Here is a 72,089-nt window from a genome sequence, read left to right as displayed (position 1 = left end):
AAATGCAATGTAATTATATCAAATGTATCAAAGACTCAACAAAGAAAAATACATTTGATTAGTACCGACGTGACATATGGGTCAAGGTTGGATACAGTTCTAATCTCCTCCAAGCTGTCAACCTCAAGGAATGATGACACAACTTCACGCCATTATCCCACGGGGGTTGCCCTCTTTTCCTCCTTGACCTACTTTCCCAACCCGCCACCCTTTCCCCATCATTTGTCAGCCTCGCGGAATGAATGACGTCATAGGCAAGGAACATTCTTGTCGCCCTCCCGAACTCATCTTACTTCGGGTCTTCCCCCAAACGCCACAAGCAACCAGGTGTGGTTGCCCTCTTCGCCAGGGCGCCGGGGCGCTCTCGCGGGTCAAGAGAGCGCACCCTGGGCCTGAAAGCAACCACCCACCTCCATTTGTGAGGCGCGGAAAACAGCGCGACCCGCCATTGTTGTCTGCATCAGCAAGGACCCCGCGACATCGAGGTCTTCCATTGTACCAGGGCTGGACACGGACACACACACACACACAATACCATGTCCAACCGCTAATTCAGCGTGAGTGGGGAATAAGACACAGTGGAGGGGAGTGTGAGTCAAGAGATTCAGTTGGGTTAATATATAGCTGAGGGTCTGGCACAAACTGACTGCCCTTCGTGCCCCACTGTGGTACTGGATGACCCAAAACCTCTTTCTTTGAGCTTCCACTCGGTGATGGAAAATGGATTTATTCAGGATTTTTGCCCGGAAGCTATATGTTTTCATTAGTAAAAGAACTGAACGTTGAGTGAGAGTAAGAATAAGAGTGAGAGTAAGAGTGAGAGTAGGAGCAGGAGCAGGATCTAGAGCCTTTCTCGTATACTGGTCCATACTAATTTTACGAAAGTTGTATAATGCATTATGTTGTATACTAAAACATGCTCAATAAAATAAAATAAAACTATTACTGATCTCCTCCCTCTTACATAGTCCGCTTTCGTTTAGATTACAGGCTTTAAATAACTTCACGAATATTGTTGACGCACCACGAATATTTTCCTCGTCCTACCATCTTGGCCATGGTTAGGGCAATCTACACTTGCCTGGATGTTGACCTTTTTTTACATAACATAAATGTGTCTTTAAGAATGACCTCTCTTCTTTCCTTAACCTGTCCAACCCTTTCTTTCTCCTCTTCCATAGGCAGTTCCGCGTATGCCCTGCTGGATATCCCTGCAGAAGTCCTCGACAAGGACAAGCAGAGGGGCGTGGAAGCTGACCTCCCTCGTTCTTGACGATTGACGGATGTCAGGCCACGAGTTTGGACGGCATCAAATTATACAAACCTTCTAGGAATCCTCAAAGATGGACTTCCCACTCCCACCCCTTCCCTCCCTCTCCCTCTCACCTCCTTCCCTCCCTCCCCCCTTCCACTCCTTCCCTCCCTCATCCTTCCCAGTCCTTCAATCCCTCCCTCCCTCCCTCCTTACCCCCTCCATCTCTCTTTCTCACTTCTCCCCTCTCATTATTCTTTCTTACTCTCTCCTTCCTACTCTCAATCTGATCTTACTCCTCCTTCTACCCCCCTCTTCTGTTCCATTTTGACTTCTCTTTCTTCCTCTCTCTTTCCTTTCCTCCTCATATCAAATGTATCTCCATCTCTCTCTCTCTTTCTCTCTCTTTCCTTAGTTCTTCCTTCCCTCATTTCTTTCTCCCTCTCCTATTTTCCTTCCTCTTCATCTTCTTCTCATTCACTTTTTTTTCCTCATCTTTTTTCTACCTCATCTTCCTCTTCTCTCTCTCTCTTTATTTATCTATCTTTTTCTCTCAATTCTTTCTCTCCTCCCCCTCTCTCCTCAACCCATCTCCCTCACCGTACCACTTATTCCCAATCACAACTCTTCCTTCTCCTCTAACGACACCGAAGTGGAGGGCAACAATCCGAGTCAATTATATGCACAGTTTAATCTCTCACATCGTTCATTCCATTATAGAGATATTTCACCGGATCCCAGCTATGTCTGGCACGCAGCTCCGGCCAAGGAGGCACCCACATACCCAGCCGGCCGCCTCCCACCTCCACACTCCTCCCTCCACATCCCCGTCCTCCACCCTATAGCCTCCACATCCCCGTCTTCCACACTCGTTCCATTTGCTCGTTTTTTTTTTTTTTTTTTTTTTAACTCTTTCCTTCTTACGTCTTCCACCCGGGCTCTTCCCTACATCCTCCATAGGACTACTCCATCATGCGATATCATTCCTCCATACACTCAGTGCTCTTTCCTCCAAACGCGCGCCCTCCATGTTCCTTGTTAGTGACCTACCTCCCTCCATTTCCATCTCTCCTTCCATATATTTCTTTCACTACCTCCACATCCCTCCTTCGCTTCCTCCACATGAACACCTAGTCCCTACCTTACCTACTCCACATCTTTTCCACGCTCCCTCCTCAGCACTCCTTCACTCATTCTAATTACCTCATTACATGTTCTTCCCTCAATCATTCCTTCTACATTCCTCACTACCTCATTAACACCCCTTCCTACCTCCCTCCCTAACTCCCTCTACATATCAATGACTCTGTGCCCCATTTTGAAGAATGCTAATCATTCACTGTATATAGTTCTTTATGTCTAATTCGTATGTGTTCTATTCGCCACCAGCAACTGTTGTGTGAGACCTTGGTGCAGCAGTGGATTCTGAATGACTGATTCACAGTAGCAAAAGAATGGGGACTCAAACTCAGGAGTTCTCAGCTCGGGGCCACGGTTGCCAAGGAAGCCAGGACAAGTTTTTTTTTTTTTTTTTTTTTTTTTTTTTTTTTTTTTTTTTTTTTTTTTGGGGGGGGGGGGGGTGATCGGATGTCACATATATACATTTTTTTGTATAGCGTGAGGATTCTGAATTGAAAATAACTAAATAAAATTCTATCACTCTGTCCTGGCAGGAACAATAATGTAAGATAATCATGACTGTCAACTTTGTAATAAAGCAAAGGGCTTTTCTTCTCTCCTTTTTATCTATCTTATTTTATCGATTTATTTATTTGCTTGTCTTATTTCGGCGGTGCGGGATTTGAAAGAAAAATGAAGGGGAGCCAACCGAATGTTGAGACTTCATGAAGGAGGGGGAAATGGAGTGTAAAAAAAATAGAACCACTAATCTAAAACCTATCTCAATTGGTCCTTTTCGATGCATTTTACTTCACTTATTTATTGTAGCCACCGCAAAACTATTCATTTGGCTGCGGGAACCCCCTTCCGGAGCTCAAGGATGAAAAGATCTGTTCATGAACGAAATATAATAAACATAGTCACCCATACACAGTTGACCATTTTCTTCGTACTCTTGTGACAAAGTACTAAAAACATGAAGGGGTGACATTAAGATTGTAGGGCTTATTCCAGATTTGTTGCCAAAGAAGTAAAAGTTCTGTAACGCATTCAAATGCATGACTAAAACTATTCCTTTGGCCATGACAACTTCGTAATATATTACGAGCTATTACGGCGATCAAGTGTTAGGATACAATCATGCAAAACAGGTTTCAAATGTACCTACATATTATGTGCGAGAAGTAATGAGTGCATTTCCCTCTTTAAAAGGTATATACTCGTACATATGACTCGACGACGCAGTGGTAGCGTTCGCGACTGCTCCTACAGCGGTCCGAGTTCGAGTCCCGCCCAGGGCTGAAATAATTTTAGTATCGCTGTGCTGCGAGTAGTTACTCCAACTTTCGCGGGCAGGGAATTGGGGTGTGTGTGTGCGTGTAAGGTCAGCGTTACCCATTGATCGATCATATATGACCCCTGAGCTCTCTTCTGGGAGGGAAATAGCTGTCGACCACGAGTCCAACACGTGATCCATGACCATGGTGAAATTTTCACACACACACACGCCTCGACGGCTCAGTGGTAGTCTTCGCAACCACTGCTACGGTCCGAGTTCGAATCCCGCCCAAGGGTGAAATAATTTCAGTATCGCTCCGCTGCGAGTCGTTACTCCAACTCTCGTGGGTGGGGAGCTGGGTGTGTGTGCGTGTAAGGTCACAGCATTACCCATAGATCGGTCATATACGAGTTATGAGCTCTCTTCCGGGGGGGTAAATAGCTGTCGATCACGAGTCCAATACGTAATCCAAGACCATGGTGGCTCGCGCGCGCGCACGCACAAACACACACACACACAAACACACACACACACACACACACACACACACACACACACACACGCGCGCACACACACACACACACACACACACACATACACACACACGCACACACGGTGGCGCAGTTGGTAGAACGATGTACTACTAGCATGGTGGTGCGCGTAGTGCTTGGTTCGAATCCTGCCCAGGGCCGAAATTAATTTCGGTACAGCTGCGCTTCGGGTCGTTACTCTGACTCTCGTGGGCGGGGAGTTGGGGGTGTGTGTGTGTGAAAGGTCATAGCATTACCCATAGATCGGACATACGAGCTCTGAGCTCTCTTCCAGGAGGGAAATAGCTGTCGATCACGAGTCGAACACGTGATCCAAAAGACCAAGTGAATACATACACACACACACACGTATAGCATAGCTCTCTTCCCGTATAATACAACAAGGTAAATACAACTAGGTAAATACACACACATACACAGATACACACACACACAATAACACACACGCACACACACACTATTATTATTATTACACACACACACACATAAACAGACAGACAGACACACGCACACACACAGATACATACACCCACACACACATGTGCACCAACAACACTAACATAGCAGCTGGTATTCATCAATTTATACATAGCTTACCAAATTCATACATACGTATATGCATACGCACATACATACACAAAAAAAATACAAACAAACAATCAGGCATAGTATCCTATACAAAGAAACATACACATTTTCACTTTTCTCTACATATAGATGTACACATTACATTCACATATGCAAAAGGTACATATAGGTTTAATAAAATGGATATGTGCATAACTCATGAATAATACAATAAAGCGTTTAAGTTGCGTTCCTTCTGTAAGGCAATTAGAAAAAAAAAAAAAAGGCCCCGAACACAGCCTCCCGTCCGACCTTGTGATTGGCAGTCACAAGTCGATACTGGTGTCATATTTATTTACTTATCTATTTATTCTATATCATTTGTTGGTTTATTATATTCTTTTCATTACGCTTACATGTTGCAATTGCGGGGAGAGCCTCTCTCTCACTTTCTCTCTAACTGTGTTCAGTGTTCTTATTACTTATAGTATTCTGTCAGAATTGTGGTTTGTTGTGAACTCGCAAATACTCTGTATGTGGGGGGTTGTCTTTTCGAGGGAGTTCATGACTTTGTGTAGGGGTGGGAAAGGCCCCCCAGAGGGGGGGAGGTGTATCACCGTGAGTTCGACAGTTCCGCCTACGAGGTGGTCGTGGTGATTGCCCGCAATACGAGAGGACCAGCGACCTCTCGCAGACAAACGCCAGGAGGGTGAGGGGGATTGGGGGTGGGAGGTCTTCGTCCTTCACGTGAGGTAATGCCACATAAGAGTGAAGGAGACTGCAAGAGACCATAAAGCCTACACTTGGCAGTTCCATGTCCATTACCACCTGTCATCCTCATCCGTAAAATTGTTTAACCTTTTCTAGCCACGGAGAAGAATTGAATCACCTGGCGACAGGTGATTGTACCACCCGGATGGGAAGGGGTTCCCGGAGATCATGGCCTCTTAAGTCCTTGGTCAGACACGGGCTGACCAAGGTGGTTAATAAAATCAGTTGACGGCAGCTTGATGAGGAAAAGGACCACCCGGCACAAAAGGGGGCACATAATGTATCTTGGGTGCCGTCAGGGCGCTTTTATTCAGCTGAGGGAAGCCCCTACTAATATATATATATTATATATCTATATATATATACATTCTATATTTATGTATATATTTATATTTTTCATTTTTATATATTTTGAATATTTCTATTTCATTCTTTATTTTCTATATATATTTGTACTTCTATTTTTTCACTTTCTTATTAATTTTTTCATTTTATGTTTACTTCTTTTTCCTGTCTCTTTTTTATTTAATTCTATTCTTTTATTTTTTAGTTTTTACATATTTTTCACCATCTTAAATCCATATCATTTTCTTTTTATTGTGCTGGTACATACACGGTAGAAACCACTGGGGTACATGCTATGGATGAAGAATCTATGATTTCTTTTTGTCTGAATCACTCTGATATCGGCAGTAATTGGTTCTTGGGCCTTTTTTTCTAAATCTTAATTCCGAAAATTTCTGCCGTTTTGGTTATTACGCCGCCGGTAACGGTACTGGACGCTTCTGCCCTCTTCGGCAGTGCCCCAGGCGTTGTAGTAGTGGTTACAATTGTCGTAGTACACCATCCACCTGTTGTCGTGTACCTCTCCCCACCTGCTGTCGTGGATTGGGGGGTACTGGCGATAGGCATTGTTTTGGTAATGTGAATGATAATGATTATTTTTACCTTTTTGATCATTTCTGTAGCCTCTGGTTTTGGCGTTGTTGCCACTTTGGTGCTGGACGGGTGTGTGGCTTGTATGAACTTGAGGCTTTCTAGCAGCTTCTGCCATTCTCCTTTTGGCCTCTCGCTGAAGGGCAGAGTTGGTCTGAGGCTCTCTCTCGATCTCTTCCTTCTTAACTTGTGCCAAATAGGTTTTGTATTTTCGGGTTCTACGTTCTTTGTTAGTGGACGTGCTTTCTGCGTCCTGTGTCGCATGTGGGAACGATTTTTTAAGAGGCCCAGGAACGGAAGTTGAAGGCAGTTTTTTCTTTTCTGTTTTTGGGCCTTTCTTTTGACCCTCAGCAGCTTCTGGAAGCAGTGGTGTGACTTCCATGAACACGATGGAATTGTTTTCCTCTTGATTGTTCTGGTTGTCGTTGTCCTCTTCGCATGCTTCTCCAAGAGGAGTTGGAGCCTCTTCTGGTATTTCGGGTTCCTGAGTCCCGTTTGAAGAAACTTGGGTAGAGCCTTCCTCAGTGGCGGAAGTCTTCTCGATATCTTGAAGAAGAGTCTTGAGTCCTTGGAGAAGGCTCTCCCTGTCTTCGAGTTGCCGGAGTTCTTCGTTATCTCCGTTGGTCTCCCATTCTTCGAAGTCCAGCAGTGGTTTCAATTCCTCTGGGTGTGCAACTCTTCCACAGTAGGAAAGGGTTCGCAAAGCTTGGCGAACCTTTTTCGAAGCCGTTCGAAGAGCTTTGCCGAAGCCCTGAAGAATAGCCTTCGAGCTAGTGATCATTATTCCCACTTCTCGAAAGTCCTCCGGACGCTCTTCTTTTGTTTGCGAAAAAGGGGCACGCCGTCCTTCTAGCGGGATGGTTAACTCAGTTTGGGGCAGCCAGTGGCTTCCATGACCCCTTTCTGTATTTTGTTGTGTGTGTGTGTGTGTGTGTGTGTGTGTGTGTGTGTGTGTGTGTGTGTGTGTGTGTGTGTGTATTCATTTGGTCTTTGGATCACGTGTTGGACTCGTGATCGACAGCTATTTCCTTCCCGGAAGAGAGCTCAGAGCTCGTATGTCCGATCTATGGGTAATGCTATGACCTTACACGCACAATCACCCCCAACTCCCCGCCCACGAGAGTTGGAGTACAACAACAGAACAGGTGATGTTAGAATTGCAAAACATGCCGCCAAATACGCCTTGGGACAATTGACCACAAAGAAGCTGGCAGCTCCCTCCGCCCGACAAACACCAGACCCAACATAACCAACGGACCAATCAACTTTCATATATATACCAACGCTTTCACATTCTGTGAATTACCTGTGAAGAAGCCTCATATGGCGAAACCGGTCAGGATTAAAGTTTCTGTTCTCAAACGTGTGATTTCCATTCTTACCACTCACACACACACACACACACACACACACACACACACACACACACATATATATATATATATATATACTGTATATATATATATATATATATATATATATATATATATATACTGTATATATATATATATATATACTGTATATATATATATATATATATATATATATATATATATATATATATATACATACATACACGTATGGGGGTTGCATATGTCTGTTGCAAATGGAAATGTATTCATTTGCTGGCTATCAATGTACAGGAGCATTTGGATCAAGGTCTGCATGATTATATGCATAGGTTACGTTGTTGCCGTAAAAAAATTGTCCATAATGGTGTTCTCATATGGGTAAGTAGGCTGAAACATATTACAATAGTTTCATGGTTTAATAAAGCATTTAAGTGTGTTACTGAGTTCTATATATTTTCCGTTTTATGGCAACATACCTGCAACTAGCCCTACATTATTAATGTTACCCCTTTTATTGTTACAATACTTTGTAATAAGAATACGAAGAAAACGATCAAATATGTAGGAATAATTATATATATTATATAATATCGTGGAAATCTTTTCCCGCAGCTAAATAAATTACTGCGATAGTTAGAATAAACAAATAAAATAAAACGCAGCGAAAAATCTAGTTAGGCTCTTGATAGCTGCTACTTTTTCGCGGATATAAAGCTCGAGAACCACAACGGAAATAAGTTTCATATGATTTTGTATTATCCTCGCAATTTCATACATTTAATTTTTATATCCGTGTATTCTATTGTCAATAAATCCAAACTAAACCAAAGCCCCTATCAGCCAGCCTTTCGGATCCACTGCTTGAATAAAGCCTCACCCAACAATTGTTGACAGCCAATAGATCACACAGAAAATTAGACGTAAAGAAATATATACAGTGGATGATTTACATTCTTCAGAAATGGCATATGAATATCAATATGAAAGACCTAAATTACAATATCCCTTAATGAAATAACAGAGCTATACCAAACCTAAACCCTATTCAAGACTGAAATATTTGAATTATATAAATGATAAAGTTACAAATTACCTACGTAGATAAGCAGGGGGGGGGGCGGAATAAAGAAAGTAGAATTGAACAAGCTTATCACCAATTGCAGATATCAGTGTAAAGAAAGAGTAACATGGATGACAGAGAAGAAACATCCAGAAAAGTAAAAGTATTAAAGGAGCTGAGCGCAGGCTAACATTCGGGAAGCAGCAAATGATAGCATTGAAAAAGAGAAATGGAGAGATTATCAAATGTTGCCAAGACTTTTACTTGTCAAAATACCGTATTAGAGTCAATAAATTCGTTTGTAGCCGTTAGTAGTGTACCAGAAGTTACAAAGAAGTAGCATTTGTTCTACATAGCAAGAAACAAAAAGTACCTGGGACATATAGCATTCCGACAGCCCTTCTGGAAAACATAAAGAAGTTTATTGTAGATTAGCTCAGGAAAGTGTCCTTGAATCATAAAACAATGATGTTGTGATCTTACCTCACAATAAAAGTGGACCAAAAGGACCTAAACTACTGACCGATTAGTTTGTATACAAATGTATAAGAAATATTTTTCAATATTCTTACAAACAGACTAAGTAAGATTTTAGACGAAAACCAACTAAGAGAGCAGCAGGCTTCAGAAGTGGTAACTTGACTAGAGACCGTTTACAATCATCTAATTGAGAAAACGACAGCTTTTGTTCAGCTTTTGCAGATTTAAAAAAAAATCTTTAACTCGGTAGAACAAATAGCAATATATTAAACTCACTGTACAAACATAGTGTAAACCTGGGATTACCAACCTTTTTCCCATTACGTACCCTGAGCGTCATCAGGCCATCGACCCGTACCTCCACCTGACACAGATTATAGAATGGTAATATATTAAGATTAATTAAATATACAATGGCACCTCAATGGATATCAAATTGTTCATATTGTAACACCATGATACGGTGCGCACTACTGTAAGTCATTTTCTCTCTCTACAGATTTAAATGTTTAAGTGATATTTCGCCAGTCATCCCAGCACCCCGAGTAAACCGTCCCGCTAACCCCAGGTTGAGAACTCCTGGTGTAAACGAACACATTGTAAGGATTCTAGAGAACATTTATGCAAAAGGTACTGATATACTTCGACTACATAATGATATAGAAAAGAAAAAGATCGAGAAAGGAGTGGCAAGGCGATACAATTTCACCCAAGCTTAGTACAGCTTGCATGGAAAAGATTTTCAGAAGGTCGAGTTGGGGAAGAGAATGATTTGAAGATCAATGGGGAATACTTTAATCACCTTAGATTTTTTAATATGATATTCTCATTTCACACGACCAGAAGACTTGCAAGATATGCTTGAGCGATCTGAACAAGAAAGTCTCTATGCAGGTTTCAAGACAAGAGTAAAACCAAAGTAATATTCAACACCAAAATCCAAAGTAATCATAATCGATGGCGAGAGTCTTGAAGTTGAAGAGCATAATAATTTAGACTGGATGTTAAAAGTGACTTAACATCATGAGAATGAAATGAATATGTGTATCACAACTGACTGGAAAATGTTTGGTAAATATAAGATTATGAGAGGCTATTTACCTACGAATATGTGTCTGAAGCATAAAATGTACAATCAATGGATAATGCCAGCTATAACAAACGGAGGTAAGACTTGGAAACTGACGAAAATTAAGGAGTGCAAAGAGGGGAATGGGAGATCATTACTTGTAATAACACTGAAAGACAGGAGAAGTCGAGCGAGAGAGTAGACTGGAATAAAAGATATTGTGGAGGCAGTAAAAGAGGGAAATTGGAATTGGTCAGCATAATTAGTGCGAAAGAATGTTGTGTAACAGAGCAAGGATGTTACTGAGTGGACGCCGCGAAATAGGAAGAGTGGAAAAGGAAGACTGGACAGAATGTAGAGAGACGAAACAGAAATTTGTGTGAGTGAGGTGGCAGAATTGAGCGTGGTTGTTCGAGTCGCGCAAAAGAGGGAGGCTTTTAATTGTTCAGCAGAGGACTCGAAATAAAATGAATAAATGATTCATTGATATGGGTAGGCGGGGACATGACGTATAGAATATTATAGTTACCCATGTTATAATTTAGTTTTCTATCAATTCACCAAATTATGTCTTCTTTGACGCAAATAAAATTCTATTCAGGGTCTTCCAAGTATATCTTAATTTTACTTTCCTATTCTTGTTGTCTCAGCTTAATGTTAGAAATTTGGTACGCATTCATAATATAATTCATCAGACTATAGTAATATAAAAATGCACTATATATATTATTCATTATTGCATTTTTTCAATAATTTTGATTAAGGATTAACTGACAACGGGGACTTGGGATTCGATTCGTATTAATTCTTCTAATATTTTCCCATTTACGAGATCTTAGGGAATAGAAAGTGTTATTGATCTCTTATGCTATAGATATGACAAATGATTTAGAGTTTTAAATAAATACAAAATATAAGTGATTTTAGTCCGCCAGTTGTTCCCTACGTTCGCTAAGAATCCTGTTCGAGATCCCGTTGGGTGAAGCCGTTCTCACATCCAATGATACCAAAAAATTTAGCACTTATCTCACTTCTACATCATATCTCTGAGTCTTCTGCAAAGACCTCACCACCCACTTCTAGCGAGGTGATTACCTTCCCGTGTCTCGATTTACCATTAACGTTGTAGAGTTACTTCGACCTCGAAATCAATGCATACATACACACATGTATGCAGAAGAAATCACTCGAACGCGTGAAAATGTCTGAATAGACGAAAGCGCTCGGTCTCATTTCTGTTATTTTCCTAGTGGTTTTCTGCACACTCATGGATGTATGTATATGATTCACCATGGTATTGGATCACGTGTTGGACTCGTGATCAACTATTACCCTCCCACATGAGCTCATACATGACTCGATGTATGGGTAATGCTGTGATCTTACACAAATACACACTCAACTCCTTACCCACGAGAGTTGGAGCGCCGGCTCGTAGCGCCGGCTCGTTGCGCGATCTTTTGATTTCAAAAGTCCATCACTCATTAACAAGCTATATAAATCGTTAGTTCGTCCACATTTGGAATATGCTGTTTCCGTATGGTCACCGAATCTCATTAAAGACATTGACAGACTGGAAAAAGTACAACGGCGAGCCACAAAACTGATTCCAAATATCAAAAATAAATCGTACGAAAATCGACTTAAGCACATGAATCTGTTTTCCCTAAAAAAGCGTAGACTCAGAGGTGACTTGATACAGGTCTTTAAGATTTTAAAGGGAATTGACAACATCAAAAGTGACCAAATTTTCACATTGAATGAGAATCAGACAAGAAACAATGGTCTCAAACTGTCCGGAAATAGATTCAATTTGGAAGTAGGTAGAAACAACTTTGCCAACCGTGTAGTTAATGAATGGAATAAACTTCCTGCACAGGTAGTGCAATGTAGTTCAGTTCGAAGCTTTAAGAATCATTTAGATAAATACCTAAGTAAGATGCTGTAATTATTATAATTTATGTTATATTATTTGTTTTTGTTTTGTTATAATTTGTCTGTCTGATTTTCATTTATTATTAGTTATATGTCAATTTATTATCATTTACTATTTACCTGTTTGTTTGTTATTCAACTATACCAATGCATTTATTTATGTATTTTAATTGTTATTTACATTGTTATAGTTTTAATTTATTATTAATATGATTTTTTTTTTTTTTTTTTCTTTTTTTTTTTTTTTTTTTTTTTTTGCATCCGACCTAGATATGGATCAAAAGGTCTCCTGTCGGCATGCTTTGCCTTTGTAATCCTTTGTAATGTATGCATGTACGTACGTGCGTACGTACGTACATACTATGTAAAGAGGGTAACTAAAATGAACGAAGTCCGAAGTCGAAAGACATCGGAATGGGACACGATAGAATTTTACGGCTATACCAATGACATTTGCCAGGATTTTAATATAAATAATGTCAAAATAATTTACACTAGATTATCTTTGTCTTGTGTGTACTCTCAACTATTTTAAAACAATTATCATTGATACATGCACATTCCATGAAATGTCGATATTTTGAATTGTTTACACTCCGCCATGTTCACGTATTTGGGTGTATAAGGAGTTCGTCGATGACTTTTTTGTGAGTCCTTCTACTAAGTATTTTAATTATCGGGTTATTTATTAATGAAGTGCAGTTTGTATATAATATTTTCATCTGAGTTTTGACAAAGTCGCTGACGTAAAGTATAGTATAATGTGCATCTCATTGTTGGTCATGCTTATAAGCGGACTCGACTTGTCCTGATCACAAGATATGAAATTCAGTTCAGCAGTTGTGTAAAAGAGAAGAGTAATTCGTACCCAAGATTATGACACAAATAATAAAATGGAATACTTGTGATAGATGCACTTCACGGACAATTTAGTCTTTTTGGAATAAGTGTTCTTCGCAATATATTCCTGAGATCAACCTTGGATAATACTCGAACATCTTTTACTGTATGCTTGTAGTTCACCTGTCGAAAGCGTGAATCAATGTTGATTAGGGGATTCTATTGTTTTAATACCGCTTCAGACATGTATACAATGTGCATACAGTAGTTATCAGCTTCTCATGCCCTTCTGGGTTCGCTGGGTGTAATAGTAATGTTACTTTGTTGCTTCGAGTTTCATTGAATGGTAACCCGTAGCCCCACAGTGGCAGGCATCGGTCCATGGGTCTTCACATAGCAGTGGCGGATCCAGGGGGGGCTGGGTTCAGCCTCCCCCCAAATTCTTTCATAACCTCATTGCAGAGGTCATGAAACCTGCCTTGTGTACAGTGGTATGTGGCAGAAAGCAGTAATACAGTGGCAGAATTTTTTTTTCCCATGAAAAATAATTGGAAGGATATTGAACTGGTTATTGAGGGTAAACCCTTAAAATTTTATGATTAAGCATTACTTTTGTCCAATATTTTGAAATTAAATCAAGTGAGAACATATACTTAAATTTGTAACCAAAATCATTGTATTCATAGTACAGAGTACATCCGTTTAAAAGTGTCATCTATATTTACAAAATTCAAGTTAGCACCCCCAAAGCATCATCTGTATTTACAAAAATCAGGTTAGGACCCCATCCCCTAATTTTGATCCTGGATCAACCACTGTCACACATGTCTAGGCTGTGTCACACCTCACTCCAGACGCTCAAATACCCCAATAAATACTGTAAATCCACTCACATCAAAGGGACAAAACCAAAGTGAAACCACTGTTGCTCCACAGACTAACCAAAACACATCAAAATCCCACACTGGTACAACAAGTTCTCCAAACCAGACTACAAATACACCATATGGGCAACCCAATAATTTTTTAGAGATTTACCTTGAATTTACCTTGAAGTGCTTCTGCCTCAAGGGGATGTTGCTCCCCCAATTGAACTTGAGGCAAGGCCACGGCATAGCCGCCACCTTTCAGTTAGTTGTTTGTAGTCCAGCTGGTCAATAATGGAGTTGGAATTCGCTGAAATCAGCTATAACCAATCTAACAAAATTTGTAGAATCTCAGGGAATTGCCTTACAAAACCTAACCATGTCAGTGAACAAGCAGTGGCCCACACCAAGGCCAGCCACAGCACAGGCACTCATAAACCCGCCTACAGCTTGGCCCTCAGTTGGGGCAAATCAGTAGAGAAGATATTGATGGGCAATATCCAGGGACTGTACCCCAAAACAAACCAAAGCAAAGTTCCATTTCCCGAAGAATTGGCTAAGGTAGAAGATTTCATGTTTATTCCCCTTACAGAAACTCATAACTAAAGATGTAAGGGATGAAGAAATTGAACTTAAAGATTGCACAATCTATAGAACAGACAGGAAATCTAGAAGCCATGGTGGAACTACTGTGTACCTAAGAGATGATATCACCCCAAACACTAAGTCCCTCGAGTTACTCAGATGGACAAGTGGAACTACAGGTGCTCTACCTACAGGTTGTAATTAACTCCTACCATCCACCAGGTTGCTCCCCTACAAACTTTGGAGGTGCAATAGAGGCACTCAGTCACTTGCATGAGGCGTTACCAACCCCAGCACCAGACATAGTCCTTTGTGGTGACTTCAACTTTCCATTCATTAGATGGCCAGAAGGTACTCTAGCAGGTGCCCTACATGCTGATATAGTACAAGCAGAGCAACTCTGCATTTTATCAACTCCACATTTGTAACACAGGTTTTTACGGTCCCTATGCGGGGAAATAATAAATTAGATCTGTTCTTTGTAAATAACAGAGATGCTATGACCAGTTTAAAACAGAGAAGACAATCTTTTCTGATCACAGTCTTATAGTGATCACCACAAATTACAAAAAGGCTGATTCTCCATCTGAATCGAAGGATGTAAACTCAAGTTTGAGTAACATCAACTGGGAAATACTTCTACAGGATGGTGACCCAAATGATATGCTTGATAGCTTCCTAACTGTGATTCATGGGATCTGCAAAAATAGAAAAGATCACTATCATCCTGTAAAAATAAAAACAGCATACCGAAAGACAGAAAAATACAAATGAGAAGGAGAGCCTCCATCAATCAGCAAATAAAGAAATCAATAAATGAACACTGCATACATGCACTCTATGGGAAAGTTTCTGCCATAGAGAGACAAATTGCAATGTCTCATGAAAAACAGAGAAAAGAAGAAATTAAAGCAATGCAGAAAATAAAGAATGACCCTAAATATTATTTCAGCTACTGCAAGAAATTTTCAAAGGCAAACACAAAAGTTGGCCCGCTTCAAGCAGGAAATGGTGAACTATCAACAAGCCCACATGTAACTTGCAACATTTTATCACAACAGAACACAAAAGTGTTCTCAACACCAAGAAATGCACAGGTCATTCAGAATCCACACGAGTTTTTTGCAGTACACAGCCAAGGTGACCAAAACCTCAGAAACATGAAATTTACAATGGAAGACGTGCTAAAAGCAATCGGTGAACTCCAGACAAACTCGGCTCCTGGTCCAGGTGGAGTGCCTGCAATCCTTCTCACAAAATGCAAAGTGGCTCTGGCACTTCATCTTCACAAAATTTGGAGAAGGTCTCTGGATACAGGTATAATACCTAGCAAGTTGAAGGATCCTATGGTAACACCAATCTACAAAGGTGGGGACAGGAGTCATGCAAAGAACTACAGACCAGTAGCCCTAACCTCCCATCTCATCAAAATCTTTGAAAAGATATTAAGAAACAACATTATCACTTATCTACTGTAGAGAAGTACCAACTTATAAGCGACTCACAGCATGGATTTTGTAAAGGTAGATCATGTCTGTCAAATCTGCTACATCACTATGAATGAAGTGCGTAAGACAGAATGAGTGGAAGGGTGGTGGGGTAAACACCAGGAACCGTTGGAGTTTTATTACTAAAGTTTCATCCTGAAATGACTTCCTCAGAGTGTACACAAACAAATTCGAAACAGAAGAGAATAGCTTAATTTACAAAATACCATGCAAAAGCTGTCCCGTTAGTTATTTCGGAGAAACCAGCAAAGGGATAAAAAAACATACCTATGAACACAAAAGCGACGTCAGAGCTCACAGAACTTAAAACTCGTTAGTGGTCCACCTGGACAACTTTGGCCACCTACCAGATTGGGAAAGAACAGAGGTGCTACATAAAGGTCTAATGAAACAGAGAAGAAAAGTAATTGAGGCAGCTTACATCAATTTACATCCATGTAGTAACCACCATGATGGCAAGAGTAACGGCCAGCTTGGTTCTTCGTGATGCTGAACAGTGGTGCATGAGGAGCTAAGACAAATGGTGGTGCATGAGGAGCGAAGACGAACGGTGGTGCATGAGGAGCGAACGGGGTAAGCTGGAAGTATATAAGCTGTCAATGATTTGTTTGTGTACACTAAGGAAGTCCTTTCAGGACGAAACGTTAGTAATAAAACTCCAACGGTTCCTGGTGTTTACCTCACCACCTTTCCACTCATTACTATGAATGGCTGCTCCAGGGACTTGCTAGAGGAGGAAATGTAAACATAGTTTATCTCGATTTTACTAAAGCTTTTGACCGAGTTGATCATGGCATCCTTACCCCCAAGCTCAAGGCCTTGGGAATTACGGGGAAGCTCGGAGTATGGATTCACAACTTCCTCATAGAAAGGACCCAAGCAGTAACTGTTGACAGCCACAAATCAGAGAAGTGGTTTTCCGCAGGGCTCAGTACTGGGCCCATTGCATTTCCTAGTCTTAATGAATGACATAAGCAAAACCATGGATAGGTCTTTTTTTGTCATCCTTTGCTGATGACACTACTCTCAGCCATAGGATCACTGGTGAGGATGACATCATGGAACTGCAGACCAACATCAACAAAGTCACAGAATGGGCTGAAGCCAATAACATGCAGTTCAATGGAGACGAATTTGAAATACTGCGTTGTGGCCCCAACTCACCTGAAAACCCCCACGGCATTACACGTAAGGGGATGCAAAACGATATCACCAAGTCCTGTGGTCAAATGCCTTGGTATTCAACTAAATGAAGATACCACTTATAAACACCATATTTACACAACTTCAAATAAAGCCAAACAAATGGCTGGTTGGGCTCTTAGAACTTTCAGGTCCAGAGATCAGAAGGTAATGTTAACACTATAGAAAGCTCTAATACTACCAACCCTAGACTACTGCAGTCAACTCTGGTCGCCACACAAAAGAGAGAAGTGCAGGAACTGGAATCAGTGCACAGGTATTTCACCAGACAAATCACAGGTATGCAAAGCCTTAACTATTGGGAACATTTGAAAAAATTGGGCATATATTCACAGCAGAGATATCAAGCTATATATATATGGAAAATACTGGAGCAACAAATGCCAAATCTGACCATATCCTCACTACAAGGGACACATACAGTACCAACAGAAATGGTTGCAAATTTGACAAGAAATCAATTCCCTACTTATGCTCCTGAAAGAATCAAGACTCTTAGCTGCCAGCTTCACATACAATGGCCCAATAATCTTTAATTTACTTCCAAAACACATTAGAGATATCACCAGCTGCCCTGTTACCACCTTTAAGACACACCTAGACAGATTCTTAAAGGAACTACCAGATAAGCCTCCTGTACCTGGTACACAGAATACTGCAGAGCAGCCTCTAACTCCATACCAGACCAGATAGATCTCTGGAGAGAAGATACTAGGGCTGGAAGAAGTAGTGGACCACCACAGCTATGAGGAAGACCCTCTAAATTTAACTAAGTGGAAGTAGAAGCAATGGGCAGTTGTCTGTGTTATGGTAATGTGAGGTTAGGAGGTATTGGACAATGTAAATTTCACATGAAATATCTGCATTTGCATGATTCTGGAATTCTACCAAGTAGTTCCAGTTGTCAGTTTTACATGAATAGATGGCAGTAACACAACAAATATAGAGTCCACACTCACATATCTGCACCTGAATATTAACATATGCATATTTCATCAATTTTCACACTTCTGCACATGCACTTTTTTTGTACCTATACCTGAGATATATTTGTAAGGGTATGAAATTCTACCACAAAGAAATACATGTTTTTATTGATATACTGCATAGTAATAATAATACTTTGTTAAAGAAAAATATCAAATACAATATAAGAAAATATGGTACTTGTTACTATCTCGTACTCATGAATCAGCTCACATATCAAAGACATGTCTGCAAAAATGAACAATAAAATAAACCTACTTGAATCTATTACAAGCATTGACTTTTGACAACATGAAGAAAGTCTAATAATCATCTACTATCAATACACAAGAACCTCCAATGACAACACCTCCACAGCATGGTTTGCAATAATCAGAAGAAACACAAAAAATGACTAACTTAACAGAATGGAGCTCCGAGAGTAATAACAAGATGAGTCAAAACCAACCTTATTAGACACCTATGTATAGAAACCAAAATCTTCCCCATAGAGCACTACATGATGATGACAGGAACATGATTCTATTCCAGATGCCAGAACCCTAAACACCACACACCCTCCACACTACATTTCACAAGCACCACCAGCAGATTGCCACAAAAAGAAACTGCCAGCAGCATACTACTCAAACATCTGTAACGACATACCACTCATACCACACAAACACATACACACTCAGATCACTAAACAGAACACCAAACTCAATACTTCAACAACCCCCAGAAATAAGCCCCTCTAAGAAAACCGATAAGAACCACACTGCCATCCCTGCACTCAGTACATCATCCGGCATTAAAATAGTATCAACACAAAATAAACCTGGCCACAGGCACCATGTGCAACCAACTACACAGAGAACACGGAAAACCTCGTACTACAATGCCCCACACGAACAGTCCCAAGACAGTAACACAGTATATCTTCCCTGAGTGACTTATGATTCTGCCTGGAGGCTGTGGCCAGTTACCTGAATGCTGCAGGTCTTCTGCAAGAGAGACCAGGGGTCATGTATTGATTGATAATAGTTGTTAATGTTGACACATCATTAATTTTCAGCTTAAATGTGTTTTTTTCTGAACTTTTTGAGGATGAAGTAAAAGGGATCTTCACTAACTTTTTCATCTCACCCTTCACACTACGTCTCAGAAGCACCACCAACAAAATGCAACAGAAACTTCACTATTAGCATACTACTCAAACATCTATCACAACATACCACACAAAACATCTACACAGAAACATACACCCTGATAACTAAACATGCTCTTCAAGAAAGACCACCAAACTCAATATTCCAACAACAACAACCCCCAAATATGTCACACAGAGAAATCCTTCCCACACCAGACAAGAACCATGCTAGCATGCCTACACTCATGACACCATCTGTCACCAGAACAGTACCAACACACAGTTGGCCAGGCCACAGATTCAAAGTGCCCCAAACACAACCACCACACTGAATACACCGAACACCTCATACTATGCCCCACACTAAGAATCCACAGACAGCAACACAATATCCCTTCTCTGAATGACTTATGGTCCTGACTGGAGGTTGTTGCTGGTTTGCTGGAGGCTGATGGTCTTCTGCAAGAGAGACCAGAGTTATGGAGTGATCTTTTGTTATGATGGAGTCCAGTCTTGCTGGCATATCTTCACCTCTAGCTGTAGGTGTGTTCTTGCCTAAGCCTAGTTAACTCACCATCCCACTCCTAGTAGGAAGTGAGAAACCCTTTATAGGGCAGAGCCCTGTCATTTGTGACAAACCATTGGGTTTATTAGGCAGACATTGAGTCACCTTCCCTTCTGGCCAGGGCTATTGGGAAACAACACAGCCTGCAGCAGGTCCGAGGACTCAAACTTATATCCACCTGCTCATGAGTTCAAGACAGTATCCACTAGGCTATGACATGGCCCTTGCCTAAGTCTAGTTAAACAAGTTTTAATGGAATGTGCCTAACCCATTACATCCTATTACTTTTATTTACATTAGTTCAAATTAATTAGTGGTTGTAAGAATGTGGCAATTGCTGACAAGTCTATAAAAATAAACACCATGTGAGGATGGAGCCTTTATTAGTACTATACAATGTTTCACTTGTTATAGCTTTTTTGAAGTACATAATTGTAAATACATGTCACTGAGATTATATAAGAAGAACTGGGGAAATGGAGGGAGGGAGGAGGGAGCTCATTGAATATTAGAAAAGGTCCAGGAGAGGGTGGGCCAAATGTCTGGGAACAGGAAAGGTTAAAGATAAGATTGAACAATTAGCTGGGCGGAGGACATTAGCTCACAACCATGGAACAAAAGGAAGAAAAAAATGAGAAGGGTGAGCAATTGTCTACTGAGGGTGGACAACGACTTTGAGAGGGAAAAAAATTAAGCTATCCCTAGTTGCCCTCAAAAATCCCCTTTTTTCCTCTCAAAGTCATTATCCACCCTCAGTAGACAATTGCTTACCCTTCTCGTTTTCTTCTTTTGTTCCTTGGTTGTGAGCTAATGTCTTTCACCCAGCCAATTGTGTCATCTTATCCTTAACCTTTCCTGTTCCCAGACATTTGGTCCACCTTCTCCTTAGCCTTTCCTAATATTCAGTGACCCCCTTCCCTCCTACCTCCCTACCTCCCTCCCTCCCTACCCCCATTCCCCCAGTTCTTCTTATTTAATCTCAGTGATGTCTGTTATGACTATGTATTTGAAAAAGCTGTAACAAGTGAAACCTCATACTAATAAAGGCTCTGTCCTCATATGGTGTTTATTTTAATTAGTGGTTACTTCATATCTTCCAAATGTATGTTGCCGGTACTTCTTTGCATGGTTTATTTATACTTGTGAGCTCCCTTTCCATTTTCCCCCACTACATATTGTTATTTTGTAGTCTATATATCCCCATTTCAAATCCTTAGTACTGCCTTCCTTTTAATGCTGATTATGTGACATGGTGTAATGGATGTGAGAGTTTGAGAACTTTTACCCAAACCTGTGTTCCTATTATTTTCACATTACAGTAGAACCTCTACATATGAATTTAATTCTTTCCAGGACCTACTTCGCATGTTGAAATGGTCGTATGTTAAATAAAATATTCCCATAAGAATACACTGTAATTCGTTTAATTCATCCCACAACCCAAAAACCTATGATAACTCTTTAATAAATACTGTACTGCAGATAATTACAATAGCAATAACACAAATGCATTACTGTATATAAGAGAGATGTAAAAAAAAATTACATACATATACCAAGGCTTTTTCCCCCTTACAAGGGAGGTAGCCAAAAAGAAAAAGGCATAAAATCATTCCCACCCATTCCATCCCTGAATACATTCCACACCCCTCCACCCTCCCTCTTATCTTAGCACCTCCCGGATGACGGGTCATCCCTGCACCTTGTCCACTGCCCTGGGTCAGAAGCAGTGTCGCAAGACACAGCACATCCACAGCAAGGCCGCTTCATTAAATCGGCGACCCCCCCTCTCCGTCCCCCCATGCATAAAAAGAGAAGACGGGGAGAAATCCCTTCAGGCTGTGTCAAATTTTGCTCACACATACTACCTCATCCCCCATTCCACCTCATGCATCACAACATCCTCCATATACAACCATTCTCCATTCACCTCTGTCTTCTGTCTTCTCCCGTCCTTCCTCAACAGACATTCCCCTCTTCCCCAAAGCCCCCTTCACCCCATCCATCCACCTCATCCTAGGACGTCCCCTCATATTCACTGCCTCCACATCTGCCTTCCACACCTCTTTTATAAGGAAATAATCAGTAAAAAGGGATTTTTATTGTCACTTTACCTTAGAGACAGGCGAACGGAGGTGTTGGCTTGGCGATGCAGGAGACAGTAGGTGTGGGTAGAGAGGTGGTGACTGAGATACGTATTGTAACTTAGGCTACTCTAACTTACACTAGGTGAACTTTAAACTAACTTAGCTTATAGATGCGAAACTTCGATGACTTCGTATGTTGGAAATTACTTCGGGTGTAGAGTCAAATATTAGATCAAATTTCACATCGTGTGTTGGAAAATTCGCATGTTTAGGCAATCATAAGTAGAGGTTCTACTGTATTCTATGGTGCGACTTGTTTTCTGCATGTAGGTGCTCAATGGTTGATGTTTTGGTACAGCTGTTGTATTGTCTTTTTTTTTTCTATTTGTGTTCTTACTTGTTTAAAACCAAACTGTAGATGCATAGTTCAGCATGATATGTATGCTTGTGTATCATTACAATATTCCTGTTTTTGCCTGAATCCCATGTTTGCACTAGTTCTGAGCTCCTTATGCCAAGAGTTTAAGCTGTGTCCAAAAATTGTCATAAAAATTTTAGTGGCACTATCACCTGTGGAAACTTGAAGAATTCGTGATTATTTGGGACATTTAGCATAACTGGAGATTTTTGGGAGAATGTCAAACTATCCTATTATCTTGTAATGACTATGCAGATAAATTTTGAAATAAGATTTAAGTTGGAATAGTATGAATGTGTATTAATTTTGATTCTCACACTTTTGTATTTCAGCTTGGTACATTGGTGTTATAATTCATATGTATCTTATCTAGCATACCTTTTTCAGGCATGAGAAGTTGATATTATGGAGGCTGACTCACCCAAAATGGTTATCGACAGTGATGAACCTACAGATGATTGTAAAACCTCATTTGTGCCTAGCGCAAGTGGACAGAATATTGAAGGAATGGAAATTGGGCAGCACCCATTGGACCCTGTTCTGGATGGTGCAGATGGAAATCTCAAGCCCTCTACTGAAGAAGAAGGTGGAAGTCTGACAAAGGCAAGCAAAGCACTCATTACCTTTTGCTGTATCTCTAAGAATAGTGTGGTTGATAATCCTTATTTTCATTCCAGGTATGTGTAATGTATTTTGCTACTGATAACCATTGTTTCTCTCCTTGGGGACATAATGCTGAAGAGATGGTAAATATCTATATATTTGTATACCAAAGGCTTCCTCCCCCTGATGAGGGAGAAAGCCAGCCAAGGCATGCACCCATCCCCACCCATCCCATTCCCATCTATCATCCAGGTCAGAAGCAATGCAGCAAAATACAGCACACCCACAATGGCACCCCACCTCTTCATTTACTTTAATACCCTCCTTCTTGTCTCCTCATACAAATATAAAGGAGACAAAGAGAAATCCCTTTGAGCTACATCATTTATAGTCAGTTCACAACCATTCTCCATTTACACTTATTTCATGCCAGTTTGCTTTTTGGTAGTATATAAATGTTCACTTGATCATGGGTTTTAATAATCTTCTAGTTCTATGGTAGTTTTTTATTGGAAAGTGGTGAGATGATAGATCTTGAATGCTTTTCCAAGTAGTTTGAGTTTGTTAACAATGCACATCATGTTTTCTTCATGACTGTATCTCTCCAGTATTTACATCTTCTGTTGGATGATAAGTGTTTTCCTGCTTTTCCTGGCCATACTACCAGCAGGCATTTAGATGCCATGGTAATGAATACCTCGGTAAGCAGTGAGAATGGAAATGGAGAGTTGCTGGGAAGGATCCGCACACCATGAAGGCTTGCCAGCACTACCCAGGATTAGCATAGTAAACACCATTTGAGGATGAGGCCTTTATTGAATGTATAGTTTTACTCATTGAACCTTTTTCAAGTACAGAAACTAAGAATGCAACTCAAAGTAAAGCCTCAGGAAGGGTGAGGAATGGGCAGGTAAGAGACAGTGGAAGGATGGGGAAAGAGTTGTGGAAAGTTACATGCCTGGAACAACTCACAGATTCCAAAAACCTTTTTCACCACAGGAAATAAATTAATTACTAGGAATACAATGTTGAACATTCCCATATTCTGTTCTATAGTATTTGGTTTTAGAATAACTGCTATTTCCTAACATTTCCTCTGTAACCTGTTGGTTTCACTCAGATTTATTCCAGTCCATTAGGTGGTTGGAATTATCCTGATATGAGGTACTTTGTGTCAGACAGGTGAAGACTCCAGCTCCTCAAGAATGCATTTTCTTTGAGTATCTCATTTTGTTAAACTTTGGTTTTGATATCATCAACTATCTGGCATGGAACTCCTCATATGTTACACATACATTAGTGGTAGTATTGTTTCAAATGTCATTTCCTCATATGTTACACATACATTAGTGGTAGTATTGTTTCAAATGTCATTGCTATGTTCATAAATGCATGTTTTCGGGTCATGTGACATTTCACCTATGCAATCAATTGATTATTGCCTTGAGCTTCACTAAGTGAAAAACAGGCAGCCTTACAATGGCTGGCAGTGGTTCTCAGAACCTCCCACAAATTTCTTTGGGAAGATAATTTGGATTCTTGTCTTTATTGTAGACTGTCTCTATATCACTGGCTGAAAGTGGTAGGGAAAGGAGGGCAGTTCCAAGGTGTCAGCTATCCATGTGTAAGAAAATGTAAGAAATACAGGCAAGGTTGATAAAGAGAGATCTTGTGCCCAGTCAAGATATCAAGTATTAGCCCCTCAGGGCTGCACCTCCTGGTGGAGGAGAGGGGGTCAGCAGGTTTTGCTTTGTGGCACTTTTGTTGTCCATCTTGCAGGACCACTACATACAGGTACCCATCATTGGTCCCTCACTGATGTAAGATTTATTACATCCCTTACATGGAATCTTGTAGAGACCAGCTTTGATGTTCTTCTCATCCTTTTTCTCTACCTCATTTGTAAATTCCTGTATTGTCTTATTGGTTTGGCATACCACTTTCATGATGCTAGCCTTGGCAACATGGATGACTTGATTAAATGTGAAACTGACAAGATAAGGAGGAAGTGCAGGGAAGCAGCAGTGGAGGGCCAAGTATTATTGAACAGAATAAAGTAATGTTCAACATTACACCCCTAGTAATTCATTTATTTCATACAATGAAAAAGGTTTTGGAAGGCCATCTGTTAGTTGCTTTGGCCATGTGACCCCCATCCCTTTTCCATTTCTTTCCTGCCCCATACCCACCCCATCCAAACTCTTTCTAGGATTTTTACATACTTAGAGTTTGCATTCTTTGTCTCTGTACTTAAAAAGGCTCCAACAAGCTAAATGCTGTGCATTCATTAAATTTTTGTCCTCAAATGGTGCATTCTGTCTGAACTCTGATCAATGGACCTTCAAACACTGCCTTGGATGGTTAGTGCATGGCCCATTGCATGTCATTGATTTTGAAATTATTGCTATTAGTTACGCTGCTGGCATGAACTGCATGAAGTTAAAAAATCTATATCTCAAATGAATATTCTATAATTTTGGTAAGCATTAAATTAGAAAAGAAAAGGCAAATATACACACAAGAAAAAGAGGAAACTTTTGCCATAGAACTGTTCCAATCCATTTGGAAAGCAGTGGAAGAGATAGCAGTAACCAGTCATGAGGCCTGCAAGAGAAAAAAAAAAAAAAAAAAAAAACTACTTTCACAATGGAGATAGCCACTGCTATTAAAAGGAGAGATTGGAAGAGAGAGAGAGAGAGAGATGAACTAAAAAACAGACAAAAACTTACAGAACAAGAGAATAACTAAATAAAAACATCACAAAACAAAAAAAAGAAATATAACTGGAAAAAAAACACAAATAGGAAAACAAACTAAAGTAGATAACTATAAAAAAAACATTAAAACATGAACCATGAACCAATTGGAGCAACACAATACCATCACCAAAACAGCAATGCAGTATCACAAATATCTCTAAAACAAGTTTCAAACCCACAATTCTAGAACAAGGGAAAATAACCAAAGAAATATGAAAAATCATACTAGACACAGATGCCACCCCACCTCCAGCAAAAATGTTGAAGGAAACAAAAAAAGAAATTGAAAAATTCCCATGCAGGAGGCCCAGATAAAGATCTCAAACAACAATCGAAAACACCTTTGTCCAAATGCAATAATGGCCTTAAGTGATACTTTCAACCAATCCTAGTTGTACAACATAATTTCAGCAGTATGGAAAAAGAGCCCATCTAGTACTCATATTATAATCAAACAAACCACTAGAAAACCAGGTATTCTATAGACCAGTCTCATGATTACCCACCATAGGAAATCCCATGGAAAACTAATTACAGAAGGAAGACCTTTCAAACCAACATGGATTTAACAAGGGCCACTCCACCAACATACTATACAGTCATTTTCCTAGCTCCTCCCACTGCCACTGTCAGTCAATCCCTATACTCCACATTCAGCAATTCTCAAAAATATTTTTTTCATCTCCCCCTTACCACCTTCAATTCCATCTGTCCATCTGCACCCTTTACCTTTTCTTCTCTACTTAACTTGCCCTCCTCAATCTCTTCACCTCCCTCCAAAATACCTTTTAATTATTTTTCAAATTTTATGTCAAATTCCTACCCCATTTTATATTTGCCCTCCCATTTACCTCCCCCTCTACCTTTTGCTTCTCCTTTATTCTTTTCTACTTCATATTCAAAAAGTAATAATAATGATAAAAAATGGGTATAAGAAAGGTATAAAGGGTATGATGATAAGGATGATAGGGAAAAGGAAATGTGAGTGTAGTAGTTTCAGAGGGATCATTTGTTAAGTGTAGATAGGAAGGCTTATGGGAGGGTTTTAATTAAGAGGATTAGGAGAGGAACAGAGGGAGTAATTAATGAGGAATAGTGTGGGTTTAGGAAAGGTAGCGGTTGCATGGACCAGATTTTTGTGGTAAGATATGTGAGAAAGCTTTAGCAAAAGGTAAGGATGTTTTTTGGGCTTTTATGTATTCAGAAAAGGCTTATGACAGGGTAGACAGGAAGGCACTGTGGGAGGTTTTACAGATATATGGAATCAGGAGAAAGCTGTTTGGGGCTGTCAAGATTTTATGAGAGTAGTAGAGCCTGTATTAGAATTAGAAATGGAGAGAGGAAGTGGTTTGAGGTAAAAGTGGGACTGCATCAGGGAAGTGTCATGTCACCATGGCTGTTCAATGTGTACACAGATGGGGTGGTACGAGATGTACTTGCAAGGGTAAAGGGCAGAGGATTGGAGATAGTTAAAGAAAATGAAGAAAAGTGGGATGTAAACCAATCATTGTTTGTTGACAACATGGCACTTGTGGCAGGGTCATAGGGGGGATTAAGGAGTTAGTGACAGAGTTTAGGAAGGTCTGTGATAGGAGAAAGTTGAAAGTAAATGTAGATCAAAGTAAGGTGATGAGATGTACAAGGGGAGAGGATAGCAGCTAGTTGGAGGTAAGTCTGAAAGGAGAGATGCTGGAAGAAGTGGATAGCTTTAGGTATTTGGGGTCGCATATAGCAGGAAAGGTAGTGGAGGTACAGGTAAATTGTAGATTGAGAGAAGCAAGTAAATACCTTGGGGGATTAAGAATTGTAATGAGAAATAGGCATTTGGGAATGGATGCAAAGAAGAGATTGTATGAAGGGGTGATTGTGCTGACAGCACTGCATGGGGCAGAGACTTGGAATTTAACCTCTTCTATACGATGACGCCTACATAGGCATCATGAGGTACGAATGGGTATCCGAGGATGCCGGTGTCGGAGTCTTAATTTATTTACTTTGTAGTTGTAGCTGAGTTACCCCTGAATTCTGTGAACTGGTTTGATCATGTTTTTTATGTGTTTATTATTACTCAGAGTGAAAGGGAATGAGTAATACAACAGTGACTATATTTCATAATGAGAGTAGTATGATGCATTGTGCATTAGACATTTGGTGCTGTGCACAAGAATATTGAAGAGAATATTGAATATTGAAGAGGTTAAGAGAGGCAGAGAGGAAAAGTTTGAATGTGTTTGAGATGAAATGTCTGAGAAGTATGGTAGGAGTTAAGGTTGGACAGAATGAGAAATGAGAAGGTGAGGAGAGCTGGGGTGGAAAAGATGGCATACAGGGCTGATGAAAGAGTATTGGGATGGTTTGGACATATAAAAAGACTGAGTGAGGAAAGATTAGTAAAAGAGATGTGTAAGGTAGCAGTGGATGGAGTAAAATTGAGGAAACAACCAAGGATGAGATGTATCAATGGGTTTAAAAGGGTATTGAGTAAGAGGGGAACCTGTTGACCAAGGAAGGCCGAAGGCAGGAGATAAGGTTGAGTGGAGAATGGTTGTGTATAGATGATACTGGGATGCAAGGAAGGGTGGGGGTGGGCGATAGGTTTTGTGTAATATTTTGACACAGCCCAAAGGTATTTCTCCCTATCTCAATTTCTGTATGAAGGGACAGAGAGGGGGTGTTGCCGATTAACTGAAATGGTCTTGCTGTGGGGGGGTGTCATACTACATTGCTTCTAACCCAGGGCACTGGGCAGGATACAGGGATGACCCATCATTCATAAGAAGCTAAGATGAGAGGGAGGAAAGGGTGGTGGAGGGGAGTGGAATGGGTGGGAATGAAATGGGTAGGAGTGGGTATATGCCTTTTGACTTGGCTACCTCCCTGGTAAGGGGGGAAAAAGCCCTTGGTATACTGTATAGATAGAATTATGGTGATAATAATAATTTTTGGAAATAGGGTCAAATTGTCTGATACACTGGCCAGATATTTATTTACTTAATTTTTATACAGAAGAAGAAGGGACGCAACAAACCTAATCTGGCTGTGCAGATGGATGAAGCGGACATGCATGCTGCTTTTGCCATGCTTAGAAAAAAACGTCAAGATCTGACTCTAGCAGAGAAAGTGAAGGTAAATAAATATTCATATAAAAAATCCCAAATTGAAATATATTGGTACTTAAGACTTTTTTTTTTCTTTTTTTTCTTTGTCTGTGATTATCACAAATAATGAATATCTCTTAATGTTATTAAGTAAATTTCATCACAAATCTAGGCTTGTCAGACTTACAAAATTATATCCATTAACCATGCCCTGGTTTGGTTGAACAGCTGACTGGTAAACATGTTTTGAATATCATCAACCCCTATGAAAACTTTATCAATACACTTGATCACAAAACAAACACCAGCAAATTGTACAAAACACTCGACAGCATTACACTATCCAACAGTAACACTGCACGCTCTCACACAGCAATAATCACAACAACAGATAATCTACCCTCAAACAGACAACAAGCAAACGCACTCATACGTCATTTTGCACAGACAAACATCTCACTTCTCACCCTGACGACCAACGCACCATCCGACGTAAGAAAGACTTCCCCACAGACTTAGACTATACACCCTTCATAGACAGTCAGACAAAACTCATAATACATAATATCAAGCACTCATCTGCCTGTGGCCCTGATTACATAAGCAACATCCACCTAAAACACATTGGACCACAAGGTATACACGCACTCACAAACATTGCAAACTACAGCTATTCACACAACACTATACCCGACATCTGGAAGCATGGTAAAATAATCACCATTCCAAAACCGAACAAACACCCAACAATCCCATCATCGCACCGCCCAATCACACTTCTCTGCACCCCTTCTAAAGTCATTGAACGCCTAATACTTAAACTTGTCACACCACATATTCCCCTTGCTGACTCACAACACGGTTTTAGGCCACTACACTCCACAAACACACTTCTGATAAACCTCACACAAAGAATTTTAGATGGCATCAATTCAGATAGGCCCCACGACAGAACACTTCTCATAACATTAGACATTAGTAAAGCTTTTGATGCTATCCCCCGCCACAACCTATCAAATATAATATATAACACAGACATGCACAATAACACCAAAAGATGGCTGGCCAATTATCTGGCAGGTAGAAATGCTTACGTGTCATATAATGGCCAATCATCGCACATCAGAAACATTAAGAATGGAGTACCACAGGGCTCAGTTCTATCCCCCACACTATTTAATCTATACATGCATGACTTACCCACACCAGACACCTCAGAAATACAAATCTCTTCCTACGCAGACAACATAACAATCACATGCACACATCGTAACACAGACAAAGCTGCAGAAATAATCCAGCCATACCTTGATACACTCAACACATGGTTCATCACAAACAGACTCAAAATAGCTCCAACAAAATCTACAGCAACACTTCTCACCAACTGGACAAAAGAACACAAATACATACCTCATCTCTACATCAACAACACTCTAATACCACACACAAACACACCGAAAATTCTTGGTATAACATACGATACATCCATGTCTTTCAAACAACACATCACAAATATAAAAAACAAATGCACACCTAGACTTAAGGCACTTAAGTCAATCACTGGAACAACATTTGGACAAAAAGAAACTAATTTAACAATATACAAACAATGCATACGCTCAGTGATGAATTATGCGAGTCCTGCATGGGCTCCTAATCTCAGTGAGACACACTACAACACCCTTCAAATCATACAAAACAAAGCCCTAAAAACAATTACAGGCTGCACAAATACAACACCTACAGACCATTTACACCATGAAACAAAAGTCCTCAAAGTCAAGGACCACCTCGACATGAGAGGCACACAAACACTTGCCGCAGCCACCACAAACACATCACACCCGCTACACTACATAGCAGAACACCCACACACACCAAGAAACATTAAAACAACACCAAAAGACCTGTATCACACACAGATACTCTCTTCTCTTCCTCCACAACCACCAAATACCAGCCTCCGGAAACATATTCATAATCATATCACTCACCGCTCCATTAACACACTGAAAGACAACACACTGCTGCATGCCAGACCCCCTGATATCCACCCTTCTGAATCCTCTCTCCCACGAAAGGACAGAGTCCACTTGGCCAGACTGCGGCGGCCACCACCCGGCACTTCTAAGCTACCAGAAGAGGCTGGATGACCGCATTGTGAACAGCTGCCCAGGATGTAACACTTCACCCCATACCATACAACACATAATGGAAGACTGCATTATACACAATCATGCATGCAAACAACACAACATACACTCTATAAAGGATTTGTGGGAAAACCCAGTTTCGGCTGTGGCATTCCTTGGGGAGACGGGACTGCTCGGACAGACAGTCTAGGGAACGACAACAACAACAACAACAACCCCTATGGATCAAACACTTTTTTTTTTAATTACACTGTAAATGTTTGGAACAAACTACCAGTTCATGTTTTAATGCCAAATAAAGTTGACACTTTTAAAAAGTGCCTAGGTAAAATATGTAGTCAAACCCCAATCCAACTTATTTTTAAGCATCATGAGTTCATACACATTGATTAAGCCAGTGGCTCTTAACCTTTTCCACTGTTTACACCCCCTTTCATTCTGTAAGTAGCCCCTTAAGGACCGACATGTCTTGTAGTATACAAGAAAAGAAGAGCAACACTCACTGGGTCCCATCTCCTATTCTCCAGTTCATCTTACCCTTGCCTCAAATACATGTACAACTCCAACTTAATCTATATTCATGATTTTTAGTTATCATATTTAGATTTGAATTCATGTATTGTTCAAGTTTGGGCTATATCACCTTTTAAGCTATTTCAAGTATTTATACATCTGCCATGCTGGGGACCAGTTTGGTCACTGCCCTATATATTCTCTCAATCTTGCTTATATCCTTCACTCTGTGTGTGGACCATATCACTGACACACATTCCAGTCTTGAATGGATCAGAGTTTTAATGTTTTTTCATTATCTCTTTATCCATATAGTGAAAAGCCACTTTAATCTTCTGTAGCAGTCTGTACATCACTCCCACAATCCTGCTGATATGTCTGTCAGATGACAGGTTGCCTTTTATCAACACTCCCAAGTCTTTCTCCTCTTTTTGCTTTTGTAATGAGTTCTCTTCCCAAAGAATAGTTTAAGGATGGTCTTTTGCCATTGTTCCCCATTTCCAGTACTTTACATCTTTTGGTATTGAACTTAATTTCCCTTTCTTGGCTCCATGCAAAAAGTGTCTAAATCTTTTTGCAGTAGTCTACAGTCCTTGTTTTTCATTCTTCTCATGATTTTTGCATCACCTGCAAACATGTTGACACAGCATGTTGTACTTTCCATCATGTCATTGACATAGGTAGAAACATTATTGGTGCAAGCACTGAACCTTGTGAAACTCCACTTGTTACTGTTCTTCATCCTGTCAGCTTATCCTTTACTACTGTCCTCATGTATCTTCCCTTCAAAAAATCTTTCATCCATTTGAGTAGTTTGCCTCTCAGTCCTTAACATGGTCTAATTTCTACATAGATCAAATATAAGGGGCTTTATCATGTATTTAGCTAATTTTATTTATCTTGTAGGGGGATAGGGTTGATAGAAGAGTATTGGGATGGTTTGGACACATAGAAAGAATGAGTGAAGAAACATTAGTAAAAGAAGTGTGGAAGGCAAAGGTGGATGGAATGAACAGGAGGGGAGAGGCAACCAAGGATGGATGGAGTAAAAGGGCATTGAGAAAGAGGGGGATGTCTGTTGAGGAAGAAAGGGAGAAGACAAGATAGAGGTGAGTAGAGAATGGTTGTACATGGATGATGCTGTGATGCATGGAAGGGAATGGGTTGGGGATAGGGGAGTTAGGGAGTGGTTATATGTGAATGATATTTTGATACATCCTGAAGGGATTCCCCCTCTCCCCTCTTCTCTTTTTTTTGCATGAGGGGACAGAGAGGGGGGGGACGCTGATTAAATGAAGTGGCCTTGCAGATGTGCTATGTCTTGCAACATTGCCTCTGACCCAGAGCAATGGGTGAGATGAAGGAATGACCCATCATCCAGGAGGAGCCAAGAAAAGAGGGAGGTGGGAATGGGAGTGGAGTAGGTGGGGATAAATGGGTAGGAGTTGATGCCTTTTGACTTTGGTTACCTCCCTTGTAAGTGGGAAAAAGTCCTTGGTATTTGTATGCATGTATTTACCTAGTTGTAGTATACAGGAAAGGTGCAATGCTCGTTGGGTCTTGTCTCCTATTCTCTAATATTCTAACATACCTAGGCTCAAATTCATGTATGGTTCCAACTTGACCTATATCCTTGATTTCATTCTTTAATTCCATTCGTGAATTTTAGGTGGGACATAAATCACTGCATACTTTCTATTTTTCATCTCTCTCTCATCAACTCCACATTTTTCTCTCCTTCTGTGATTTTTGTCGCATTAAGGCCTTTCTTGTTTACCAACATCACTCCTCCACCCTGCTTTATTTCTCTATTTCTGAACCAACAATTATATAATCCTATTTGGTGGTAATGATCCTTTCAATTTTGTCTCCACAATCCCCATTATATCTGTTTTTTCTTGTTCCAGATAGTCATTCAATTCATCTATTCCTGATATTCCATCCATATTGGTATATGTTATCTTTAATTTTTTTTTCCTTTTCTTCTTCCTCCTGCATTTTATTTTCCATTATGTACCACTTCCTCAGTCTCAAGTCCATCACTCTTCAAAAAAAACTCCTTCCTTTCATTTTCTGTTCTTTTCTCTTTCTTTTCCTTAGCTTCCTCTTTAAGTGTTTTTTCCTTTTCTTTTTCCTCATCACTCAGTTCCTTTTTTATCCATAGATTTTTGTAGTTTTTACTTTTTGCCAGTTTTCTTACTTTTGTTAATATTTCTTCTGCTATCCTCTATGAATCAAGTTTTACTTTGAGAGGTCTATTCTCCTCTTCAGAATATTTCTCCATCCTGTAGATTTCTTCTATTGCCTTTTCAAGTCCTTGCCCCTCCTCCTGTATTTCTTTTAGTATTTCTGTCACTACATTCTTCTCCTCTTTTTCCTTTTGGAGCCTTATTAGTTCTTATTAGTCTTTATTAGACATGGTATCCCGCCTTTGTACCTCGCAGTGTCTAGTTTGCTCTTAAATTCATGTATGGTTTTTGCACACACTATTGTTTCAAAGGATTACAAAGGCGGAGCATGCCGACAGGAGACCTTTTGATCCATATCTAGGTCGGATGTGAAAAAAAAAATCATATTAATAATAAAATACATACATACATATACCAAGGCATTTTCCCCCTTCCAAGGGAGGTAGCCAAAAAGGGAAAGGCATAAAAACACTCCCACCCATTTCATCCCCAAATACACTCCACACCCCTCCCACCCTCCCTCTCATCTGAGCACCTCCTGGATGACGGGTCATCCCTGCACCCTGCCCACCGCCCTGGGTCAGAAGCAGTGTCGCAACACACAGCACATCCACAGCAAGGCCGCTTCATTTAATCGGCGACCCCCCCTCTCCGTCCCCCCTTGCATATAAGGAGAGGACGGGGAGAAATCCCTTCGGGCTGCGTCAAAATTTACTCACACATACTACCCCCCCACCCCCCCACCCATTCCTCCTCATGCAATCATAACATCATCCATATACAACCATTCTCCACTCACCTCTGTCTTCCGTCCTCTCCCTTCCTTCCTCAACAGACATTCCCCTCTTCCCCAAAGCCCCCTTCACCCCATCCATCCACCTCATCCTAGGATGTCCCCTCATGTTCACTCCCTCCACATCTGCCTTCCATACCTCTTTTACTAGTCTTTCTTCACTCATTCTTTCCATGTGTCCAAACCATCCTAATATTCTTTCACCAACCCTATCTCCTAAATCCTTTTTCACCCCTGTTCTCCTCCTTACCTCCTCATTTCTCACTAATGAAATAATAAATAAAAACTATAATAATGTAAATAACAAATAAAATATATAAATAAATGCATAGGTATAGTTAAATAATAAACAAACAGGTAAATAGTAAATGATAATAAATTGACATATAACTAACAATAAATGAAAATCACAGACAAATGATAAAACAAAAACAAATAATATAAGATCAATTATAATCATTACAGCATCTTACTTAGGTATTTATCTAAATGATTCTTAAAGCTTCGAACTGAACTACATTGCACTACCTGTGCAGGAAGTTTATTCCATTCATTAACTACACAGTTGGCAAAGTTGTTTCTACCTACTTCCAAATTGAATCTATTTCCGGACAGTTTGAGACCATTGTTTTTTGTCAGATTCTCATTCAATGTGAAAATTTTGTCACTTTTGATGTCAATTCCCTTTAACCCCTTCCATACGGTGCCGCATACGTAGGCGTCATGAGGAGCAAGTGGATACGCGAGGCTGCCATATCGGCGTCTTGATTATATTTATTGTAGTTGCCCCTCCGTAATGACATACTCTCTAAACTGAATGTAATCACATTTTCTATGGTTATCAAAATTCACGGGTGAAAGAGAGAACGATCGATATAAGCGGTGACTATATTTTATGATGCGAGTATTATTACGACACATCGTACGGCTGGCATTGGCTGCTGCCCGCGAGATTTAAGGCCCGTACTGAAGAGGTTAAAATCTTAAAGACCAGTATCAAGTCACCTCTGAGTCTACGCTCTTTTAGGGAAAACAGATTCATGTGATTTAGTCGATTTTCGTATGATTTATTTTTTATATTTGGAATCAGTTTTGTGGCTCGCCGTTGTACTTTTTCCAGTCTGTCAATGTCTTTAATGAGATTCAGTGACCATACGGAAACAGCATATTCCAAATGTGGACGAACTAACGATTTATATAGCTTGTTAATGAGTGATGGACTTTTGAAATCAAAAGATCGCACAATCAGTCCCAGAATCTTATTTGCTTTCTCAGAGGCTAAAATACAATGCTTGGATGATTTGAGGTCGTTACTGATAATTACGCCGAGATCTTTTTCACTATCCACTTTTGTTAACGAATTTCCAAATAACTTGTAATCGTACTTACTGTTATTTTTACCTATGTGCATTACCTTGCATTTACTTGTGTTAAATTTCATTAGCCACTTTTCAGACCATTGCTGTAATTGATCTAAATCTTCTTGAATATCTAATTGGTTTGAGTGATCATTTGCCACTCCGCACAGTTTTGTATCATCAGCAAATTTGGAAACAGTAGATTTCAGTCCATGGTCTATATTATTTATATATACAGGTACTCCTCGTTTAACGACCTACTCGGTTAGCGACGACGCGGAGTTACGACGGGCTTTATGACAGACGTTTAACGTAAATCTCCCGAAGTTACGACGTGTACGATAATTAAGTTGGCTGAGGCAAATTTGTATGATGTTATAATTGAACTTGTACGGTGGATATTAGCTGTGAGGTAAAGTGTTCTGAAGCTTAGGTCTACATTACCATCCTGCAAGCTGCAAAAACTACCTGGGGTACAGTATATACCGGTAGTGGTAAACTTTTAGTTTCGACCATGGGCGCAATATAGCAATAGAAAATTCATTATTAATTTTTTTAAATTATAATGTATCAAAGTAATATGCAATTTTGTGAGCGGAAAAAAAAAAAAAAGGTGCTAAAACAAATTTCGTAAGTAACGAAGTCATGTCGGACGAATGGTACACCATGTTTATTATGATAGATGCCGATGTCGAAGAAATAAAAGGATGATGAATTCGTCTAACCTAAACTAAACTAACCTGACCTGTGTTTGATAAATCATTACCTCCAAATTAAATGTCATCCGGCTCGTCCTCGTTGTCGTCGTCATGAGAGACGTTGGCAGACGACAAGATGGTGTCCCAATCCTATGCTACCGACTTCGTTCATTAGCATATTTTCTTGTAGCATGGTATTTTTTACTCTGATTGACTAGATAAACACCATATGAGGACGGAGCCTTTATTTGTACGACGTTTCGCTTATTACAGCTTTTTCAAGTACAAGTTGAGATACAAATGCTTGAGATTAAATAAGGGGAAAGGAGGGAACGGGGAGAGAAAAAGGGGGGGGGGAAGGAAGAGGAGGAGGAGGAGGAGGAGAAGGGTGGGGGGATTGGACACAAAATTGCATATTACGTTGATACATTTTAATTTACAAAATTAATAATTAATTTTCTATTGCTATATTGCGCCCATGGTCAAAACTAAAAAAATACCCCGGTATTCAATATGGAATGTCAGCATACGCGGATTTGGTCATATACGGTAATTTCGGGAACCTAACCACCGTAAATAAACAGTAAATAAAGCTTTAATGTACTGTATAAAAGAGGGAAATACACGAAAATAAAGATACATGTATTGCTGGACATTGTACATGCAGTACATGTAAGTATATGTATACACTTTCGCTTAACGACCAATTCGGTTAACGACGGCGCGCTGGTCCCAATTGTCGTCGTTAAACAAGGAGTGGTTGTACTATGAATAGAAGTTACATTACTTCTATGTGTGAGCAAAATTTGACGCAGCCCGAGGGGATTTCTCCCCGTCCTCTCATTTAATGCAATGGGGGGACGGAGAGGGGGGGTCGCCGATTTAATGAAGCGGCCTTGCTGTGGATGTGCTGTGTCTTGCGACACTGCTTCTGACCCAGGCCAGTGGACAAGGTGCAGGGATGACCTGTCATTCAGGAGGTGCTGAGATGAGAGGGAGGGGTGTGGAGTGTATTCAGGGATGGAATGGGTGGGAATGATTTTATGCCTTTTTCTTTTTGGCTACCCCCCTTGTAAGGGGGAAAAAGCCTTGGTATATATGTGTATGTATGAATAGAAGTGGCCCAAGAATGGAACCCTGAGGAACTCCACTTGCAACACTTTTCCATCCAGAAGTTTTTCATTTTGACCATTCAACCAATTACTAGTCCAACCTAATAGGCTACCACTTATTCCATGCAAAGCTAATTTAGAAAGTAGTCTTTCGTGTGGGACGGTATCAAAAGCTTTTGCAAAGTCTAGATATATTCAAACTATATTGTTTCTTTTGTCATAATTCGAGATAACTGTGTTGTAGAATTCGAGTAAGTTAGTCACGCAAGAACGTTTCCGTCTGAAACCATGCTGGCTATCATTTATCAAACGGTTACTTTCTAAATGATGTTCAATAGCATCTCTGATGATAGTTTCCATTATTTTTCCTACGATTGAAGTCAAACTTATAGGCCTATAGTTATTTGGTTTCTTTTTGTCACCTTTTTTGAATATGGGAGTAATGTTAGCTAGCTTCCATTCTCTTGGGACATCTCCGGATATGATGGATTTCTTGAAAATAATTTCTAATGGAACAGCAATCTCATTTTTCATTTCCTTTAAGATTCTTGGATGCCAACCGTCAGGCCCTGGTGTTTTATTAACTTTGAGTTTATCTATACACCTTTTAATTTTTTCTTTTGTTATATTTACCGTAGTGAGTAAGTTTACCCCAGACTTTTCACAGGTTTCAGTTTGGAATTCACTTTGAGGTGTTTCATTTATGAATACCGAGCTAAAATAATTGTTTAAGATATTACACATTCCTTCATTTGAATATTCAAGTTGACCGTCAGCAGATAATAGTGGACCAATGTGATTCCTAACAACATTTTTATCTCTAATGTAACTATAGAATTCTTTGGGATTCTCTTTGGATTTATCAGCGATGTTAATTTCGTATTGTCGTTTTCTTTTTCTTATTGTCTTTTTTAAATCTCTCTGTATTGATACATAACTTTCATAGTCATTAGATGCACCCGAGCACTTATATTTCTTATAAGCCTGTCTCTTTTTAGCAATACTTTTTTCAGTTTCTTTGTCGAGCCACTTTGGGCGAGCCTGATTTGGGGGACGTCTGTCCTTAAAAGGAATGTAAGTTTGAATCATCTTAGTGAGCGTATTTTGAAATATTTCCCACATCTGATCTACAGGCCTTTCGTTTAATTTTGCCTCCCAATCTGTAAGCTGAAGCTCCTGACATAGTCCTATGAACTGAGCTTTACTGAAATCGGGTATTTTAGAAAGACAAGTATCTATTCTAAAATTGTTTAGGAGTTTGAATCTAACTAAGTTGTGATCGCTATTTGCAACAGATTCACCGACTTCTACATCAGTTACCATGCTTTCGCGGCTAGTGATCAAAAGATCGAGTAGGTTTCCATATCTTGTGGGCTCTTTTACATGCTGAATTAAGTAATTGTCACCAAGAAAATCAATCAAGAGACTACCTATATGGCCATGTTCAAGGGTCATCCAATCAATGTCAGTAAAATTTAAATCACCCATTATCAATAAATCCCGGTTGCAAGTGTCCACCACTCTGTGTGGAAAACTGTTTTTCTTCAGATCTCTTCTATAACTATCCTTTTTGAGTTTCTTTCCGTGTCCTCGTGTTTCTCTTGTCCCAATTTAGTAAGTCTTCTCTATCAAGTATTTCTGTGCCTTTCATGATTCTATAGATTGTCAGTAGGTTGCCTCTCTTCTTTGTTCCAGAGTCGGTAATTTCAATTTAGCCAGTCTCTCTCCATATGACAAGTTTGAAAGTGCTGGGGCCATTTTCATGGTTGCTCTCTGTATTCTTTCAATTTTCTTTATATCCTTTTTGGTACTGGGTGACCATAATGTCACAGCATACTCCAGTCTAGGCCTTATTAATGTGACTAATATTTTTCTAATAATTTCCTCATTCAAATAGATAAACGCCACTTTTATTGATCTTAATCAAGCTATAGGATTCTCCAACAATTTTGTTTATTTGTTTGTCAGAGGACATGTCGTTTGAGATAATTTCTCCCAGGTCTTTTTCAGATCCCACTTTCTTTACATTTGAGGTTCCAATTACAAAGGATTACAAAGGCAAAGCATGCCGACAGGAGACCTTTTGATCCATATCTAGGTCGGATGCAAAAAAAAAAAAAAAAAAAAAAAAAAAAAAAAAAAAAAAAAAAAAAATATTAATAATAAATTAAAACTGTAACAATGTAAATAACAATTAAAATACATAAATAAATGCATTGGTATAGTTGAATAACAAACAAACAGGTAAATAGTAAATGATATATTGTCCTGATACTTTAAGAACTCCATTATGCTACATTTCTTAATGTTGAAGTCCACTTAGTCTAAAATTCATGTCCAGTGTATTTACCTATTTGTATTTTACAGGAAGAGAGCTATGCTCATAGTGATCCACTTTTGTATCTTTCAGCATCCAGTTAGATCTTAAATTCTAGTATAGTTTTTGCATTCACTGTTTCCTCATTCAATTCGTTCCAAATATTTACCACTCTCTGTGGGAAGCTATTCTTTTTCAGATCTTTTTCAGTGTGTATTTACCTAGTTGTATTATACGGGAAGGGAGCTATGCTCGTGGTGACCTGTCTTTGTATCTTTCAGCATCAAGTTTTTTTCTTAAAATCTGGAATAGTGTGTGTGTGATGTGTGTATATATATGTATATATTTTTAAAGCATAGTAGGAGATTCTATTTCAAGCATATTCTGTTAAAACAACAAACAAATTAGTAATAAATTTATTTCATAAGCTCTCTAGCTTTGAGAAAGTGGATTTCTGCTGAAAGGAAAGGAAAGAATTAAATTTCGAATAGACATCGGGAACTTATATTAACGAGAAAACTTAGAACACTGTACAGAAAATAAAAGCAAAAACAAAACACAATAGAATTATCTAAGCTGTTGCACAGAGCATTCTGCATCTGTTGAGATGTGAGACCTCTCCAAGTACAGTATCATTTCAAATATGTATAAAGACTCACCTGTTTAGTGTCACCTATTAATAACAACTGGTTCACTTCCCACATCCTATTCTCACACATCATACAAAAAATGCTCACTCACTCAGATCTCAAAATGAGTACTTCAAGACCACTGACGTCCCTACTCCAAACCCCACCAGATATTAGCTATACAGAAAAATCCATACAAGAAGCATGAACTGCACTAATACAACCATATTCAGGTCATTATTCAGCACTAAAACAATACCAACACCTGGCCACAGAAACAAACTGTTGTGGATATGATCATCCCACAGAAGATGCCAAACACCTCATCTTATAGTGCCTGTCCCTAACTATACCCAGACAACACAATATTTCTTCCTGAGGTGACTTGTGGACCAGTCAAGTGGCCATTGCCAATTACCTCTGAACCATGGTCTTTGGGAAAAAAGATCTGGGCCAATAGTTAGATTGATTGGTTCTTTTCTCACTCCAAACCTTTACATACCACTGTAGCACCCTTACTACCCTATCCACATACAAGTTTAACAAGGATGGCAACATCACAAGACCTCAGGACTGCTCGGACAGACAGTCTAGGGAACGACAACAACAACAACAACATCACAAGACCATGATATAGCCTTACATTCACTTCATACCATACACTTTCTCTGTTCACAACCTTCACACACATCTTACTACTGCAAAAAGTAATGATTGTTTTCAATGGTCTTCCCATATTCCATATACTCATAAAATGCTCCACAAAGTTTCACTGTCAACCAAATCATCTGCTTTTTCTAAGTCCAATAAAGCCCAAAAACATGATTATGTTTTGTCAAATGCTTCTTACATACCTGTCTTACCACAAATACCTGATCTATACACATCCCTCTCTTAAACCCTTACTGATCTTCCTCAGTCACTCTCTTCTCTTAATCTTTTCATTTAACATGTCCATACACCCTACCAACCATGCTCAACAGACTCCTGTAGATAAAAAATATGATAATCATATTGTTTCCCTTCTCCCTGTATAGTGTGACTAGCCAGTACATATATTAATCCAGTTTATCAGAATACTTCCTTCCCTTAGACACACATTGAACATGCTCACCAGCCACATCACAACTACTACTACTCCACCCTCTGTTAGACAGTACATATGGCATGCATCCAATCCAAGTGGCTTTTCTGCTCTCATTTCTTTTAATACTACTTGTATCTCCTCATTTTTCACAATCATTCTCCTTGCATCTCCTACCACTATAAAACCAAGCCTCCTTTCTCTGTTTAACATTCAGTGATTCCCCTTATAATGGGGATTAAGGTCTTTGTATATATATATATATATATATGCATTATTTTTTATGGTATTTTCATCAGAAATTTACATTTGTTTCTGTTTTTTCTCAGGTTCTGGAACTACTTGAAACAGTACCAAAGGTTCCACAGGGAAAAATTGCTTCCATGTTCAATGCAAGCCAAAGCCAGATTTCAAGGATTCAGAAGAACAAAGATTATATTAAAGAAGAATGGCAGAAATTCAGCAATCCAGACAGGAAAAGAAAGCGAACAGGCAAATCAGGCAGTGTAGAGGAGAAGTTGCTGGAATGGTACAGCCAAGCCAAAAAAGATGGCTTGCCCATATCTGGACCAATGTTGATGGAAAAAGCCAAAGGAATTGGGCAAGCTATAGGTCTAGATTTCAAACCCACTACTGGTTGGTTAGGGAGATGGAAAGATAGAAATGGTATCACCCTGAAGCGATTTAAAGATGAAAAGGATGGAAGCCCATCTATTAGTAAAATTGCAAGTCACTGGAGGAGGTACACCTTACTGAAGGCTACTAAAGAAGTGGACCCAAAGGATGTTTGGGTTATGGACAGTACTATGCTCTTTTATAATGCTCTTCCTGAGTCTTTGACCCAACCTGAATCTGTGAATTTGAACAACAGTGACATGATGTCGGTTATTTTGGCGTGTAATGTCGCTGGCACAGAGAGGAGGCCTGCCATTGTGGTTAGTCAGGTGCAAGCACTCAGCAATATTGTATTGCCACTGTCATTTCACCACCACCCTGAGGGAGAGATTTCTCTTGAATTCATATCATTAGTATTAAAAGACTGGGACAAGGAACTGAGACACAAAAAAAGAAGAATTGTACTTCTTCTACCTAAAACTTCATATTATCCAGAAAATTTACATTTGTTCAATATTCACTTAAATTTCTTTCCACCTAATACTGAACCTGTTCTTCAGCCTTTTGGGTTTGGTATTGCAAACACATTCAAGGCTCTTTACAGGTATCAACTTATCCGCCAAGTGCAAGCCACAATGCAAGCAAACAATTTCATAATGCATACTCAGATGTTTAATCAAAATGTTCCTACATTATCATCTATACCTGTATCTGTATCTCCACTAGATGCTATATTCATGATTTATAAGGCCTGGAAGCATATAAGTTCAGACACACTTGCTAAGGGAATGGTAAAGGCAGGGTTGAGTAAAGATGTTCATGTGTTGAGCACAGCTGACCAAGTTGATGCTCCTCCTGGGCTTTCACAACAGGAATTTGAAGATTTGATTAATATAGATGACCATATAAGTAGTAAGCAACAAAGAGAACAGAATCAGTCTAGTCAAGTATGTAGTGTCCCACTTGCAAACACAGCCCACTTTCATAAACAGCAGCAACAGCCTCAACAAATGCAACAGCAATCTACAGTAACATATAGTAATCATAATCTGATGTCCAAAAATCCCACTTCACACCAAACAGTAATGATTGATTCATTACAAAATCCTAGGTCAGTATCAGAAGCCTTAGCTGCCTGCCGAACAATTCGGCAATACTTGCAACAGCAAGGAGGTCGCCTTTATGACAAGTTCTCAGAAGTTGAAGCAGCAATACAGCTTGACATGACACTGGAAGCTTGCCCTGAACTGAAGCATAGTCTGAGACCTGATCCTCTACATGACCCAGAATCTCTACATAGCCTATGTGCCCAGTCTCATTTAAAAACTCAGCAACAACCAGATCAAGCCTCTGCACACAAAACACAGTTGCAGCAGCAGCATCAACAACAACAACAACAGCATCAACAACAACAGCCTCAACAGCAGCCTCAGCAGCAACTACAGCAACAACCTCAACAGCAGCAACAACAAATGCATACCCTCAAAACCTCCCATGCACCTGTTCATGTGACAGTGCATAGCACCAGTCCTATGGTTGTTCCTTCTCACAATATGGGATCTGTAACCCATATGAGGCATGACATACAACCCCATGAAATTCACAGACCTAATATCAGTAGACAGGAGTCTCATGTAGTATTACCACACTCAGACCTGATTCGCCATGATTTGATGAGACCAGAGCACACTGCAAGACAAGACCTTGTGCAGGAACGATCTAGAGTATCAATGCCTGAATTAAGGACATTTGCTACAACTATGGTGCCTGATGGAAGAACAGATGTGAGAGTAGATAATAAGACAGATCTTAGGAATGTAATGCACTCGGATGGTAGAGTACTTGGGAGTGATGTTAAATTCATGTCATCTGATTTGCGAACCAACATTTCAGGTGAAGGGAGAGGGTCAGTGAGCACTGGAGAAACACAACACACTCTTCCTACTGATATGAGTCAGAGCCTTCGGCCACAAGAGATCCGTGTTGAAAACCAAGGTCTTCAGTATTACAATATTACTAGCCACTTACACCCATATGTACAACATAAGTAATAGCAAATTATGATGAATTAATGAAATATAAATGTATATGTCAAAACATTGTATTAGAATATGCTTGGCAACTGCATGAATGCAACAGTTGGTCACTCCCAATTCTCTGGTGAACCTACTTTCATCATCATGGTCTTTGAGGTTTGAATATCAACCAACTGATTATTGCCTTAGCTTTCTTATACTGGAAACTATGACCCCACAGCAGCTAGAAGAAATTTTAGAAAAAATAATTGGATATTTGTCTGTGCTGTTTTAGTGTGGGGCTGTTTCTATGCTAGTGGTTATTAGAAAGAGAGGAACAATTACCAGTTATTAGCTTTTCTTATGTGAAAAAAATGATGGAGTACTAGTGAAAGATGAAAAAGTTCTTAGGCCAGTATGAAGACTTGAGTGTCACCCCCCAAACCAATAATATGGTACTGCACCATCAGGTTTTTAAACCTTTAATTACCTATGTTATAAAATAATACTTATCACCTTGATTGTCACCAACTGAAAACTGCTTAGTTGCAAATATTTGTCCTCAGGCTCTCACAATCTCTGGAAAGGGATGTTGGACTGCCATCTGTGTTGTGTAAGTGCAAGTCTTTTTTTATGTCACAATCAAAAGAAAAAAGGGAGTAGTATCCAGTTGCCAGCTTCCCTTAATTAGAAAAAAAAAATGCAAAAATTCAAAATCTCTGTAAATCTTGGACTTGGTCTGTAATTCAAGTACTATGTACCTCCAGATGGAAGTGAGGGTATTGACTGGATTTCTGGATTTAAAGACAAGCAATGGGGAGATGAGTATTTGATGAATATCTTACAGGACCAACATGTGCAGACACCCATCATGGGTCCCATACCTATAGCTTTAGATACTTGGGTGCAAATGCGGTGGGAAAGGGAGGAGTGGAGGTGGAGGTAGAATGTAGATTGAGAGAAGCAAGTAAATGCCTTGGGGGATTACAAAGTGTAATGAGAAGTAGACATCTGGGAATGGATGCCAAGAGGAGGTTGTATGAAGGAGTGATTGTGCCGACAGCACTGTACAGGGCAGAAACATAGAACATAAGAGAGGAAGAGTTTAAATGTGTTTGAGATGAAATGCATAAGAAGTATGGTAGGGGTTACTTCACTGGATAGAGTGAGAAATGAGGAAGTGAAGAGGAGAACAGGGGTGGAAAGGGAGTTGGGAGATAGGGTTAATGAAAAAGTATTAGGATGATTTGGACACATGGAAAGAATGAGTGAAGAAAGATTAGTAAAAGAGGTGTGGAAGGCAGAGGTGGAGGTGTGAACATGCAGGGGTGACCAAGGATGATGGATGGATGGGGTAAAAGGGGCACTGGGAAAGAGGGGAATGTCTGTTGAGGAAGAAAGGGAAAAGACAGAAGATAGGGGTGAGTGGAGAATGGTTGTATATGGATGATACTGTGATATATGCAGGGGAGTGGGTGGGGGATGGGGTGGTGAAGAAGTGCGTGTGAACGATACTTTGACACAGCCCAAAGGGATTTCTCCTTGTCATCTCTTTTTCTGCATGAGTGGACAGAGAGGGGGGTCACTGATTGAATGAGGTGGCCTTGCTGTGGATGTGCTGTGTCTTGCTACATTGCTTCTGGCCCAGGGCAGTAGGTGAGATGCAGGGATGACCCATCATCCAGGAGGAGCCAAGAAAAACAGGAGGGAGGGGTGGTGAATGGGAGTGAAGTATGTGGGGATGAACTGGGTGGGAGTGATTTATGCCTTTGATTCTGGCTACCTCCCTTGTAATGGGGAGAAAGCCATTGGTATATGTATGTATTGATAATGAGTTCCAGGACTAGAGATGGGTACCTGCAATTGGGAATCTTGCAAGATAGACATTAGGGAGAATCATTTCCATCACCTGTCTTCAAATTCCATCAATTTCCTCACCTATGTCTGGAGGTTTAGTCACAAAGAGCTGACATTCAGTCTTCAAACCAGGTTCAAGATCTCTCTATCAACTTTGACTGCTCTTGCTCTTCATAGAAGGAGAACTGACCACTAACCTTTGCTCCCCCTCTTCCTACTACAATTACTACTGTTAACCAGTTACAGAAACAGGCCCACTTTAATATAATAGACAACAGTCCAACATTTCCCAGAGAGATCAATGGGAGGGCCTAAGGACCATTGCCAGTTACTGTATGGCTGTGAGTTTCCAGTTAGTGAAACTCAAGATAAAAATTATCTTTGTGAACTATCTATATACCAAGGGGTTCTTCCTGCAATGCACTCAACACCTGCTTCACTACAAACAGACTCAATATAGCCTCAAATCCAAAGCCACACTTCTCACCAAATGGACAGCAGAACACAAATACATAACATGCCTCTTTATCAACAACACCCTCATACTACATACACACATTCATCCAAGATTCTTGGTGTAACAAAATACAACCATGTAATTCAAACAACACATCACAAACATAAAGACAAAATTCAAACTTAGACTCAATGCACTTAATCACTTGCAGGTACATTTGGACACAACGAAGAAACTACCATTGTAGTATACAAACAATATATACATTCAGTGGTGAATTATGCAAGCCCTGCATGGCCTTCTAACCTCACTTAGATACACCACAATACCCTGCAGACTACAGAACAAAGCACTAAAGATAATTACAGGCTGCACAATTACTACACCTAAAGACCTTGAAAGGAAAGTCTTCAAAGTCAATGATCACCTTGACACGAGAGGCACACAAACACTTGCCACAGCCTCCATAAACATAACCCACCCACTAAAGCACATGCCAGAACACCCGCACATGCCAAGAAACATCAAAACAAGACCCAAATACCTATATCACACACAACTATTAAGAAGAACATAAGAAATAAAGGAGACTGCAAGAGACCATAAGGCCTACACTAGGCAGCTCCGTATCCATCACCACCTATCATCCCCATCCATAAAGTTATCTAATCGTTTTTTAAAACAACTGATAGTTTCAGTGCTTACTATATGGTTACTTTGATTCCATTCATCGACCACCCTATTAGTAAACCAATTCTTGCCTATTTCTTTCTTAAATCTAAATTTGTCCAGTTTATACCCATTACTGCGAGTCCTGCCCTGTTGTTTTATTATGATGACCTTGTTTGCATCACCCTTGTTATAGCCTTTGATCCACTTAAACACTTCTATTAGATCACCCTGCACTCTGCGTCTTTCTAGAGAGTGTAAGTTTAGGTGCCTAAGCCTGTCTTCATAAGGCAAATTTCCGAGTCCATGTATCATTTTGGCCATTCTTCTCTGTACTGATTCTAATGAATTTATGTCCATTCTGTAGGATGGAGACCAAAACTGTACCGCAAAGTCCCATCCACAACCACCAGATTCCTGTCTCAAGAAGCATTTCCATAGTCATATCACTCACTGGTCCATCAGAAAACTGAAAGAACACATTACTGCATGCCAGACCCCCTGACATCCATCCCTCTAAATCCTCTCTCCCTCAAGAGGACAGAGTCCACCTGACCAGGCTGCAGTGCAGCCTCAATCCAGCCCTTCTAAATTACCAGAGGTGGATAGATGAACACATTGCACATATCATTCAAGGGTGTAACACTTCATCCCATACTATTCAATACATTATGGAAGATTGCATTGTACACAATTATACAAGCCAACAACACAACATATACTCTAAGGTATGTATGGGAAAACCCCCATTCCAGCCATGTGTTCTTTGGGGAGACAGCACTGATTGGCCAGACAACCTAGGGAACATCATTGTCATCATCATCCCCCTTATAGGGGAGGTAGCCAGTCTAGGTACACACCCACTCCCATCCACCACTCTTTGTTTCCCCTCTCATCTTGGCTCCTCATGGATGAAGAGTCATGTCTGTCTCCTGGCCACTGTGTGGGTCAGAAGCAATGCAGCAAGATACAGGGCCACTTCCCTTACACAGCGACCCTCCCTCCTCACCCCCTCATGTGAACTCAATTTTTCATTATACATCTGTTATCAAACGTCTCATAAGTCAAACAAATTGGTTCTTGACCACAAGTTTTGAGTTTTTTTGTTCCAGTAGTCTACCAAAATATCAGTTCTTAACAACCCCAACAGAGAGAAATAAAAGTTTTGCAGAAAAATATCACCCTGATAAAGCTGTGTCCAACAGATCAGTAACCTTGTTTCAGTCCTCAACTAAATCAGTTCTGGAACAGTTTTCTAAAATAGATTGTGGTCAAGAACCAAGATTCTACTGTATCTTATTTCTTCAAATATGTATTTTGTAGACTTCTGTGATGAAATGATGTGCAGGAAAGCAATGTAAAAATCACATTTTGCCAATGTAAAGCACTCAGATGGGTGGACATCAATATGTTTATTGTACAGTTGATGTGTTTATGACGTTATTTTTTTAATTCTTGAGAGAAATTATGATAAGGCAAAGGTTTGCATTAACGAGTATATGGTTGTGATTCCATTTGTAAAGATGATTGAAAATTAAGATTCCAAGTGGTTTTACTCGTGAAAATGATGTAAATATTTCACAGAAAATATGTACAGTTTAATTGTCTGAGTTGAATACTATTGTGGCATATCCATATTTTATACATGTACAAACTATTTTTGTAGTGTAAATATGAATTGTATTTATTTCAATAAAATTAGAAAGTTGTTTGTATGTCATCATTTCTTGAGCTGTTAGAAAATCATTAACATTTCTCCATACTGCTCACAATGCACTGGTGTCGTAACTGGAAGCATGCTGGTCTCGCATTCATTTAATTGTGGGTTCAAGTCCTGCCCTCCCCTCCAATTCCCAGCAGTGACTGTTGCCTGTAAAGGCAAAGGTGATGGGTTTGGTCATAGCTACAGAGCTTAGAAAAGGCTTCTCAACACTCAACCATACTGCTCCCAGGGCGGATGATCATATAGCCATTGAGAGTATGATTTTCATCCAGAACATTTAGAATTTAAACCAAACATGTTACTCTTTGGATTGAACTAAGAAAAAGTAAGGAACCAATCAATCCATTGCCCCAGTTCTCTCTTGCAGGAGGCCCACGAAAACTGCCCATGAATCAGTAAAGATAGAATATTACATGTTTGACATACCTAATTACACTTGACTACATAATTCCTCTTTCCCTCCCTTGTGGTTGGGGAGTAACAATGCTGTCAATGTGTTTCCATGCATGCCATAGAAAATGACTAAATGGGATGGAGCAGAGGACTAGGTATTCTCTTTTCTGTAATTTTTCTCAGCCTTCAGGCTGGGGCAAAACAAGGTCAGAAAGGAAGACTCATCCTGAACCCTAATGATTGGGTCTTTGAATATGTGAGAATACAGAACAAGCAAGAATGAAAAAGAGGAACATTGGTAGTATATAAGTGAAGAATGATGGATTAGAACTGAATAAAACTAAACTGAAAAGGAAAGATGAGCTTAGGGAGATGTTGGGAGGTGAGGAATGGAAGATGTGGTTTTATTGATAAATGATGAGGTATGTAAATACTGTATGTGGTTGAATGGAAGTGACATTATAGATTATATGGGTTAGAATAACATTAGCTTGGGATGATTAAGTGTTTATAAGTGTAAATTGACCAGTAAGAAAAGTGAGGAGAGGGAAGAGCTGGAATTAAATAGTTGTGGAGAATTTTGAAAGGAACAGGAATGTAATGCTAGAGTAGGAGATATGCCAGTGGATGGAGTGAAAGGGGAGTAAGGTAAGATGGGAATGAATGAAAGGGGAGAGAATTTTGGGAGATGTGTACTAAAAGAGTAAAGACAGTGAACACAGTATTTAAAAGAAAGTATAAGCTGGGGTTGGAAGGAGAGTAGCTTAGTGGGAAATGATGGGTTATATAGTGATGTAATTAAACAGGTAACAAACTTTAAATATTTAGGAAGCATCGTCTCCGAAAAACATAGTATAGACGAAGAGATATGCTACAGAATAAACCAAGCCTCTGCAGCCTTTGGAAAACTGCGCTCAAGGGTCTTTTTTAATGATAACCTCAGACTAGACACGAAGATGGCAGTTTATACTGCTGTATGTATATCAACCCTACTTTACAGTGCCAAAACATGGACTGCTTACAGAAAGCATATAAAACAATTAGAAGCATTTCATATAAGCAGCCTGCAAAAGATCCTTAAACTATCATGGAAAGACAAGATTCCCCACACTGAAATCCTTCAACGTGCCGGCACAACCACAATTGAAACAATGCTAGCAAAAAGGCAATTGCGATGGACAGGGCACATCATTCGCATGAGCGATGACAGACTACCCCGACAAATCTTATATGGACAACTCCCCCTAGGACATCATAGACAAGGGGCACCGATGAAACGCTATAAAGATCAAATAAAGACAACTCTAAAAAGATGTCAAATTGACCCTCAAGCCCTTGAAGGCAAAGCCAGTGACCGTTCAGCTTGGAGGTCAACATGTAAGGAAGGTCTGTCACACCTAGAGGAGTCCATCTTTAATGAGAGAGAGGCGAGAAGACAACGACGTCACAATTCAACAGTTCAACAACCAAACAACCCTGGAATAGAATGTCATCTATGTGGTAGAGTGTGTGCATTACGCATTGGGCTACATAGTCATCTCCATTGGCACAGCCGACAACAACCATAAATTTACCGCCATCCTCATCGAGTGAAGCTGGAGTCGTCTTCGCATTCGAAGGACAGCCATAAGCAGTAAGTAAGCATAGTGATACCTAAGAGAATTATTTGAAGAGTACTGGATATGAATGTGTTTAGAGGAGAGAGCATTGACATGATCTGGTGGAGGTAAGAGAAGGGAGGGAGGCACTCTGAGTGAGTTGAATGAGAAAGTGAGAGGATGAACACCCAGCAAAACAGGAGATATGGAATGTATTGGAAGATAGCAAATAGAAGTAGGAAAATAATTTTTTTGAAGGAGGAAGTATTCAAGTGTATGGAAAGGGGTTAGGTTCTCTTTACCTGCTATGAATCCTGTTTTGCGGTCTTCCCGCTCTCTGTCTTGTCTCTTACCTTAGAGGAGGGAGGCAAAATCTCAAAGTGGGATTTGAAAGCAGGCTGAAGAAAAACCAACTCCTACCTCACCCCTGTGAATGAAGACTGGAGCTGATGCTGAGAATGAGGAAAGAACTGAGACTAACAGTATATTCAGTCACTGTCAATAGTCTTCCCACTAACAGTAACTTATTCCAATGAACAACCAAAAATCCTTTGGTGATGGTGTGTGATGGTGGAGGTAGATGATCTCTGGGAGCCCTTAGTCATAATCCATAAGGAAGGCTGTGTAGGCCCAGTGGTCATCCTATGGTGGAGCTAGAGAGCAACACAGCTCAGAAGCATCCTACATGACTGAGCAGCCTGATTCAGGATCCCTTTTGCTCATCCCAGCTGAAGAAAGGGCTAGAAAAGGTGCCATAAACATAGTCTCCTTAAACTAAAACTGGTTGTGGAACTGAAACCCAACATATTCACTCAGTGGAGCACGAAAAACCCTTCCTAAACTTGAGAACTATCTACAATGGTAACATTGGAGCAGCTGCCCATTATCCCCACAGTGGGGTAATGATCACTACTGTCAGCATTACTAACAGACTAAGCACCATGATGACTGCAACCCTGATCCCATTAAGAGATATTGCATTCCCAAACCTACTCAACCCACAAATTTGACCCATACCAAAAAGGAAGTGGACCCTAACTTGGACAACCCAAAATTCTTGGTCATGAGATCTACAGTACTATTAATAAATCAATAATAAGGAAGTGCCCCATAAAAATATATGATAAATTTGGAGATAAATACAGAAACCTCACAATATGTGGTTCCATGGATAAATCCTGACAATAGAACAAAAATCTAGCTCAGTGTGGCACAGCAAAAGCCTTAACAACTGGTAGACAACCCAATGCAAACAACACTGCATAAAACATTTAACACTAGTGAAGGAGGAATCCATATTCTACTAATTATAATATGCTACAAAAGAATTAATGGAAAAAATAGTATAATGATCAAAAGTAATAACAGTATATCAGCATAAAAAAAATATAAATGTTAAAAAGACCAATACCCCCATGACAAACAGATACTATCCATGCCCATGCCACTTTCAACTGCCAGTAGTTTGGATACTCTAGACAACACTGCCACTGTCTAGAAGACATACGTGTTCACTGTTCATACTCTGCTCATAGTACTCCATGCTCAAACCCAGCCAAATATATTGTACAAACTACACCCAAAATAACCAAATAATATATTCCACAGTATACTAACTTGAAGAAGTCCTGCCTTGGAGACTTGGAATGCATAAACTTTAGAACAATCCAAAGACAAGTATGATTTAGAATGATCAGACCAGGAGTCACATATGCCATAGAGGTGTCATGTCTTGTTGCACTGCTTCTGATCCGGGCAACAAGGTGGGTGCATGCTTTGGTTAGCCACCTCCTTTATAAGAGGGAGAGCTTCTTTTTGTATATGTGATTATGTATTTATGTACAATATGTATGTATGCTCTTGCTGGACATACCTTTGGTTGGAGTAGTCTCCAAGTGAAATCCTTAGGAAACCTCATGGCCTTCGACCTGTGGGAGATAGGGTGGTGAAATTAGAACAATTTGGAGATAGAAAAAAATAACATTAATCAGGTTGAGGTGAAGTCTTTGACCACATATTTGTGTAGGTTTCCTACCGTTTTCATAGCAGCTAAAGTCCATGTATGATATAGGTTTGAAAAAAAGGCATTGGCAGTGTTAGACTATGAAACTAGCACAGATAATTCACTCCACAGTTAATCAAGCACTGCGTCTATTAGAAAAAATGCTAATACCATACTATCAAATACAATGGTTACGAAATGATCACTGCCTCACAGAGAATTATTATCTTATCTGATCAATATATCAACTGCCTGTAGATATATTGCATTTTTTTTTCTTGGACTTTTGGAAGATACTGCACTCATGAACTTGTAACACGTAATAATGAAACCTGACAAGATGTATCAGTGTGTGCGAACAATCGATAGCAAGTGTACCGTCCATCCTCCTATATTCAATACAAGAATAGAATTGTCTCCAACGCAAGATTCTTACAGAACTGAAGCGCTGGTAGCCTATAATCCATAACAACCAACAGAATTCGGCACCATTCAATCTTAACCAAACCAACCGTCTCCCACTTTTCTAATGTTGAGAAAAAGGATTGGGTACTCCCCAAGGCAGTTGTAGCTCCTCTTGGGGATCGGTGCCACCTGCGTAGAGCCGGTGGCCAGGGCTGGTTGCTGCCGTTTGGCCCCCAACTCTTGGGGTTGGGGGGTGGTCCCACGACATAGACGCTGCAGCTCCAGGACCAAAAATACAACAATATACAAACAATGCATACGCTCAGTGATGAATTATGCGAGTCCTGCATGGGCTCCTAATCTCAGTGAGACACACCACAACACCCTTCAAATCATACAAAACAAAGTCCTAAAAACAATTACAGGCTGCACAAATACAACACCTACAGACCATTTACACCATGAAACAAAAGTCCTCAAAGTCAAGGACCACCTCGACATGAGAGGCACACAAACACTTGCCGCAGCCACCACAAACACATCACACCCGCTACACTACATAGCAGAACACCCACACACACCAAGAAACATTAAAACAACACCCAAAGACCTGTATCACACACAGATACTCTCTTCTCTTCCTCCACAACCACCAAATACCAGCCTCTGGAAACATATTCAAAATCATATCACTCACCGCTTCATTAACACATTGAAAGACAACACACTGCTGCATGCCAGACCCCCTGATATCCACCCTTCTGAATCCTCTCTCCCACGAAAGGACAGAGTCCACCTGGCCAGACTGCGGTGCGGCCACCACCCAGCACTTCTAAGCTACCAGAAGAGGCTGGATGACCGCATTGTGAACAGCTGCCCAGGATGTAACACTTCACCCCATACCATACAACACATAATGGAAGACTGCATTATACACAACCATGCACGCAAACAACACAACATACACTCTATAAAGGATTTGTGGGAAAACCCAGTTTTGGCTGTGGCATTCCTTGGGGAGACGGGACTGCTCGGACAGACAGTCTAGGGAACGACAACAACAACTTTTCTAATATTTATAATTTTACTTTTTATTTGTTTGCCTATATCTATTATCTATTAATTTCAAGTTTAAGAAATTGACCATAGCGAGTTTGTACCCCTCTGTAAAATGCTTTTATATCCGTATTGAAGCATGTTTGGGTCCAATAATTCACTTTCAAAGTCGACACAACATTGTGATTTATATGTTTAAGCTTTAGTAGGAAAAGAACGTGACAGAAATGGCTTCAAAATATCGGCTGGTTACAGTAAGGGGCAGTAGAACAGGAGAGATTAAAAGCTTGTGCAGGGGTGGAAGGGTGGGGGCTGACGGCGACATGCGACATGATGCAGCTCTAGCGTGGCGAAAAATTCGCGATTCTTAAATCTCGTCGCGTTTATCCTCGCATAGCCTTAGGGCGTTATTGTAAATCCTCGTTATTTTGAAACAGATTCAATTTTGCGAAACTCCTAAGTCTAGTGTGATGTCGGGAATCGTTATGGCACGTGGGGTGTATAGACAAGAGTCAATATTTCGGGGAAAACGACGACGTCATCCAAAGTACACCAGGGAGCGATCCCAATTATGCAGTCAGGGAGGGGACACACACACACACACATACACACACACACACACACACACACACACACACACACACACACACAAATATATGCATTTATATACATATATATATATATATGTATACATATATATACATACAGTATATATATACATATATATACATATATATACATATATATACATATACATATATATACACATATATACATACATATATATATATATATATACATATATATACATATACATATATATATACATATATATATACATATACATATATATATACATATATATATACATATATATATATATACATATATATACATATATATATATACATATACACACACACACACATATATATATATATACATATACATATATATATATATATATATATATATATACCAGCGAAAAAAATACACGGGAGCGACGCGCGATTTCGCTCGGGAAAGCTCCAATATCGCTCTCGCAAATCCAATAGCGGGAGCGATCCCCCACAAAAAAATCGCTCCCGCGGCAAGATTCAACGTTTTTCATGCATTATCCATCATTTGGCAATACCTGAATCCCATCACCATTGATGAAAGGATCAGAGCAAACACAACTTACCCGTGATCAATCATTGCATTATCAATCGATATCATAAGTGCAACGCATCAATCAACTTCAATTTGTTGATGTACGTACGTATGTGTACGCGGTATAGCTGCTAGAGTTCAATGGCTTACCTAGCCTAGCTTCGTATCAGCTGCATGCGCGCGTATACTAGTACATGTTGACTAGACTCTACACGACTATCGTGCTACATAATGTCGCTAGTTGCGAATTGCATGGTACCTGTATGCAGGGAAGTTCATTGGTTGCATGCAGCTAGCTGCCCAATCAACGTGCTGACTACATGTACAATGTACCATACCCAATACCACATCACCGCATGCATACGTACACTGTACATATGCAAACTCGCTCGAGTCCTAGGAGGGAAACGGATATCCCATTTATAACCTCGTTCGCGTATTTATGAGAAAACAAAATAGAATCAAATGTTTGGTTAGTAATTGAAAGTAAATAAATTTAAGTATAAATATGAACATTTGATATATATTTAGTTCATAAATATGGATCTTTGGAGGGAGAATAAAAAATACAAAAATAAAAAATGGTTCGTTAGCTAGGTCTACGTTCGTACGTCACGTCCATGCCAAACTTTCGATGATCGTACATCATGGAGCGATTTCTAGTGAAGCGAGCGAAGATGAGTGAAGATGGTTTGCCCTCAGATTCAGTCTTTTCAGAATCGAGGGAGAGTGTTTTGACGGCAGGAACCGCTTCTGGACCAGCAAAGCCTAATTCAAACTCTACGGGCAAGGGCCAAGGAAAACGAAAACCAGTAAAGCATGAATCTACTATACGCTCGTGGAACCTAGATTGGCTTGAAGTGGATCGGGGCAGTGATGGTACTCTAACGGTGTATTGCAAGGCTTGTCGTGCATTCCCCCCCCCCCCAACCACTGCCAGTGGAAACAGAGGCGCTGTGTCTGCCGATCAGTTTCACCCCTCCCCCTCCCCCCAAAATTAAAGGCTGATTTGTTTAAAGAAATATATATTTTTCATGCACATGAGTAATGAGTTAGCCTTCCAATAGTTTGAAGGAAATCGAACCTGCAAAAACATGGCTCTGGAAGTATCAAAAATGGCTCTGGTAATTAAAAAAAAATGGCTCTGGTGAAATTTAGAAAAAAAAAAAAATGGCTCTGGAAAAAAATATTTTTTCCCTGATACACACACACACACACTTCAGCGAATGGACGGCTTGGATGACGTTCTGAAGAAAACTGAAGTCTGTGGATCCCAACGCAAAGAGAAGTGCCTAGTGTTTTTACAGGGTGGGGGGGAAATTGCTCGTGGAGTAGTGGGAAAGTAGGGAAAGAGGAAAAGGGGAGGGATTACTGAGGGAAATGGAAGGAAATGAGGAGGGAGTAGACTTGGCCCAGCCAGACAAGCGAAAGGTAAACAAAAGACTGAGTGATGATGAAATGTCTAATAAAAATGTAAAGATTAGAAGTATAGAGAGGAGCAATACAGTAGAAAGTGACGAGAATATGTTCCAGGGATTTAAAGAGGGTGGGGGGGACACAACCCCCCCCCCCCGACTGATAAGACTAGAGGAGAGAGTTGATAAGGTGATCGAGGACTTGGAACGTAAGTTAGGTAATGTTGACTCCATTTTCCAGAGAATTGAAAGGTTGGAACAACTAGAGAAGGCTAACAGAAACTTAACTGAAGAAATAGAGGACCTAAAAAGACAGTTAGGAAATGTAAAGGAGGAGAATGAGAAATTGAAGAAGAATAGTAATGAAAACAGAGAGAAAATAGCTAAAGAAGCTAAAAATTGGAGAACAACCCAAGAAGGGAATAAGGTTTCATTCACTGACATGGTCAAACAGCAATTGAAAGAACATAATGAAGACTCAGTTATTAAAGTGATGAGACAGAAGGAGAATATAGTAAGAGAATTAGCTGACAAAAAGAAATGTATAATTATATTAGGAATGGAAGAGAAACATAACCCAGATAGAACCGCAAGAATCAAGGAGGAAAATGAAAGAGTAAGCAGTTTATTAAAATTAGTCCAGGAAGATGAACCAGAAATTATAAAGGAAATTGAGGAAAAATTCAGACTCGGAAAATATAGTACAGATAAGACCAGACCAATTAAGATTAAATTCAGGTCACAAACAACGGCAGAGAAAATTCTATCCAAAACAGGGAAACTAGCAACAAATGATCAATATAAAAAGGTATGGATAAAAAGAGAAATGAATAAGGAGGAAAGAGAGGCAGAAAAGCAGAAAAGACTGGAAGCTAAGGCAAAAAACGAGGAAAGAACGGAGTCAGAGAAAGAGAGATTCTATTGGAGAGTAGTGAACATGAAAATAAAGCAGTTCGACATACTAAAGAAAAACATAAGGGAAACAGAGAACACAATGGAAGTGGCAGAAAACTAAGAGCGTCTTACACAAATATAGATGGATTGATAACAGGATTGAATGAACTGAATGATTATTTGAAAGAAAAAGAACCGGACATAATGGGAATTGTAGAAACAAAATTAAAAGGCCCACTACCACCACCCAACAGTGTAGGACATGATGCATACAATTATTGGATTAGAAACAGAGAGAAAAAACAAGGGGGTGGAGTTATGTTCCTGACTAAGAAGGATATAAACGTGAAAGGTGTCATATATGGAAAGAATACAGTAGAGATGATTATGATAGAAGTGGAAGACCGAGATAAGAGCAGAAAATTTGTGATCAATTATGTGCCTCCGAAAACAGCCTCATGGGAGGAGAGTGAACATAAAAGTATGTTAGAGGACACAAAGATAGCATTAACTAAAATAATGGAAGACGGAGGAAGAATAGTTATGATGGGCGACTTTAACTGCAAAGAAATCTGCTGGGAAGAAATGACAGTAAAGAGTGGTGATGACTCATGGGGGAAATGCTCTACTTGAGATGATTACTGACCATTCAATGACACAATGGATACAAGAGAACACTAGGTATAGAAATGAAGAAGAACCATCGAGGCTAGACTTAATAATTACATCTGAACCTAGAATAGTGGACAAGATTGAATATAAAACACCAATAGGTAAAAGTGACCACATATTGATTGAACTGGAACTTAATGAAGAAAAATATATGAAAAGAAATGAACAATATAGAAAAGGAAGAATGATGTATGAAAAAACAAACTTTGATAAAATAAGAGAATTCTTCCAACAAGAAAACTGGGAAGAAATATACAAAGAAGAAACATCAGTGGAAGAGAAATGGAATATTTTGACAAAAATTTACAAAAAAGGAGTGGAAAAGTATGTCCCAAGACAAAAACAAGAAAAAGAATATGTAAAATGCTGGTACAACAAAAGTTGTAGGGAGTTAAAAGACAAAAGAGACAAAGCCTGGACCAGATGGAAAAAAGACAGAAGACCTGAAAAATGGAAAATATATACTGGTTATAGAAATGAATATGTACAAAAATGCAGAGAGGAAAAAAGAAAATATGAAAAAGATGTTATAGAAAAGTGTAAAGATCAACCAAAACTATTCTACAGATTTGTAAACAATAAACTGAAAAACAAACAAGACTTGGAGAAATTAAGACAAGGAGGAGTTGAATACACTGAGGAAATGGAAATGGCAGAAATTATGAACAAACATTTTAAATCAGTGTTTACAAGGGAAAATATACAACCTGAAGAGATTGAGTGGAAAGAAAAAGTCCCCCCTATGGAAGAAATAGAAGTAACAAAGAATGAAATATTGACACACTTGGGTAATTTTGATGTCAGAAAATCGCATGGGCCAGATGAAATAGCAAACTGGATTCTGAAAGAATGCAGGAATGAACTGGCAGACAAAATACATAGTATAATAAGCAGTTCCTTAAAAGAAGGAAAAGTTCCAGAAGATTGGAAAAAAGCAAATATAGTACCTATATATAAAGGAGGAAATAAAGAAGAACCTACCAACTATAGACCAGTCTCTCTAACAAGTACAATAGCAAAAATTTGTGAAAGAATTATCAAAAGTAGATGGTTAAAATATTTAGAAAAAAAAAACAACATACTAAATCCAAGGCAATTTGGATTCAGACAAGGACGATCATGCGTCACCAATTTAATATGTTTCTATTCAAGGCTAATAGATATAATACAAGAAAGAGATGGATGGGCTGATTGTGCATTTCTAGACCTAAAAAAAGCTTTTGACAAAGTACCACATAAGAAGTTGCTTAAGAAATTAGAATATGAAGGAGGAATACAAGGTAAATTGCTAAATTGGATGGAAGACTTTTTGCAAGAAAGAAAAATGAGAGTAGTGATAAGAGACCAGCACTCAAAATGGAATGAAGTAATAAGCGGTGTCCCGCAGGGAACAGTTCTGGCCCCAATAATGTTTGCTATATATATTAATGATATGGATGAAGGAATTGAAAGCTATATGAGCTTCTTTGCAGATGATGCAAAACTACTGAAAAGAGTGAAAACTGAAGAAGATTGTGAATCACTACAGAGAGATCTAAATAAAGTACAAGAATGGAGTAGGAAGTGGGAGATGGAGTTCAATACAAAAAAGTGTAGTATAATGGAATTTGGAAAAAGCAAAAACAGAATAACAGGATCATATAATTTGGGAGAAGAAGGAATAAAAAAAGTAGAAAATGAAAAGGACCTGGGAGTCATTGTTATGAATAATATGTCACCTGAGAAACATATGAATAAGATTTTTGGAGAAACTTATAATTTAATAAGAACAATCAAAGTGGCATTTACATACCTGGATGAAGAAATGGTGAGGAAAATCCTAATCACCCTGATAAGACCAAGATTGGAATATGCAGCAACGATATGGTCACCAAGTACAAAAAAATGTATAAAAAAACTTGAAAGAATACAAAGAGCAATTACAAAATTGGCACCAACACTCTCAAAACTATCATATGAAGAGAGACTAGCAAAAACTTAAACTACAGACACTAGAGCTAAGAAGAGAGAGAGGAGATTTGATAGCTATTTACAGAATCATATAGAAATTACTGATAGAGAGAATCTGATAAAATGGGATGATAGAAATACAAGAGGACACGGAAAGAAAATAAAAAAAGACAGCTATAGAAGAGATTTGAAAAAGAACAGCTTTCCTCACAGAGTAATAGACAGTTGGAACAAGTTAGATGAGAAAGTGGTGTGTGCAAAAACAATACATGAATTTAAAAATAGTTTAGATAAAATGAGATATGAGGACGGGACACCACGAGCATAGCTCCCCTTCCCGTAAAATACATCTAGGTACAACTAGGTAAATACACACACACACACATGTATATATATATGTATATATATATATATATATATATGTATATACCATATATAAATATATATATATATATATATATAATATATATATATATATATATATATATACATATAATATATACATATATATATAATACATATATATATACACATATATATACATATATATATATATATATATATATATATATATATACATATATATACATATATATGTATACATATATATAACATATATATACACATATATATACACATATATATACATATATTTATATAAAATATATATATACATATATATATATAAATATAATATATATATATATATATATATATATATATACATATATATATATATATATATATATATATATTGTATATATATATATATATATATATATGTATGAATCAGGGACATGGGGGGACCATAAACAGAGGAAAGTCTGGTGGGTGGGGTATTACTCCCAAAATTCGACAGGTATGCAAGCCTGTATTCCCGTCAAGACCTAACCTTATAACGTAACACATAGCGAAGCTGTATGTTATGCACTGTGCATACATAAATGTGCAACAGATGAAGAGTGAAAGAGAGGGGTCTTCTCTGTTGCGAAATTAATTTAATATTGTGGTTTCATGTGCATTCTGACAATGTTCCAGCCCCTCAGAAAGACGCACAGGGTGTAAGGGTATGGGTCTATGGTTTTCACATGTGAGAATATTATTTTTCTTATAAATAATTTTGTGATATGTCTCATACATTATACTTTTACTGTATAATCCTTCTCGAGGTACATTATTTTCCTCTAAATACATTGATCTAGCAGTACCCAGTGAAGGGACCTGTAGTGTGTGTGTGGGGGGGGGGGGTATTGGTGGGATAGTTACCAGAAAATGTGGAAGTTAAAAACAAAAAAAAATCCAGATTGAGGGGCGGTTATCCCCCGCCGCTACATTATAATTCAAAATTGGAAAAGTAGCCTTTGGAGAGAGAAGAGACCTTTGCGAACCGACAAGAATGGAGGAAAATCGTTCATCGGGACTCAGTGGCTGGCAGGCACTAGCCTACCAGGCGTCTGGTGAGAAGGTGAGAAGAAGAAGCCTTTGGGCACCCTTTGCATTGATATACTTATGTTTATGAGAATTGTTTGAGACAAAGTATGGGAATTGCCCTTTCAACAACGACAGCTGCATAATACATAGATTCATGAAAGTTGCTGAGACTTTTTTTTGGGGGGGGGGGTGGAATGTCACTCCCGCGGGTTTTGATTGAGCCCGTGTGACGATACTTCTTGCAGACATCAAATTTTGTTCTTACAATCGAGGACAGTAATGTGATCGATTCGTCTCGAGTATGTTAATCTTTTATGTAGCAAAGGTGAAGCAAACCCTCCTTTATTCATGCAGCAAGGGTGAAACAAACCCTCCTGGGAGGGCTCACATGAAAAAAAGCGTATATTCAAGACACGGTTACCAAGAATGGCTACTCATTCAATTATTAGCTAGCAGAGTCGCCGTCTTGTACATTAACTTTTGTTGTCGTCATATGTTTTTATTCATTTAGGTGACGCCTTTTACTGCCTAGAATATCAAATTCACTTTGATGAAAAGGAAGAAAGAATAAACTTCCATACTATAAATTTAAGGGCTTGGTATGATGCTCCAGTACAAGAACAGGCCTTGTTTGTTCAGTGCATAAGAGTGATATTCCATAGAGTTTCGTCCTGAATCTCTATATCGAACGTTGACCTGAGTCCGTTTCTTTATAGGCAAAGTCTGTCGCAGAGCGGTCAGGATGGAAGAGGGAGGGGAGGAGGGAGGGGGGGGAGGAGGGAGGGAGGGAGGGGAGGAGGGAGGGAGGGGAGGGGAAGGGAGGGAGTGGGCGAGTCAGCAGGGAGTGCCCGGAAGCCTCCGAGTGCTTTTTGTCGAGGCTTTTAGTGTGGTTGGAATTCATCCAGTTTCATATTACACGATTAAAAAAGTAAAAAAAAAGTTGCATACTTAATGTAAGTCCGATCAACACAGGTAAGAGCGTCTCTGGAGTGAGTCCTCGTAGGAAACTCACAGACACAGACAGACAGACAGACAGACACACACACGCACACACACGCACACACACACACACACACTTTCAACGAACGGACGGCTTGACGAACGCTCTGAAGAAAAGTGCAGATTGTGGATACCAACGCAAAGAGAAGTGCCTTTTTGTATTTGCAGGGGGGGGGGGAATTGCTCGTGAGGTAGTGGGAAAGTAAGGAAAGAGGAGAGGGGGAGGGATTACTGGGGAAATGGAAGGTAATGAGGAGGTGGAGGAAATGGCCCTGACGGGCCGCCGGGTAGACAAAAGACCCCAAGACGAGTTGGATGATAACATGTCTAATAGGAATGTGAAGATTAGAGGTATAGATAGGAGCAATATAGCAGAAAGTGATGAGAATATTTTCAAGGGATTTAAAGAGAGTGGGGGGGACTCAAACCCCCCCCGACTGACAAGACTAGAGATGAAGGTTGATAAGGTGATCGAGGACTTGGAGAGTAGGTTAGGTCATATGAACACCATTTTAAAAAGGGTTGAAAGATTGGAAGAACTGGAAAAGGCGAATAAAAACTTAACTGATGAAATAGAAGAACTAAAAAGACAGTTAAGAGAGGTAAAGGGGGAGAATGAGGAATTGAAGAAGAATAGTAAAGAAAACAGAGAAACAATAGCTAAAGAAAGTAAAAATTGGAAGCAAACCCAAGAAGGAAATAAGATTTCATTCACTGACATAGTCAAACAGCAATTGAAAGAACATACTGAAGACTCAGTTATTAAAGTGATGAGACAAAAGGAGAATATAGTAAGGGATTTAGCAGACAAGAAGAAATGTATAATTATATTAGGAATGGAAGAGAAACACAACACAGATAGAACCACAAGAATCAAAGAGGAAAATGAAAAAGTAAGCCAATTACTAGAATCAGTTCAGGAAGATGAACCAGGAATTATGAAACAAATCGAAGAGAAATTTAGACTCGGAAAGTATAGCACAGACAAGACCAGACCGATTAAGATTAAATTCAAGTCACAAACAACGGCAGAGAATATCTTATCCAAAACAGGGAAACTAGCAACAAGTGAACAACACAAAAAGATATGGATAAAAAGAGAAATGAATAAAGAGGAAAGAGAGGAAGAAAAGCAGAAAAGACTGGAAGCTAAGACAAAAAACGAGAACAGAACGGAGTCAGAGAAAGAGAGATTCTATTGGAGAGTAGTGAACATGAAACTAAGGAAGTTCGACATACAAAAGAAAAACATAAGGGAAACAGAGAACACAATGGAAGTGGCAGAAAACTAAGAGTGTCTTACACAAATATAGATGGATTAATAACAGGATTGAATGAGCTGAATGATTATTTGAAAGAAAAAGAACCGGACATAATGGGAATTGTAGAAACAAAATTAAAAGGCCCACTACCACCCAACAGTGTAGGACATGATGCATACAATTATTGGATTAGAAACAGAGAGAAAAAGCAAGGGGGTGGAGTTATGTTCCTGACTAAGAAGGATATAAACGTGAAAGGTGTCATATATGGAAAGAATACAGTAGAGATGATTATGATAGAAGTGGAAGACAGAGATAAGAAGAGCAGAAAATTTGTGATCAATTATGTGCCTCCGAAAACAGCCTCATGGGAGGAGAGTGAATATAAAAGTATGTTAGAGGACACAAAGATAGCATTAACTAAAATAATGGAAGACGGAGGAAGAATAGTTATGATGGGCGACTTTAATTGCAAAGAAATCTGCTGGGAAGAAATGACAGCAAAGAGTGGTGATGACTCATGGGGAAATGCTCTACTTGAGATGATTACTGACCATTCAATGACACAATGGATACAAGAGAACACTAGGTATAGAAATGAAGAAGAACCATCGAGGCTAGACTTAATAATTACATCTGAACCTAGAATAGTGGACAAGATTGAATATAAAACACCAATAGGTAAAAGTGACCACATATTGATTGAACTGGAACTTAATGAAGAAAAATATATGAAAAGAAATGAACAATATAGAAAAGGAAGAATGATGTATGAAAAAACAAACTTTGATAAAATAAGAGAATTCTTCCAACAAGAAAACTGGGAAGAAATATACAAAGAAGAAACATCAGTGGAAGAGAAATGGAATATTTTGACAAAAATTTACAAAAAAGGAGTGGAAAAGTATGTCCCAAGACAAAAACAAGAAAAAGAATATGTAAAATGCTGGTACAACAAAAGTTGTAGGGAGTTAAAAGACAAAAGAGACAAAGCCTGGACCAGATGGAAAAAAGACAGAAGACCTGAAAAATGGAAAATATATACTGGTTATAGAAATGAATATGTACAAAAGTGCAGAGAGAAAAAAAGAAAATATGAAAAAGATGTTATAGAAAACTGTAAAGATCAACCAAAACTATTCTACAGATTTGTAAACAATAAACTGAAAAACAAACAAGACTTGGAGAAATTGAGACAAGGAGGAGTTGAATACACTGAGGAAATGGAAATGGCAGAAATTATGAACAAACATTTTAAATCAGTGTTTACAAGGGAAAATATACAACCTGAAGAGATTGAGTGGAAAGAAAAAGTCCCCCCTATGGAAGAAATAGAAGTAACAAAGAATGAAATATTGACACACTTGGGTAATTTTGATGTCAGAAAATCGCATGGGCCAGATGAAATAGCAAACTGGATTCTGAAAGAATGCAGGAATGAACTGGCAGACAAAATACATAGCATAATAAGCAGTTCCTTAAAAGAAGGAAAAGTTCCAGAAGATTGGAAAAAAGCAAATATAGTACCTATATATAAAGGAGGAAATAAAGAAGAACCTACCAATTATAGACCAGTCTCTCTAACAAGTACAATAGCAAAAATTTGTGAAAGAATTATCAAAAGTAGATGGGTAAAATACTTGGAAAAAAACAACGTACTAAATCCAAGGCAATTTGGATTCAGACAAGGACGGTCATGCGTCACCAATTTAATATGTTTCTATTCAAGGCTAATAGATATAATACAAGAAAGAGATGGATGGGCTGATTGTGCATTTCTAGACCTAAAAAAAGCTTTTGACAAAGTACCACATAAGAAGTTGCTTAAGAAATTAGAATATGAAGGAGGAATACAAGGTAAATTGCTAAATTGGATGGAAGACTTTTTGCAAGAAAGAAAAATGAGAGTAGTGATAAGAGATCAGCACTCAAAATGGAATGAAGTAATAAGCGGTGTCCCGCAGGGAACAGTTCTGGCCCCAATAATGTTTGCTATATATATTAATGATATGGATGAAGGAATTGAAAGCTATATGAGCTTCTTTGCAGATGATGCAAAACTACTGAAAAGAGTGAAAACTGAAGAAGATTGTGAATCACTACAGAGGGATCTAAATAAAGTACAAGAATGGAGTAGGAAGTGGGAGATGGAGTTCAATACAAAAAAGTGTAGTATAATGGAATTTGGAAAAAGCAAAAACAGAATAGCAGGATCATATAATTTGGGAGAAGAAGGAATAAAAAAAGTAGAAAATGAGAAGGACCTGGGAGTCATTGTTATGAATAATATGTCACCTGAGAAACATATAAATAAGATTTTTGGAGAAACTTATAATTTAATAAGAACAATCAAAGTGGCATTTACATACCTGGATGAAGAAATGGTGAGGAAAATCCTAATCACCCTGATAAGACCAAGATTGGAATATGCAGCAACGATATGGTCACCAAGTACAAAAAAATGTATAAAAAAACTTGAAAGGATACAAAGAGCAATTACAAAACTGGCACCAACACTCTCAAAACTATCATATGAAGAGAGACTACAAAAACTTAAACTACAGACACTAGAGCAAAGAAGAGAGAGAGGAGATTTGATAGCTATTTACAGAATCATGAAAGGCATAGAAATTACTGATAGAGAGAATCTGATAAAATGGGATGACAGAAATACAAGAGGACACGGAAAGAAAATAAAAAAAGACAGCTATAGAAGATATTTTAAAAAGAACAGCTTTCCTCACAGAGCAATAGACAGTTGGAACAAGTTAGATGAGAAAGTGGTGTGTGCAAAAACAATACATGAATTTAAAAATAGTTTAGATAAAATGAGATATGAAGACGGGACCCCACGAGCATAGCTCCCCTTCCCGTAAAATACAACTAGGTAAATACAACTAGGTAAATACACACACACACACACACACACACGGCTCGGTGGCGGATTGGTAAAGCACTGGCCTCACAAGCCAGAGAACCGGGGTTCGATTCCCCGGTCGGGCGGAGATAAGTTGGGTTTGTCTCCTTTCACGTGTAGCCCCTGTTCACCTAGCAGCGAGTAGGTACGGGACGTTAGTCAAGGAGTTGTGACCTTGCTGTCCCGGTGTGTGGTGTGTGAGTGGTCTCAGACCTACCCAGAGATCGGCTAATAAGGAGCTCTGAGCTCACTGCCGTAGGGTGGTGTCTGGCTGTCTCGACAGAGACTGCAGCAGATCCGAGGTGAACACACACACACACACACACACACACACACGCACACACACGTGCACGCGCGCACACACACAAATACTAATCGCACTGATAAGGTCAAAACTGGAGTACGCAACATGATGGACACCCAGTATTAAAAAGAATATAACGAAAATTGAAAGAATCCAAAGAGCCATTACGAAGATGGCCCCAACACGTTTAATAATGCCATATGAAGAGAGCTTGTCAAAGTTGGAATTACTAACTCTGGAACAAAGAGAAAGAGGTGAACTATTGATTATCTATAGAATCATGAGAATAGAAGTCCTTGATAGAAAAGACTTACTAAATCGGGCTAAGGGAAATACAAGAGGACATTAAAAGAAACTCAAAAAAGAAAGTTGTAGAAGGGACCTGCAAAAGAACAGTGGGTGTCTGGAACAAACTGGACGAAACAATAGTGTGTTCAAAAACCATACATCAATTTAAGAGCAAACTAGATACTGCGAGATACAAAGACGGTACATCACGAGCGTAGCCTCCCTTCCCTAAGATACAACTAGGTAAACACACACACACACACACAGACACACACACACACACACACATACACACTTTTGTCGGATGGACGGCGAGGATTAGAATTCTGAAGAAAAAGTGAAATTTTCGTGGACCTCAACGCAAAGGAAGTGCCTATTGTATTTACAGGGAAGGGGATAGCTCGTGGTGTCGTGGGAAAGTGAGGAAAAAGGAGAAGGGGAGGGATTACTGAGGGAAATGGAAGGAAATGAGGAAGGGGAAGACTTGGTCCAAGAGGCCAGACGTCTTGTACACAAATGGAGGACCGATGATTTTGGTGATGGGTTTAACAAAAATGTAAAGGTTAGAAATATAGATAAGAGCAACACAATGGAAGGTGAGGATAATAATTTCCAGGGATTTGATGATGGTCGGAGGGATACCAACCTCCCCCGATTGACAAGACTAAAGGAGAAACTTGATAAGATGATCGAACACTGGGAAAACAGGTTCGGTAACGTAACCAACATTGCGCAGAGAGTGAAAAATTGGAAGAACTAGAGAAGGCGAACAAAAATTTAACTTATGAAATAGAAGAATTAAAAAGACAGTTAAAAGAAGTAAAAGAGGAGAATGAGGAATTAAAGAGGAATAATAAAGACAACAAAGAGGCCATAGCAAAAGAAGCACAGGGTTGAAAAAAATCCAGGAAAGCAGTAAAGTTGCATTTACTGACATAATTAAACAGCAAATGGAAGAACAAACTGAAGACTCAGTTATCAAAGTGATGAGACAGAAGAATATAGTAAGAGACTTAGCAGATAAAAAGAAATGTATAATTATATTAGGAATGGAATAGAAACATAACCTAGATAGAACTTCAAGAATCAGTGAGGAAAAAGAAAAAGGAAGCAGTTTACTAGAATTAGTTCAGGAAGATGAACCTGAAATAATGAAACAAATTGAAGAGATGTTTAGGCTCAGAAAATATAGTACAGATAAGACCAGACCAATTAAGGTTAAATTCAGGTCACAAACAACAGCAGAGAATATCTTAGCAAAAACAGGGAAGCTAGCAGACAGTGAACAATATAAAAAGGTATGGATAAAAAGAGAAATGAATAAAGAGGAAAGAAAGAAAAAAAAAAAAGAAAAAAAAGAAAAAGAGACCAGAACGGAGTCAGAAAAAGAAGAATTCTACTGGAGAGTAGTGAATATGAAGTTGAGGAAATGGACCATAACAGAGAGAAACAAAAAAGAAACAGAGAATACAATGGAAATAACAGAAAGTTAAGAGTGTCCTACACAAATATAGATGGATTAATAACAAGACTGAATGAACTGAACGAGTATCTGAAGGAAAAAAAACCGGGCATAATGGGAATTGTAGAGACAAAATTTAAAGGTCCACTACCACCCAACAGCATAGGACACAATGCATTTAATTATTGGATTAGAAACAAAGAGATAAAACAAGGGGGTGGAGTTATGTTCCTGACTAAGAAGGATATAAACGTGAAGAGTGTCACATATGGAAAGAACAGAGTAGAGATGATTATGATAGAAGTAGAAGACAGAGATAAGAAGAGCAGAAAGTTTGTAATAAACTACGTGCCCCCAAAAACAGCCTCGTGGGAAGAGAGTGAACATAAAAATATGTTAGATGACACAAGAATAACATTAAACAAGATAATTGAAGATGGAGGAAGAATAGTTATGATGGGCGTTTTTAATTGCAAAGAAATCTGCTGCGAAGAGATGACCGTAAAGGGTGAAGAAGACTCATGGGGAAATGTTCCACTTGAGATGATTATTGACCACACAATGACACAATGGATTCAAGAGAACACTAGGTATAGAAATGAAGAACCATCGAGACTAGACCTAATCACATCAGAACCTGAAATAGTGGAAAAGATAGAATACCAGGCACCAATAAGTAAAAGTGACCACATATTGATTGAACTAGAACTAAATGAGAAAAAATACATGAAAAGAAATGAACAATATAGAAAAGGAAGAATGATGTATGAAAAAACAAATTTTGATCAAATAAGAGAATTCTTTCAAAAAGCTGAATGGGAAAGAATACACGAAGAAGATACAACAGTAGAAGATAAATGGAATATTTTGACAAAAAATTATAAAAAAGGAGTGGAAAAATATGTCCCAAGACAAAAACAAGAAAAAGAATATGTAAAGTGCTGGTACAACAAAAGTTGTAGGGAGTTAAAAGACAAAAGAGACAAAGCTTGGACCAAATGGAAGAAATATATAAGACCTGAAAAATGGAAAATATATACTTGTTATAGAAATGAATATGTACAAGCGTGCAGAGAGGAAAAGAGAAAATATGAAAAAGATGTCATAGAAAAATGTAAAGATCAACCAAAACTATTCTACAGATTTGTAAACAACAAACAAGATTTGGAGAAATTAAGACAAGGAGGAGTTGAATACACAGAGGAAATAGAAATGGCAGAAATTATGAACAAGCATTTTAAATCAGTGTTTACAAGGGAGAATATACAACCGGAAGAGATCGAATGGAAAGAGAAAGTCCCCCTTATGAAAGAAATAGAAGTAACAAAGAATGAAATAATGAAACACTTGAGTAATCTTGATGTTAGAAAATCGCATGGACCAGATGAAATAGCAAACTGGATTTTGAAAGAATGCAGAAATGAACTGGCAGACAAAATACATAGCATAATAAATAGTTCCTTGAAAGAAGGAAAAGTTCCAGAAGATTGGAAAAAAGCAAATATAGTACCTATATATAAAGGAGGAAATAAAGAAGACCCTACCAACTATAGACCAGTCTCTCTAACAAGTACAATAGCAAAAATTTGTGAAAGAATTATCAAAAGTAAATGGGTAAAATATTTAGAAAAAACAAAACAAAACAGCGTGCTAAATCCAAGGCAATTCCGATTCAGACAAGGACGATCATGCGTCACTAATCTAATATGTTTCTATTCAAGGCTAATAGATATAATACAAGAAAGATGGATGGGCTGATTGTGCATTTCTAGACCTAAAAAAAGCTTTTTACAAAATACCACATAAGAAGTTGCTTAAGAAATTAGAAACTAAAGGAGGAATACAGGGCAAACTGCTTAAATGGATGGAAGACTTTTTGCAAGAAAGAAAAATGAGAGTAGTGATAAGAGACACTCAAAATGGGATGACGTAATAAGTGGTGTTCCACAAGGAACAGTTCTGGCCCCAATAATGTTTGCTATATATATTAATGATATGGATGAAGAAATTGAAAATTATATGAGCTTCTTTGCAGATGATGCAAAACTATTAAAAAAAGTGAACACGGAAGAAGATTGTGAGTCACTACAAAGTACATACATACATATACCAAGGCTTTTTCCCCCTTCCAAGGGAGGTAGCCAAAAAGGGAAAGGCATAAAAACACTCCCACCCATTTCATCCCTAAATACACTCCACACCCCTCACACCCTTCCTCTCATCTGAGCACCTCCTGGATGACGGGTCATCCCTGCACCCTGCCCACCGCCCTGGGTCAGAAGCAGTGTCGCAGGACACAGCACATCCACAGCAAGGCCGCTTCATTTAATCGGCGACCCCCCCTCTCCGTCCCCCCTTGCATATAAGGAGAGGACGGGGAGAAATCCCTTCGGGCTGCGTCAAAACTCACTCACACACACTACCCCACCCCCCACCCCCCCGCCCATTTCTCCCCATGCAGTCACAACATCATCCATATACAACCATTCTCCACTCACCTCTGTCTTCCGTCCTCTCCCTTCCTTCCTCAACAGACATTCCCCTCTTCCCCAAAGCCCCCTTCACCCCATCCATCCACCTCATCCTAGGACGTCCCCTCATGTTCACTCCCTCCACATCTGCCTTCCATGCCTCTTTTACTAGTCTTTCTTCACTCATTCTTTCCATGTGTCCAAACCATCC

At 39.2% G+C, this 72,089-nt stretch overlaps 2 protein-coding genes across 3 annotated transcripts; both read left to right on the top strand.

The window, feature by feature from the left end:
* Positions 1-12,961: 12,961 nt before the first annotated feature.
* On the top strand, positions 12,962-45,132 carry LOC143038567 (uncharacterized). 2 transcript variants are annotated; one of them, XM_076207938.1, is made up of 4 exons: positions 12,962-13,018; positions 22,950-23,165; positions 28,931-29,050; positions 42,201-45,132. In XM_076207938.1, exons 2-4 carry the CDS (start codon positions 22,968-22,970, stop codon positions 44,535-44,537), a joined length of 2,655 nt encoding a protein of 884 aa, XP_076064053.1. In that variant the 5' UTR covers positions 12,962-13,018; positions 22,950-22,967; the 3' UTR covers positions 44,538-45,132. The 2 variants fall into 2 exon arrangements, with proteins under 2 accessions (XP_076064053.1, XP_076064055.1); XM_076207940.1 differs by lacking the exons at positions 12,962-13,018; positions 22,950-23,165; positions 28,931-29,050 and adding an exon at positions 30,676-31,204.
* On the top strand, positions 15,433-16,140 carry LOC143038332 (uncharacterized). Its single transcript, XM_076207360.1, has one exon. It carries the CDS (start codon positions 15,433-15,435, stop codon positions 16,138-16,140), a length of 708 nt encoding a protein of 235 aa, XP_076063475.1.
* Positions 45,133-72,089: the final 26,957 nt, after the last annotated feature.

The sequence above is a fragment of the Oratosquilla oratoria genome, chromosome 24, assembly GCF_046742065.1.
Source record: "Oratosquilla oratoria isolate Oo_2021 chromosome 24, ASM4674206v1, whole genome shotgun sequence".
In the NCBI taxonomy this organism is placed as follows: Eukaryota; Metazoa; Arthropoda; class Malacostraca; order Stomatopoda; family Squillidae; genus Oratosquilla; species Oratosquilla oratoria.
This window is presented reverse-complemented; position numbering and strand designations above follow the sequence as displayed.

Coding starts and splice junctions, on each gene's coding strand:
- LOC143038567 (XM_076207938.1), top strand. CDS start 22,968: ATGGAGGCTGACTCACCCAAAATGGTTATCGACAGTGATGAACCTACA. Junction 23,166..28,930: donor AAGGTGGAAGTCTGACAAAG/GCAAGCAAAGCA, acceptor ATTTTTATACAG/AAGAAGAAGGGACGCAACAA. Junction 29,051..42,200: donor CTCTAGCAGAGAAAGTGAAG/GTAAATAAATAT, acceptor GTTTTTTCTCAG/GTTCTGGAACTACTTGAAAC.
- LOC143038332 (XM_076207360.1), top strand. CDS start 15,433: ATGAGAAGGAGAGCCTCCATCAATCAGCAAATAAAGAAATCAATAAAT.